General features: G+C 40.4%; 2 protein-coding genes and 2 pseudogenes across 2 annotated transcripts; 3 read left to right on the plus strand and 1 right to left on the minus strand.

Annotated features, from left to right (window-relative positions):
- Positions 1-6200: 6200 nt before the first annotated feature.
- On the minus strand, positions 6201-7650 carry LOC143671981 (polycomb complex protein BMI-1 pseudogene; annotated as a pseudogene).
- A 2353-nt stretch (positions 7651-10003) lies between these two features.
- Positions 10004-11066, plus strand: LOC143671555 (E3 ubiquitin-protein ligase SIAH1-like). Its single transcript, XM_077146772.1, has one exon. The coding sequence runs from the start codon at positions 10135-10137 to the stop codon at positions 10987-10989; it is 855 nt and encodes a 284-aa protein (XP_077002887.1). The 5' UTR covers positions 10004-10134; the 3' UTR covers positions 10990-11066.
- Positions 11067-16027: 4961 nt separating this feature from the next.
- On the plus strand, positions 16028-17951 carry LOC143671556 (heterogeneous nuclear ribonucleoprotein L-like). Its single transcript, XM_077146773.1, has 2 exons — positions 16028-16661; positions 16775-17951. Exons 1-2 carry the CDS (start codon positions 16209-16211, stop codon positions 17705-17707), a joined length of 1386 nt encoding a protein of 461 aa, XP_077002888.1. The 5' UTR covers positions 16028-16208; the 3' UTR covers positions 17708-17951.
- Positions 17952-26456: 8505 nt separating this feature from the next.
- LOC143671982 (protein NipSnap homolog 2 pseudogene) lies at positions 26457-30598 on the plus strand (annotated as a pseudogene).
- The last annotated feature ends 41491 nt before the right edge of the window (positions 30599-72089 follow it).

Below are 72089 nucleotides of genomic sequence, written 5' to 3' on the forward strand. Positions count from 1 at the left end.
AGGCCTTCTCTATCAAGCTCCTCAGAGTTCTTCCAAAATCTTCTCCCTATCCATGTAAAAAAAAATGTTCCAACATGTTTGGCATTTGCAAACTGCAGCAGCACCCCACTTTTCTAGCACCAAAATCTGTTTTAGTTTGCTAAAGCTACCAGAATGTAACACACCAGAGATGGATCAGCTTTTAAGAAGGGGATTTATTTAGTTAAAAATGTATAGTTCTGGTCTTCCGGAGAAGATGGCGGCTTAGTAAGACGCGCGGGTCTTAGTTCCTCCTCCAGAAAAGCAACTAAAGAAACAGAAACAATACTAAACAGCTCCCGGAGTCACGACAGAGACCAAAAAGACAGCGTACCCCATTCTGGAACAGCTGAACGGGCAGGGAAAATCTGCTGCGGTGAGATACCCGAGGGGCGTGCGTTTTCCCGGCCGGGGCGGCTGGCGACTGGGGTCCCCCTCCACGCACGTGGCTCCCCCGTCTGACTGGAAACGTTGGATAGCGGGGCCCTCCCGTCACGCTTGGCTTTTCGGGCCAGCTGGGCAATTAGGACCGGCACTCTCCCAAGCCGCGGCGGCCAGCGACCCCCGCCTCCACGCGCGGTTTCCCGGCCGACTGCCGTGCAGACAGACGAGCGCCACGAGCGCCACCTACTGGGCAGGAGAAGAAAAACAGAGCCCAGAGATTTCACAGAAAAACCTTTCAACCAGCTGGGTCCCACACCCAGGGAAATCTGATCAAATGCCCAGACACCAGCAGAAAATAATGGATGACGCTCAGAAAATTGAAGATATGGCCCAGTCAAAGGAACAAACCAATAGTTCAAATGAGATACAGGAGCTGAGACAACTAATGCTGAATATACGAACAGAAATGGAAAAACTCTTCAAAAACCAAATCAGTAAATTGAGGGAGGACATGAAGAAGACATGGGCTGAACAAAAAGAAGAAATAGAAACTCTGAAAAAACAAATCACAGAACTTATGGGAGTGAAGGACAAAGAAGAAAAAATGGAAAAAACAATGGATACCTACAATGGTAGATCTAAAGAGACAGAAGCTACAATTAGTGAACTGGAGGATGGGACATCTGAATTCCAAAAAGAAACAGAAACTATAGGGAAAAGAATGGAAAAACTTGAGCAGGGGATCAGGGAACTGAATGACAATATGAAGCGCACAAATATACGTGTTGTGGGTGTCCCAGAAGGAGAAGAGAAGGGAAAAGGAGGAGAAAAACTAATGGAAGAAATTATCACTGAAAATTTCCCAACTCTTATGAAAGACCTAAATTTGCAGATCCAAGAAGTGCAGCGCACCCCAAAGAGAACAGACCCAAATAGGCGTTCTCCAAGACACTTACTAGTTAGAATGTCAGAGGTCAAAGAGAAAGAGAGGATCTTGAAAGCAGCAAGAGAAAAACAATCTGTCACATACAAGGGAAACCCAATAAGACTATGTGTAGATTTCTCAGCAGAAACCATGGAAGCTAGAAGACAGTGGGATGATATATTTAAATTACTAAAAGAGAAAAACTGCCAACCAAGACTCCTATATCCAGCAAAATTGTCCTTCAAAAATGAAGGAGAAATTAAAACATTTATAGACAAAAAGTCACTGAGAGAATTTGTGACCAAGAGACCAGCTCTGCAAGAAATACTAAAGGGAGCACTAGAGTCAGATACGAAAAGACAGAAGAGAGAGGTATGGAGTAAAGTGTAGAAAGAAGGAAAATCAGATATGATATATATAATACAAAAGCCAAAATGGTAGAGGAAAATATTATCCAAACAGTAATAATACTAAAAGTTAATGGACTGAATTTCCCAATCAAAAGACATACAATGGCAGAATGGATTATGACCCAGCAATACCACTGCTAGGTATCTACTCAAAGGACTTAAGGGCAAAGACAAAAGGGCAAAAACACACAGGTGTTTATAGCAGCATTATCTATAATTGCAAAGAGATGGAAACAGCCAAAATGTTCATCAACAGACGAGTGGCTAAACAAACTGTGGCGTATACCTACGATGGAATATTATGCAGCTTTAAGACAGAGTAAACTTATGAAGCATGTAGTAACATGGATGGACCTAGAGAACATTATGCTGAGTGAGTCTAGCCCAAAACTAAAGGACAAATACTGTAAGGTCCCACTGATGTGAACTGACATTCGAGAATCAGCTTGGAATATATCATTGGTAACAGAGACCAGCAGGAGTTAGAAACAGGGTAAGATAATGGGTAATTGGAGCTGAAGGGATACAGACTGTGCAACAGGACTAGATACAAAAACTCAAAAATGGACAGCACAATAATACCTAAGTGTAATGTAACTAGGTTGGAACACTGAATGAAGCTGCACCTGAAATATGTTTTTTGTTTGTTTGTTTGTGTGTTTGTATCTTTTGTTTTTGTTTTTTTCTTTTTCCTTTATATATATATATATTATTAGTATTATTATTTTAATTCTCTTCTCTATATTAACATTCTATATCTTTTTCTGCTGTTTTGCTAGTTCTTTTCCTAAATCGATGCAAATGTACTAAGAAATGATGATCATACATCTATGTGATGATACTAAGAATTACTGAGTGCATTTGTAGAATGGAATGATTTCTAAATGTTGTGTTAATTTCTTTTCTTTTTTTTGATTAATAAAAAAATTAAAAAAAAATGTATAGTTCTTCAGAGGAAAGGCAACTAGCTTTCATCTGAGGTTCTGTTACATGGGAAGGCACATGGCAATGTCTGATGGCCTTCTCTCCTAGCTTCTGGCTTCCAATGGCCTTCCCCAGGGTGATTCCTTTTTGCATCTCCAAATGTCTGGGCTGAGCTGCAAGTGCTGAGATGAGGCATGCTGAGCTGTTGTCCTGTGCTGTGTTGAGTTCCCTTCTGACCTCTCTCTTTTAAGCCTCCAGCTAATTAAATTAAATGTCATTCATTGTGGAAGTCTCCCCTTAGCCAATTGCAAAGGTAATCAGCCATAGATGAATTTCACATACTGATGTGTTAAGTCCAGAGAAACAAAACAATGGCACACCATCACCTGGCCAAGTTGACACCTGAACCTAACTACCACAGGCATCTTCAGCCCTTTCTAGTTGCTGTGAGTAGGGTTTTAGGGCTGTCCCATAACCCCCTTCAGGAGACAGTGCAGTTCCTAGCCCAGTGCTGGGGCTGGTAGCACTTGGGGCAAAGTCCTTGAGAGTCCAGGGGTTGAAGGTCATCTTGAGGTTTCCGGCACTCTCTTTGCCCGTGGCCCTCTGACCTGCAGGTGAAGCAAGGCCCTTGAGGCTTGGAGCTACAATTTGGGTGGCCTTCAGGGAGCAGGGTACTTTAACAATGAGCGCAATAAACTGACCCTATTTTCTGTTTTTTGTTTTGTATTGGTGTGTTTTTTTGTTTTTTGTTTTGCAGAACTGGGTTTTCCTCTTTCCCCTGAATGATCTCCCTTAACTTATTTCAGTGAACTGGCTTGGTGGTACATTTTTTCATGCCTTTTAACAAGTTTTGAAAGGGATCATTAAAGAAGATTTTTCCTTTAATTAAAATTGAGACATGGGTATAACACAAGCAACAAGTCCTTCTCAGGTTCTTATCTTTAGATAAGAGCTGTAAACATCTGGGCATAGGGAACTTCTGACTACTTTCCTTGTCTTTTACAGACAGGAGGATGGTATTGTAATTGAGAGTCCCATTGGAGGACTATGCTTTCTCATCTTTTAGCTTATATTAACTGTTGGCATTTCCAATTTTCTCTGGAAAAATAAATAAGGAGCCTCACTAGCAGTAGTGTGACTGTGTGGTGTCCCCACCATGCATCAAAGCAGGGCATTCCCCTTTCTGCTGGCCCAATCTTCTTGGGAACATAGGGAGTACAGTCACCAGGCATACCTGGGACTTTCCTGATAGACGTCTGGACTTAGGCTTTTTGGGATTTCCTGGGCTTACTCTGGAAGAATTCCAGGACAATGCTCTGGAGTTGGGGACTCAAACACCATATAGCACCTTTCCTGAGAGATGTCTGGACCTATGCTTCCAGAGATTTCCAAGGCCTTGCTTGGAAGAATTCCAAGGCAATGCTCATGAGGAGTCCTTCCTCTCCATTGGCACAATCTCTTGGGAACATGAGGAATAAGTCACTAAGTGTCCCCATAACATTCCTCCCCCGGGAGATGTCTAGACTTATACCCCCAAGGTGAATGCTCCTGGAAATACCTTTGTCCTCTAAGTTTCCTGTTTCCTGAGGGCTAAAACACAAGCATGCTCTAGAGACAAGCTTTATATTTAGCTCAATGGGTCTCAATAGAGACAAAATGATCAAGGAATGGAGGAGAGACACTCCCATTGGAAAGTATCCAGTTCCTATAGGCATAGACCAGTGGTTAATCCTTAGAACGTCTAAGACAAAACATTGTTTGATACAAGAATCCTTAGCCTAGAATCCTGTGTTACAAAAGATGGAATGTTTCAGAACACATTGAAAGCCAGACAGAGGAGAATGGAGATTATCATGGAGGCAGGAGAGAAGACCTCTGTCGAAGAGGTGGAAAGAGAAATGGACACAGCAGGAGGAAGGGTCTTGGCCCTCAGAGGGGAAGAAAAGAGAGATTGTGGGGAAGTCTCAGAGAACCAAAGAGAGAGGGAGGGAGGGAGGGAGGGAAAGAGAGAGAGAGAGAGAGAGAGAGAGAGAGAGAGAGAGAGAGAGAGAGAGAGAGAAAGAGAGAGAGAGAGAGAGAGAGAGAAAGAGAGAGAAAATTGGGGACTTAGCTCCCACTGGACTCCTGCTCCACACAGAGCAAAGCCCCAAGTCAGGTTCCAAGGATGTTATCACCTGCCACCCTGAGCCACCTTGTATCTACATGGTGAGCAGACAGGCTCCAGCCACCTCTGAGGAAAAAGCCAGAGGCTCATAGTGGACCAAGTTTATGTCCTGGGGGAGCCAGATCAGAGCCCCTAGATTCCTAGACACAGAAGTCAAGTGAGTGGGGAAGTCTTGGACAGCCACGGAAAGAGAAAAAGAGAGACCAGGGGACTTGATTTCTCTAATTGGACTCCTGTCCAACACAGGGAGAAGCCCCCAGTCAGGTCCCAAGGGCAGTATCACCCACTGACCTGAGCCTCCTTGGATCTGCATGAATGGAGACAGGCTCTGGTCACCTCCAAGGAGAAAGCCAGAGGCTCAGAGTAGACTGAGTTTATGTCCTGGGGAAGCCAGATCAGAGTCTCTAAATTCCTAGAAACACAGAGTTGCATGAGGACCTACGAGAAGATAACAATGAGCCAAGCAAGAAGGAAAAAATGAAAGCACATGGCCAAGCCTCCTAGCCAATTGCCCTTGTTCAGGGCTCTTCCTCCTACCCTCCCTTCTCTCCAGGGCAGTGCCTGGGGGTAGATAGTGCATTTGGGTGAGTCGGTTGGCTCCACCCTTTTTCCCTGTAGATGACTCAGGTGGGAGTCCTTTTGGCTCCAGGTGCTGTTTATTGCTGTTTTTCTCAGACATCTTTCTCCTTAAAGTGTGACTGCTTCTGGGAATTTGCCCTTTGCTCAGCTAATTCTAATTTTAACCCTGTCTCAGTAGTACCCACTTTTAGGCATACAAATTGTAAAGTTGAAGTTCACTTTCCTTTGATTGGTTTTGCACAGCAACAAAGAATTTAAAAAAGGAAACAGGAATCAAAATGGCTAAATATGCAAGAAATTGTGATTCACAGTGACATGGCTATACAGAATGCATTTTCTTGGCATATTCTTTCCGTTTGTTGAAATTTCAAGATAAAGAGCTCAAGTTTTTTACAGGTTCACAAAACAGCGTAACAAGAACAATCAAGGAGAATGTAATATAGATGTTAGTTGGATTAACAAATTATGGTCCAATGTTCATGCCCATCTTTCCAATTCAAACAATGGATATAGAAAACATGTCACATCTTTCCTAACACATACACATACATTATGTGCCTGTCCCCAGAAACCAACTCTTTATAAGAACAATCTTTTTCATTTAACACCCAAATGAATATCACATCTAGTCCATATTTCATAGCCAAATTTATTGTCACTACAAAAGAAAGCAAATTGGACAATAGTCACATGTATTAGCATCTGTACAGCTATAATGGCATGAAGATATATATATATATATATATATATATATAAATTAGGAGTTTAAAATTCTGTTTTTTAACAGTCTCACATTTCAACCAGGTGAAGTTGCTGATGCTCGATTAACTGATGATTTCCAAGGTGTGCTGGCAAAAAGAAGGTTGATGGTTTCCACTGAGGCTGCTGCTAGTTCCATTTATAGTACTGGAAATGTGAGGGTGAGAAGACTGAACTGGAGTGCTAGGGCTGGGCAAGCAGGAGGAAATGGAGGGTAAGCCTCCCACTGGACTGTTGGTCTTGCACTCCCAGAGGCACTTTCCAGTTCTCCAGCAGTCATCAGCCCATCATTCTGATGACCGATCTTCATTCTTTTACAAATGGGCCAAATTCTGTATTTCAGAGGAAGCAGTCCATTCCTTCTCCAGGTATAAATGTAGGTAATATCCATTACTGTATAGAAATCCTTTAAAAGTTCCGCTTTGTACATGATATTATTCTTGAAAGTATTAGTTATGAGCATTTTACTTCTAAGAAATCTTCTTAGGTGCATCACATTCATTACTGCTGGGCATTGTAGGTATCTTTTACCATTCACCTCTTCCTTAGATTTCTTTGTTTACTTTCTGATTCAATCTGTTCTGGTCAAAGAATTCAATGGATAAATTTATTATCTCATCCTCGGTAATAATTATTTTATCTTCATCTGCAACTTCTCCATCTTGCTCAGAGCCATAGGGAGCATCAGTTGAAGGATGAGCTGCATAAAAATCCCTTCTTCTCCTCATTTCATTTTTGAAAAGCCCTGGAATTAGTTTGTATACAATTATATTGAAGAGTTTTATCTAATCCTATATTAAGAGTAGTTTGGTCCCTGAGTATGTCCTTACTATCAGACTCTGCATGTATATTGATTCCATCCCATCTGACTGGCACCCCTTCTCTGATCCTTTATTCATGCAACAGATATGGATGGCAATGTGCTATGTGCCGGGTACTGTGTCAGGTGCTGGGAGTAGAGTGAGCAAAAAGATACAGTCTCTAGCCTGGGAGCTGATGTCCTTTTGACCCTCCCCTCCCACTCCAGACCCTCCTTTTCTTCACCTCTCCATCCTCTTCTGGGAAACTCTTTGGGCCTATAGCCACCATAATCTCCCCTCTTTCTTATAGCACTTGGTGTCCAGAATTGATAAGTTGCTGATTAATAAATTCTTATCTCACTGACAACCAAAAAAAAAAAAAAAAAAAAAAAAGAGTAGTTTGGTTTTGTGAACTTGGATATCACAGATTGGACAGTACTTGCTGGTCTCCAAGTAACACATGACACACGTTTTACAAAAAGAATTGTAGATATTCAATATGGTAGTGGCATCAATAAAATACTCTCCACAAAGCACACATATCAGGTGGGCATTCAGCTCCGTATTTTTTTTTGGTGCATGTTTGCTGGATGCCCAGCCCACTCCAGCAAGAGATGCCACGGGAGGATGCGCCCAGCCTGCAGTCCCATCGCCTATAGCGCGTGGCCTTCTCCCCACGATTATCATCTTTGTTTTGTTTTGTTTTGTTTTTATTAGCGCCAGAACTCACGGAAATCCTATCATATCACTAGTTGATACAAACTTAAGAAACAGACAGCTCAGGGACTTAAATCCCAGAGTTAATACATTAAAATATTAAAATGTACAGTATGCAACAAAAGATCATATGATGAAGAAACAGGAAATGGTGGCCCATCCAAAGGAAGAGGATAAAAATTTAGAAAACATCAATGAAGAAAACCATAGTGGACAATGACTTTTTAAAAAATGATCTTTAATTTACTCAAGGAGATGAAGGAACATACAGAGAAGGAACTGAATGATATCAGGGAAAAAATGAGTGAACAATATAAGAATCTCAATAAAGAGATAGGAATTTTAAAAAAGGAACCAAACAGAGCTATCGGAATTGACTGAAAAGAAATAACTGAAAGAAAAATCCCAAGGAGGGTTTCAACAGCAGATTGTAATCTGAAGAAGAAAGAATCAGAGAATTTGAAGACAACATAATTGAAATGAGTCAGGATGAGGTGCAGAAAGAAAAAGGTGTTAGAAAAAATGAAAATAGTCTAACAGACTAGTGGAACTCCACCAAGCATACTAATATATGAATTCTGGGAGTCCCAAGGAAGAAGGAGAGAAAGGAGCAGAATGAATATTCAAAGAAATAATGACAGATAAGTTCCCAACCATGACAAAATACATGAATATGCACATCCAACAAGCACAAACAGGACAAACTTGAAGGGAAATATGCTCAGACACATGGTGGTCAAACTGTGCATGCAAAGGACAAAGAGACAGTTCTGAAATCTGCAAGAGAAAAGCAACATGTTATGTATAAGGGAATCTCAATTAGGTTAAGTGCACATTTCTTATAAAACACCATGGAGGCAAGAAGGCAATGATTAAAGTATTTAAAGTGCTGAAAGAAAATAATTACCAACCAAGAATTTTATATCCAGTGAGACTGTTTCATAAATGAGGGAGGGATTAAGACATTCCTAAATAAACAGAAACTGAGGGAGTTCATCACCACTACACCTGCCTTGCAAGCAATGTTAAAGTGAGTTATTCTTCAGACTGAAAGGACACTAGAGAGTGGATCACATTGGGATAGAGAAATAAAAAGTGCTGGTAAAGGCAACTATATGGACAATTATATATGCTAATAATATTATATTGTATTTTTGGTTTGTGTCCACACTTTTTGCGTATTACAGGTAATAAAATGCAAATGCATAAAATGGAATGATAAATATATGGTTTTGATATGGTTTTGAACATAGGAAGTATAAAGATGTAATTTGTAACTGGTACAACAAAAAATGGGGGACGGGCAGAGGAGTTTAGGAACAATTTATGTGTATGGTATTGAAGTTAAGTTGGTATCAAATAAAGTATGATTATAGATTTAGGATGTTAAATTTAATACCTGTGGTAACCACAGAGAAAGTACATGTAAACCATATACAGAAAAAAAATTGGAAGAAACTCAAAATGATACAGTACAAAAATGAAATTAATATGAAAGTCGGCATTTATGGGAGAATTAAAGGACAAAAAAAGGTAAGAGAATTTCAAAAACCAAATAAAATGGCAGAAGAAGGTAGTGCATTATCAGTAGTTATTAAATGTAAATGGATTAAACTCTCCAGTCAAAAGGCAGAAATTGGCAGAAGGGGTAAAAAGGCATCACCCAATGATAAACTTTTTTAAAACGGACATTAAATTAAAAGGCACACGTAGATTGAAAGTGAAAGGATAGAAATAAATACACTGTGCAAATCGTAAGCAAAAGAGAGCTGGGGAAACTATAATATCATCAGATAAAATAGACTTTAAATAAAAAACAAGTACGAGGGCCAAGGAATGTCACTATATATTGACAAAGGGGTCAATTAAACAAGAGGACTTAACAATTATAAACATACAGGCAGTTGACAGCAGAGCCCCTAAATACAGGAAACAAATATTGACAGATTTGAAGGGAGAATAGACGGTTCGAACATTAAAAGTATGAGACTTCGAGACAGCAATTTCAATAACGGCGAAAACATCTAGACAGTGGATCAATAAAGAAATAGAAGACTTGGGTGATACTATACACCAACTAGACCTAATAGACATATATGGAACATTTCACAAAAAAGCAGCAGACTTGGGCTCCGGGCGCGCGGAACCCCACCTCCTCAAGGCGGTGGCCGCAGTCCGTGGTACTTAGCGGGAGCGCGCGGCGGGCTCGAGAACGCGCCGAACGGCGGTCGCAACGGCAGCAACAGAAGAACCTTGGCAGCGGTTGCCTGGCGCGATCTGTACGGGCGGCGGCAGAGGCGGCGGCGGCGGCGGTGGCGGCGGTGGCTCAGGGTGTCACGTCGGTCTCGGCTGTGGGAAGAGCGGCTGTGCTGCCCGCTTTGGCGGGGTTTGGCGGCGGCAACGGAGCACGTCTGAGCGAGGGCCGGGGTCGAGGCGCGCTCTCCGCCCACAGAAATGAGCCGTCGTCGTCGTACTACTAAAGCATTACCTGCTGATACTTCACAGTGTACACCATCCCAGACCGTGCCGGCCCTGACTGGCACAACCGCATCCACCAATGACTTGACGAGTCTTTTCGAGTGTCCGGTCTGCTTTGACTATGTGTTACCACCCATTCTTCAATGTCGGAGTGGCCATCTTGTTTGTAACAGCTGTCGCCCAAAGCTCACGCGTTGTCCAACTTGCCGTGGCCCGTTGGGATCCATTCGCAACTTGGCTATGGATAAGGTAGCCGATTCATTACGTTTCCCTTGTAAATATGAGTCTTCTGGATGTGAGATGACCCTGCCACATACCGAAAAAGCAAACCACGAAGAGCTCTGTGAGTTTAGGCCTTATTCCTGCCCGTGCCCTGGTGAGTCCTGTAAATGGCAAGGTCCTCTGAATGCTGTAAGGACCCATTTGACGCATCAACACAAGTCCATTACAACCCTAGTAGGAGAGGATATGATTTTTCTTGCTACAGACATTAATCTTTCTGGTACTGTTGACTGGGTGGTAATGCAGTCCTGTTTTGGCTTTCACTTCATGTTAGTCTTGGAGAAACAGGAAAAATATGACGGTTACCAGCAGTTCTTCGCAGTTGTACAGCTGATAGGAACACGCAAGGAAGCTGAAAATTTTGCTTATCGACTTGAGCTGAATGGTCATCGGCGGCGATTGGTTTGGGAAGCGACTCCTGGATCTATTCGTGAGGGAATTGCAACAGCCATTATGAATAGTGACTGCCTAGTCTTTGACACCAGTATCGCACAGCTTTTTGCAGAAAATGGCAATTTAGCCATCACGGTAACTATTTCCATGTGTTGAAATGGCAATCAAACATTTTCTGGCCAGTGTTTAAAACTATTGCATTCAATTTCACAGAAAATAAAGCATCTATCTGTCTGCCAACCTGAAACTGTCTTGTTTGGTGAAAGTAACACACATAAAGGTAAATAAAAGGAAAAGCTATTAAAAAGAGTTGCATGGGGCGGGCCACGGTGGCTCAGCAGGTAAGAGTGCTTGCCTGCCATGCCCAAGGACCTGGGTTTGTTTCCCGGTGCCTGCCCATGTAAAAAAAAAAAAAGAAAAAAAAGTTGCATGTAGTAAGACCAATACATTTTAAAATAAGTCAACAGTAAACCACTGAACAAAAATCTATATACACAAGATAGTCACCTCTTTTATTAATAAACTTAATGCTACAAAAAGCATTGTAAAATAATTCTGAATTTATTTTTGTTGCAGATCTATCCTACTGTTGAGAATATTGGGTTTTCTAAATTTGTTTTGTTTTGGTGTGTGTGTGTGTGTTTGATTTTTCCCCTTTTAAACTGACAAGCCATGTTGCATGGTCTCTAACCACTGCTTTTCCCTTTTGTGAGTCATTACATATTGCTGCTGTGTGTGTATTTTTGTGTATTTGCTGATTTTTATTAATTCTAGTTCTTTCATTAAATAAATTTGATTTTCTTTTCTGTGATTCAGGTTTTTCCTCACTTCTTTGTACCTTTTAAAGTTAGTCTTTTTCATATGTATAATTGTTTATGTTAAGTTTATGCATATATGTTTGCTAAATTTTTTCTTTTCTCTCATTAATCAGTTCACTACAAATATTTTAAATTCAGCTATTTTGTATGAATTAAAAGATGAGAAAAGATACCATCCGCAAAATTATCAAAAGTTTTTAAAGGCAGCTGTAAAGTGGTCTCTTATGATTTTTTTTTTTTCGTTTAAGTCATACCTTCAAAATTATTCTTTGAAAGGGTTAGGGAATACATTTTGATTTTTTTAAATATTGAAGAAATCAGGCCTTTTTGTTTTTTATTTTTCCTTTTTCAAATATCTTGGGCAGAACAGGACAAATGTGTATTTATAGGGTTTGCAAAAGAAGCATCTCTTACACAGTACTTGTAATTAAAAGTAAATAATTTATTTTATTTTATTTTGGCATGGGCAGGCACTGGGAATCGAACCCAAGTCTCTAGCATCACAGGTGAGAACTCTGCCACTGAGCCACCGTGGCCCACCCAACAGTAAATCCTTTCTGAAAAAAACAGGCACATTGCAGAAAAAGATTGTTTTTGGTCTTTTATAATTCTCATTAAAAGGATATCTGGCAAATAAAAAAGAAACAGTGGAATGCACATTCCTCACTAGTACACATGGACCATTCCCCATGATAGACCATATTTTAGGTCACAAAAAAATCTCAATAAATTCAAAAATACTGAAATCACACAATGCATTTTCTCTGAACACAATGGAATGATGCTACAGAGCAATAACAGAGAGAGTACTAGAAAATTCACAAATGTGTGGAAATTACACAATACACTCAAACAACCAATGAGTCAGTGAAAAAAATCACAGGGGAATTAGGAAATATTTTGAGACAAATGAAAATGAAAACAGAACATACCAAAAGTTATAGGATGTAGCAAATGTAGTACCCAGAGGGAATTTATAGCTCTAAATGCTTACATTAACAAAAAAATAGATCTTGAAATAGAGACCTAATCTCACAACTGGTGGATTTAGAAAAATAAGATCAAACTAAATCCAAAGTGAGCAGAAGGAAGGAAAAAACAAATATTAGATTGGAGGTAAATGCAATACAGAAAAAAAAGAATAAAGAGACTCAATGAAATGAAATACTGGTTCTTTGAAAAGATCAATAAAATTAACTAACCTTCAGCTAAACTGACACAGAGAGAGAAACAGAGACAGAGACAGACAGAGAGACAGAGAGAGAGAGAGAGAGGAGACACAAATAACTGAAATCAGAAATGAAAGGGGGAGATTAGCTTTGGACCCAGAGAAATAAAAAGCATGGGGAGGGAGGACATCCAAGAAGATGGTGGAATAAGATAGATCGAATTCACCTCTGCTCCAAGGAACAGCTAGAGAGGGGATGGGAAGACAGCTGGGACAGCGATTCCAGGGTATAAATGACCTGAGAGGGTCTTCTACACCACATAGGGAGGCCCTGGTTGCAAAAGCTTTAGAACTGAGATACAGAGAACTGCAGACCATCCAACTGATGCAAAGAGCCTAACGCACCCCTTTCCAAACAGAAGACTGAGCCTTCAGGAATGTATGTACAGGGAGACGGGGACTAGGAAGCAAGCCGAGCTGGGTTCCTTGAATGTGCAACCCTCAGGCATGCAGCCCCTGCCCTGCGATCTGTGACTCCCACCACACCCCACACATCTGAACCCTGACCCTCACCCCCACACCCCGCACTTCCCTGCCCCACACCTCCACCCAAAAAGAGTGCACGCCTGCCTCAGCCCAACCCACCTCTCCATGCAAGTGCACAGTCTCGCCCTGCTCATCCTGAGACCCACCCACTTGCGCCCAGCCTGACGACCCCCACTTCCCCCTGCAGACATTTGCCAGTGCATCAAAGCTGCAGCACTTATATTCATACCCAGGCTACACCCACCCTCAGCCCACACAGTAGTGCAACCCCGCCCTGCCCCCCAGCTCTGCATATATCTAGATGAGTTTACTGCCCTCTCAAATTATTGCACATCCAATTTGTGCACCCCATCATGCCCCCTAGCTCTGGGCAAGTGCTGACCTGCATATTGGGGCCACAGGGGCACCCAGCCCATGCAGGCACAACCCAGTCCACGGTCCCTGAGCTCTGTGCACGTGCACACCAGGGCTCCACCCCCTAGGTAAGTATGCACCAGGGCCCCGCCCACCAGACCCACACGCACACGCACAGCCACATCCTCCCCGCCACAGGGCACCCACGCATTTGTGCACCAACCTCTTGACACCTGCACCACAACCTCCTGCCCCACACACATACACCCTTGCCACACCCCAAGGCACAAGCACCCTTCCCCCACACCTGGCAAGTGCTCAGGTGCGCATCTGTGTGACAGAGCCCCCACCCTGCACACCCGTGTACTCCTGCTCCAACACCCCTGCACCTGTGCACATGCGCCACGGCCCCGCCCACACAACATGACCCATGTCCCGCAATACTGTGACCAGTGTCCTGCCCCTACACACTCCCACATCCACATCCTGGGTCCCCTAGACCTCTCCCCATGAGCAAGGACACACCCATGCTTTACCCTCTCTGTGCCTTGACTTCTGTGCCACCTACCCTACACCCTGATACCCACGACCCTCATGCTCCACTTGCCCACCTACGTCCTGCCTGTGCACTAGCCCTGGGAACCTGCACAGCACCCCCATCTGCCTCCTGTCTCACCCTACCTCAGTGCCACTCACGCCATACCCTGCTTCTGTGCTCCAAGGCCTGTTTGAGATGCACTCTGCCCTCATGGCCCCTGCAATGCACCTCCACAACCCCACGTCCTGCATCCAATGCTCACAGGCACCAGCATCATTACAGGCCTAACCTGTGCCTATAACTATGCTGCAACCCATCACCATACTGTTGTGCCCCACACCATGCCCTACATCCTGCTCCACATCCATCCTGAAAATGCAAAGCCTTAGACTACTGAAGGAAATCAATTTCCAAAGTAACCCTGTCAAAATATTTACATGCCATGAAAGCAACATCACTAAACATATCAAGATAGAGACAGATAGAGCTCGGCCTAATAACCAAATTAAAACACCAGAGGAGACATGGATTTGGAATAACTAATCAAAGATGTTCATATAACTCTACTAAATAAAATCAACGTGATGCCTAATGACACAAAGGAGATCAAGAAGACACTAGAAGAGCATAAAGAGGAATTTGAAAGAATAAAAAAAATAAAAAATATCACAGAGATAAAAGATGATGTAGACCAAATAAAAAATACAGTAGAAACACACAACAGCAGATATGAAGAGGCAGAAGAAAGAATAAGTGAACTAGAATCAGGACAACTGATTTTGAACATGCAGAAGAACAAATGGTAAAAAAAAGAAAAATTTTGCATTTGATCTCAGGGAAATAATGGACAAAACAAAATGCACAAATATAAAATCCATCAGTGTCCCAGAAGTAGAAGAGAAGAGTAAGAGCTAGGAAGATTAGTTGCAGATATAATGGGGGGAAATGTCCTAACCTTTATAAAGGCAAAAAATTCCAAATAGAATAAATCCAAATAGGCTTTCCCCAAGACACATACTATTTAGTCTGCCAAATGTTGAAGAGAAGCAGAAAATCCACAGAGTGGCAAGAGAAAAGCAATATACTATATACAAGGGAAACCACGTAAGACTGAGTTTGGACTATTCAACTGGCACCATGGAGACAAGAAGGCAGTGGTATGATGTATTTAAGATCCTGAAAGAGAAGGAATTCCAGCCAAGAATTCTGTACCCAGCCAACTTGTCCTGCAAAACTGAGGGAGAAATTAAAATTTTCACAAACAAATACTGAAAGAATTTGTCAACAAGAAACCAGCCCTACAAGAAATACTAAAAGGAGTTTTGCCGGTTGAAAAAAAAAAAAGACAGGTGAGGGAGGTCTGGAGGAGGACACAGAACTGAAGAGTACCAGTAAGGTTAACTTAAATGATAAAATAGAAAGAGGGGAAAGAATATATAGATCTGACAAAATCCAAAGGATATGATGGTGGATTCAAGAAATGCCTTTGCAGTAATAACTTTGAAAGTTAACAGATTAAACCTACCAATTAAAAGATGCAGATTTGCAGAATGGATTTAAGAAATATAATCCAGCAGAGGCAGCAGCCGGAGGAGCAGCGGCGGCAGGCGGGAGCGATGGTGAAGATGGCGGCGGCGGGCGGCAGAGGCGGCGGCGGTCGGCAGAGGCGGCGGCGGGCGGCAGAGGCGGCGGTGGACACTACTACGGCGGCGGCAGTGAGGGTGGTCGGGCCCCTAAGCGGCTGAAGACTGACAACGCCCGCGACCAGCATGGAGGCGGTGGCGGTGGAGGAGCTGGGGCAGCGGGCGGCGGCGGCGGGGAGAACTACGATGACCCACACAAAACCCCTGCTTCCCCAGTTGTCCACATCAGGGGCCTGATTGACGGTGTGGTGGAAGCTGACCTTGTGGAGGCCTTGCAGGAGTTTGGACCCATCAGCTATGTGGTGGTAATGCCTAAAAAGAGACAGGCACTGGTGGAGTTTGAAGATGTGTTGGGGACATGCAACGCAGTGAACTACGCAGCTGATAACCAAATCTACATTGCCGGTCACCCAGCTTTTGTCAATTACTCTACCAGCCAGAAGATCTCCCGCCCCGGGGACTCAGATGACTCTCGGGGCGTCAACAGTGTGCTTCTCTTTACCATCCTGAACCCCATTTATTCCATTACCACGAATGTTCTTTACACTATCTGTAACCCTTGTGGCCCTGTCCAGAGAATTGTCATATTCCGGAAGAATGGAGTCCAGGCCATGGTGGAATTTGATTCTGTGCAGCGTGCCCAGCGGGCCAAGGCCTCGCTCAATGGGGCTGACATTTACTCTGGCTGTTGTACTCTGAAGATTGAATATGTGAAGCCTACACGCCTGAATGTGTTAAAAAATGATCAGGGGTGGGCCACGGTGGCTCAGCAGGCAAAGACGCTTGCCTGCCATGCCAGAGGACCCAGGTTCGGTTCCTGGTGCTTGCCCATGTAAAAATAAAAAAAATAAATAAAATTTAAAAAAATGATCAGGATACTTGGGACTATACAAACCCCAACCTCAGTGGACAAGGTGACCCTGGCAGCAACCCCAACAAACGCCACAGGCAGTCCCCTCTCCTGGGAGATCACCCTGCAGAATATGGAGGGCCCCACAGTGGGTACCACAGCCATTACCATGATGAGGGCTACGCACCCCCCCCCCCACCTCACTATGAAGGGAGATGGATGGGCTCACCAGTGGAGGGTCACCGTTGGGGCCCAAGCCGCTATGGCCCTCAATATGGTCATCCCCCACCCCCTCCCCCACCACCTGAGTATGGCCCCCACGCCGACAGCCCTGTGCTCATGGTCTATGGCTTGGATCAATCTAAGATGAACTCTGACCGAGTCTTCAATGTCTTCTGCTTATATGGCAATGTGGAGAAGGTGAAATTCATGAAAAGCAAGCCAGGGGCTGCCATGGTGGAGATGGCTGATGGCTATGCTGTAGACCGGGCCATCACCCACCTTAACAACAACTTCATGTTCGGGCAGAAACTGAACGTTTGTGTCTCCAAGCAACCAGCCATTATGCCTGGTCAGTCCTATGGGCTGGAAGACGGGTCTTGCAGTTATAAAGACTTCAACGGTTCAAGGAACAATCGGTTCTCCACCCCAGAGCAGGCAGCCAAGAACTGCATCCAACACCCCAGCAATGTGTTACACTTTTTCAATGCCCCCCTGGAGGTGACTGAGGAGAACTTCTTTGAGATCTGTGATGAACTGGGAGTGAAGTGGCCATCTTCTGTGAAAGTATTCTCAGGCAAAAGTGAACGCAGCTCCTCTGGGCTGCTGGAGTGGGAGTCAAAGAGTGATGCCCTGGAGACATTGGGCTTCCTGAACCATTACCAGATGAAAAACTCAAATAGTTCATACCCTTACACCCTGAAGTTGTGTTTCTCTACCGCTCAGCACGCCTCCTAATTTAAGGTGCCTAGGAAGAATTCCATCTGAGCAGGAAAACAATTTTCTTTCCTTTATGCCATTCTTGTTTTTGTTTATTTTGCAAAAGTTCTGTATTCTTTTTTTTAAAGCTAGGTTAGTAGAGGCTTAACCATAATGGAAATGCTGGAAGTCGGGAGGGGGAGGGGAACTGATATCTCCCAAGATTAACATTCACTTTTTAAACATTATTGTACAAGTGATTTTTTTTCCTGTTCATATATTTGTGCTGCCTGTGTACTCTTGGCACATTTCAATAAAATTGTTTGAAAAAGAAAAAAAAAAAGAAATATAATCCAGCTATATGCTGCTTACAAGGGACTAATCTTAGACACAAGGATACAAATAGATTGAAAGTGAAAGGATGGAAAAAAATGTTCCACACAAGCTGTAACCAAAAGAGAGAAGGAGTAGCTATACTAATATTGGACAAAATAGACTTCAAATGTAAAGACATCATAAGAGACAAAGAAGGACACTATTTATTAATAAAAAGGACTAGTCACCAGAAAGAATCATAAATGTTTATACTCCCAATCAAGGAGCTCCAAAGTATATGAGACAAACATTGGCAAAACTGAAAGAAGCGATAGGTGTTTCAACAATAATAGTAGGAGACTTCAATACACTACTCTCCTCTATAGATAGAACAACCAGACAGAGGATCAGCAAAGCAATAGAGAAGTAAAACAATTTGATAAATGAATTAGACCTAACAGACATATGTAGGTCATTACACATAATAGCACCAGGATATACATTCTTTTCTAGTGCTCATGGAACATTTTTTTCCAGGACAGATCAGGGAGGCTGGGGCACGAAACTGGTCTTTATAAAATAAAAAAAGCATTGAAATTATTCAAAGCACTTTCTCTGATCACAATGGAATGAAGTTGGAAATCAATAACCACCAAAGAACCAGAACTTTCACCAATATATGGAGATTAAATACCACACTCTTAAACAACCAGTGGGTCAAAGAGCAAATTGATAGAGGAATCAGTGACTATCTGGAGATGAATGAAAATGAGAATACAACATATCAGAACTCATGGGGTGTGGCAGAGGCTGTGCTGAGAGGAAAATTTATTGCCCTAAATGCCTGTATTAAAAAAGAAGGAAGAGCAAAAATCAATGACTTAACTGCTCACCTGGAGGAGCTTGAGAAAGAACAGCAAACTAATCCCAAAGCAAATAGAAGAAGAGAAATAACAAAGATTAAATCAGAGTTAAATGAGTGGGAGAACAAAAGAATAATATTGAAAGAATCAATAAAACCAAAAGTTGGTTCTTTGAGAAAACCAATAAAATTGATGGGCCACTAGCAAGACTGACAAAGAAAAAAAGAGAGAGCCTGCAAATAAAATAAGAAATGAGGGGGGTGGGTGCTGTTACCAAAGACCCTGAAGAAATTTTTAAAAAAATCATAAGAGGGTACTATGAACAACTATATGCCAATGAACTAGACAACTTAAGTGAAATGGACAAATTCCTGGAAACCCACAAATAAGCTACACTGACTCAGGAAGAAATGGAATATCTCAACAAACCAATCACAAGTAAAGAGATTCAATTGGTTATCAAAATCTTCCTCCGAAGAAAAGTCCAGGGCCAGATGGCTTCACAAGGGAGTTTTATGAAACATTTCAAAAAAACTAACACCAATCATGCTCAAACATTTCCAAAAAACTGAGGAAAAAGGAACACTGTCTAACCCATTTTATGAAACTTAAATCACTTCAATACCAAAACCAATTAAAGATGCTATAAGTAAGGAAAACTACAGCCAAATCTCCCTAAATGCAAAAATTCTCAACAAAATACTAGCAAATTGAATCTAACAATGCATTAAATATAATTATACACCATGACCAAGTGGGGTATATGCCAGGAATGCTAGGATGGTTCAACACAAAAAAAATCAATTATTGTAATATAGCACATTAACAAATCAAAAGGGAAAATCACATGATCATCTTGATTGATACTGAAAAAACATTCCACAATATTCAACATCCTTTTCTAATAAAACATTTCAAAATGTAGGAATCAAAGGTAGCTTCCTTAATATGATAAAGCGCATACATGACAAACTGACAGCAAGCATCATACTCAATAGAGGGAGTTTGAAAACACTCCCCCTAAGATCAGGAATGAGACAAGGATGCCCTCTATCACCACTATTATTCAACATTGTACTAAAAGTTCTAACTAGAGTAATCAGGCAGGAAAAATAAATAAAAGGCATCCAAACTGGAAAGGAGGAAGTAAAACATTCATCACTCACAGATAACATGATATTATACTTGGAAAATCCTGAGAAATCTACAACAGAGTTATTTGAGCTAATAAACAAGTTTAGCAAGGCGGCACAATATAAAATTAATGTGCAAAAATCAGTAATGTTTCTATACACAAGCAATAACCTAACTTTTTCAATTGAGGAAAAAAGTCCATTCAAAATAGCAACTAAAAAATTCAAGTACCTAAGAATAAACTTAACTAGGGATGTAAAGGACTTTCACACAGAAAACTACATAACATAGCTAAAAAAGATCAAAGAAGACCTAAATAAATAGAAAGCCATTCCCTGCTTGTGGATAGAAAGGGTAAATACAGTTAAGATGTCAGTTCTACCCAATTTGATCTTCAGATTCAATGCAGTATCAATTAAAATTCAAACAACCTAACTTGAAGTCTTGGAAAAGCTAGTTACCAAATTCATCTGGAAGGGAAAGAGACCCTGAATAGCTAAAAGCTTCCTAAAAAAAAAAAAAAGAACAAAGCGGAAGGATTAACCTTAATCTTAACAACTTATTATAAAGCCACAGTGGTCAAAACAGCATGGAACTGGCACATATAGACATATTAACCAGTGGAATCAAGTTGAGAGTGCAGAAATAGACCACCAAATCTATGGTCAACTAATTTTCGACAAGGTCCCCAAATCCACTGAACTGGGACAAAATAGTCTTTTCAATAAATGGCCATGGGAGAATTGGATATCAATAGTGAAAAGAATTGAAGAGGTCCCTTACCTTACACCTATACAAAAATTAACTCAAAGTGTATGTAACATCTAAATATAATAAGTAGTACCATAAAGCTCCTATAGTAAAATGTAGAGAAACATCTTCAAGACCTAGTAATAGGAGGTAGCTTCCAAAACTTTACACCCAAAGCACAAGCAACAAAAGAAAAAAATAGATAAAGGGAACTGCCTCAAAAGACTTGTCAAAAAGGTGAAGAGGCAGCCAATTCAGTGGGAGAAAATATTTGGAAATCACGCATCGGATAAAGGTTTGATATCCTGTATACATAAAGAAATCATACAACTCAACAACAAAAGAACAAACAATCCAATTATAAAATGGGATAAAGTTATGAATAGACATTTTTCTGAAGAACAAATACAGATGGCTAAAAAGCACATGAAGAAATGCTCATCCTCATCAGCTATAAAGGAAATGCAGATCAAGACTACAATGAGATATCACCTCACAATTATAAGAATGGCTGCTATTTAATAAACAGGAAACTATAAACTTTGGAGAGGATGTAGAGAAATTGGGACACTTATGCACTGCAGGTGGGATTTTATAAATGGTACAGCCACTATGGAAGATAGTCTGACTTTTCCTCAGAAAACTGAATATTGAGTTGCCCTATGACCTGGCAATATCATTACTCAGTATATACCCAGAAGAGCTGAAAGTAGTGACACAAATAGACATTTTCACGCTGATGTTCATAGCAGCATTATTCACAATTGCTAAAAGATGGAAACAATCCAAATGCCCATCAACAGATGAGTGGATTAACAAAATGTGATATACATAATGGAATATTATGCAGCAGTAAGATGAAATGATGTCCTGGAGCACATGACAAGATGGATGAGCCCTGAGGACATAATGCTGAGTGAAATAAGCCAGACACAAAAAGATAGATACTTTATGATTCCACTCTCATACCCATGGTAAGGGTAAAATTAGAGGCTTGTAATACAGAGTAAAGGGGACCTAGAGACACATGGAACCTGGAAATAGGTGAATGATTAGATAATGAGGTTGAACTCAAATGTAAGGAAATAAATAGAAGTGAAGGTCATTCACTAGTGTATCTACAAGTAATATTACCATATTGAAGGTGAACACGATTGAAAGGGGTTGTACAGACCTATGTGTCCTACTGGTTAACACTACAAATATAAATAAGTTCTTGCATGAACTACTTCAAAGTTATGAATCTTGTAAAAAGAGTGTGTAAATTTGGGGCATGGGAGAAAATTGCTTTTATATGCTATAGGCTATGTTTAACAGGAAAACAGCAACACCAGTGGTAAATAATGGGGGGAGGGACAAGAGTTAATGGGGACATAAATATTTTCTATTTGGTGAGGGTGTGTTTATTGGTTATCTTTCTCTTGGAAACAATAAAATAATCTAAAACTGAGATTGTTGATGGACTATTGGTTTGGGGCGTTATACATGATGCCCAGTGAATGGAGATAGCTGAAGGATGAACTGACTGAGAAGTAGATTGACAAACAGTGGTGTATATACAGTTGAATATTGTGCTGATACAAAAAGGAATGAAGTTGTGAGGCATGCAATGTTGTGAATGAACCTGTGGGATATTTGGGAAGATGAAATAATCCAGAAACAAAAGAGTGATTATTATATGGTCTCATTTTGAAAATACTTGTAAGAAAAGAGGGGTCTAGATTGTAAGCTTTTATAGCAGTCACATTTAGCCCAGAGTGGTAATTACTATTTCTGGATTTGGGGGAGGCTGTTTTATATATGTATAACCTGGTATTTGGAGATGGGAATGAAGCTGATCACACCAGGATTGGAGCGGTGCAGATCCAGGGGTAAGGAAGACATTGTCTATATTTTGGATCCTCATTTGCCCTTTGAAGCCAGGGGAGGGGAGGTTTGTTTTTTATGGAACTTGGATTTTCTGTGGAACATGGTCTGGCTCAAACTGTCTGGATGAATCATTTGAACAATCCAGGCACAGGGAGTCCAGAATAAGAATGAGGGCCTTTAATCCTGTATGCCTGGATGCATCCCAGGGTATGTTGAACAGGTAATCAAAAAGCATTGCCATCCCTTGAGGGATGAGTGAGAAAGTGTGGAACTGTTAGACTTTGCCACCAGGGAAACCTCTGATGCTGTATCGGGCATTGGGGAAACACCCCTTGGTCTTGGGGACTGTGCTTGTAGAGCTTCTCTATGTGGTGGAGAGGCTTGGCCTACCTGTGGGTGTGCCTGGAAGTTGTTTCCAGAGGACCTCCTTTGTTGCTCAGATGTGGCCTCGCTGTCTCTGAGCCCAACTCTGCGGTAGGGCCATTGCCCTCCCCACTGCATGGGGCACCGTGTCCAGGGGTTGGAGTCTCTCTGGTGGTGTGGTAGATGACTCCTGGGTTAGATCTGGCTCTGGTGCCATTGGATTGATGGTGCTGTCCTGGCCAAAAGGGGGAAGGGAGGTATGATATGTGGGGTGTCAGTGACTGAAAGATTTTGGGTGGAGTCAGGAGGTTGCTCTGGAGGTCTCTCTTGTGCAGGCTTCAGTTAGACACTGCTACCTACCATAACTTGCCAGACTCCAGCCAAAGCCATCCCAGCCAATCCTGAAAAATACTTAGGGCAATATATAAGATTCAGCAGAGGTTCCATGCACTGGGGTAACTTTCTGAGGACCTGCAACCTCCAGATGGGTCCCTGGATTGGATGGTTGCTGGAGTGCAGGGGGGGCTGCCTCTCCAAAGCATCGACTGATTCCATCCCCCTGTCCTGTATTGTCAGAAAACCCTTCCAGCATGGGAGATGGGAGTGGGCATGGCCTGAGTGCCCCTGAAGAGTGGGAGAGGGATTGGTGTGGTGGTGCAATTTTACAGGGATTGTAGGTTTTGGTGGATGGGTGTGATTGCTGAGTCGTTGTATTGATGTTTCTTTTTGTTTCATTGCTCACTCAATTGGGAAAGAATAGTGTCTTCAAAAAATGATTCTGGGAAAACTGGATCTCCATATGCAAAGGAATGAAGGTCAGATGGACCCCCACCTCACACCATATACAAAAATCAACTCAAAATGGATCTACACTGAAAATAAAACTTCAAATCATAAAACTCAAAGAATGAAACATCGGGAAGCATCTTCAGAACCTTGTTTATTACACATCACACCCAATGTAAGGGAAAAAAAAGTTAAATGGGCTTTCCTTAAAACTTAATAAAAGCTTTGGTGCATCGAAGGACTTCATCATGAAAATGAAAAGACAACCTACTCTATAGGAGAAAATATTTGGAATCCACATATCTGGTAAAGGTTTAAGGTCCAGAATATATTAAAACAATTGTACAACTCAGTGACAAAAAGATAACCCAATTTAAAAATGAGCGAAAAGTTTTGAATAGAAATTTCTCCAATGAAGATATGCAAATGGCCAAAAAGCACATGAAAAGATACTCAACATCATCAGCCATTAGGGAAATGCAAATCCAAACCAAAAAGTGATACCATTTCACACTCAGTGGAATGCCTACTTTAAACAAAATTGAAAGTAAAAAGTGTTGGTGAAGATGTGGAGAAATATGAACACTTGCTCGTTGTTGGGAATATAAAATAGTGCAGCTACTGTGAAATAGTTTGGTAGTTTTTCAGAAAGTTAATTATAGAATAACCATGTAACATGGAAATTCTACATCTAGGTACATACCCAAAGGAATTGAAAGCAGGGACTTGAACAGATATTTGCAAATTAACGTTCATAGCAACATTATTCATAATTCCCAAGAGATGTAATCAACCAAAGTGTTCATAAGCAGGTAAATAAACAAAAATGTGCTATATACATACATTGGAATATTATTCAGCCACAAAAAGGAGTGAAGTTCTGATACACGTTACAACAGGAGAAAACTTGAAGACATCATGTTTAGTGAAATCAGCCAGACACAAAAGGTCAAGTATTGTATGATCTCACTGATATGAAATAATTAGGTTAAGCAAACTCATCAGAATTAAAAGTAAAATAAAATTGCGCTGGAGTTAGGAGAGGGAATAGAGTATCAATGCTCAGCTGGTGCAGAATTTCTGTTTAGCGTGATGGAAAATGTTGGAACAGAATGGTGGTGTTGGTAGCACAATACTGTAAATATAATTAACACTACTGAATTGTATATTTGATCTGGTCAAAAGAGGGAGTTTTAGTTTGTACATATGTTGCTAGAATACAAATTTTTTAAAAACCGTAGGACTGTACAACACAAACATGAATCTTAATGTAAACTATGGGCTATAGATTAGTACAATTAAACTAATATTCTTTCATCAATTGTAATAAAGTTACCACGCTAATGCAAGTTGTTAATAATAATAGAGGTATATGGCAACTGTATTTTCTGCATGATTTTTATGTAAACCTTCCACTTTCCTAATAAAATTTGTATTAAAAATTAAATGATATTAGGAATATTCAAAGAGAAGAATAGAATTTGAAGGACTATTGAACCAGCAGTCAGGTTATTGTTTGTTTGTTTTTTTTTACCCTCTAATATTCCCCAGCCAGAACTCAACATAGCTCAAAACCTGTGGGTGGACATTAATGCAGACAGACAAATCTCCAAGAGAAGCCCTCTAGATCTGTCTCAAGCAGCTAAAAAAGGATCTATTAATTCTCAGAAAGTTAAAAAAAAAATCCCTTAATTTTTCTTATCTGATTTTTTTCTTCCATTCTCTTGTGCCCCCAGGCCCCAAACAATAATGTAAAGTGTTGGGAATTGTAGCCCATAAGAGACAAAATTCTGAGAAAGAACTCTTTCACTGCAGTAGCCCCAAAGGTGTGGAGTGAACCCTTTTTGCATTTTTTCCTGCTTCTGATCTCCTGGCAGTGGCCCCAAAGGTGTGGAGTGAACCCTTTTTGCATTTTTTCCTGCTTCTGATCTCCTGCCACTTAACCCCAAATGTGGACATGTGTCATGGTGAGGTATATGAGTCAACTTGGCCAGGTGGTGGTGCCCATTTGTTTGGCTGGGCAAGTGCTGGCCTGTCTGTTGCTATGAGGACATTTCATAGAATTAAATCATAATCATGTCAGCTGCATCCACAGCTGATTGCATTTGTAATCAGTCAATGGGAATGTCTTCTGCTATGAAGGATGTTTAATTTAATCACTGGGAGGCTTTTAAGGAGGTTTCAGAAGAGACAGTCTCTCCTTGCTTCAGCCAGTGAGCCTCTCCTATGGAGTTTATCCAGACCATTAATCAGAGTTATCAGTTTCACAGCCTGCCCTACAGATTTTGAACTCTATGTTCCCATGGTTACATAAGACACTTTTATAAATTTTATATCTATGGATATTTCCTGCTGATTCTGTTTTGCTAGAGAACCCTAGCTAATACAACATGTTTGCATAAATTGTGCGACAGAACAGACTATCTAAAGTCCAGGCTTTCTGGCTGCTGGACCAAAAGGTGGAGCTCTAGAAAAGTGGAAATTACCAGGGAAATCACAGAGAAGACGGAGTTCAAAACAGCTATCCTTTAAATTTGTTTATGAACTGTTGGGTTCAACCTTCAAACTGCATGCATCTATTGACACAAAATAGCATACATAGACTTTGAGAACTGAAGGGATAGAACATAACCCAAGTCCCAGATTAGCTACTAGATGGAGCAAAGCTTGGGAAAATCCAAACAAGATAGCAAGATTTTGAAAGCTTAATGGTCAATGGAACTACAACTCACACAAATCTGGTCAAATCCCAACTGGTCAGTTTACTGCTAAAACAAAAGCTATCAACTTTCTCCTTAGTATTTAAGCAAGATTCAGGGTCTCAAAACATAATATTCTAGATATCCAGGAAAACAATCCAAAACTAATTGCTATATGAAGAATGAGGTAGATCTCAACTTGCAAGGGAAAAGAATCAACAGACATCAGTGCTGAGAAGACATAAATATTGGAAGTAACTTGCAGAAAATTTAAAGTAGCTACTATAAGACTGCTTTATAATAGGTAAAGACTAAAATTCTTGAAATTAATTGAAAGAAAATTTCAGTAAAGAAATAGAAGATGGAAAGAAAAGCAAAAGGAAAATTTAGAACTGAAAAAATAAAATAATTTTTTAAACCCTCATTGGAAGGGCTTAATCACAAAATAGAAATGACAGAGTAGAGAGTTAATAAAATCAAAGATAGCATAAATCAATGTAAATTATCCAACAGGATCAGGATTAGGGTGATGCAAATGAGGCACTCACTTCAGTCATAAAGTTTAAGGAGGTACCAAAACACCCAGTAATCAAGATAAATAACATTTTAAGGAAATATTGTTTTAAAATTAAAATTGAAGCAAAAACCCAAGATGAAAAAAATAGAGGATTAGCAATAGTGCTATGCTGAACCATATAGGTGTCTGAAGGAAAACAAATACTAGTGACCTAATCTAAACAACTAAGGCAGAAAAATTGGATTAAGAAAAAAAATAGTTGTGAGACCTTTGGAACAACACCAAAAGGTCTAACTTTCCTGTTATTGGACTCCCAGAATGAAAGGGGAAAAAATAGAATGCAGGAAAAAAAGATTTGAAAAAATAAACACTGAAAACTTGCTAAATTTGGTAAAGGACATAAACCTACAAATTCAAGAAGTTCCTTGCTGAACATCGACAACAACGAAAAAATGATGAAAGCAGCCAGAGAAAAATGGTATGTTAGTTACAGGGGAATAATGGTTTGTGTGACTGAACTTCTTATCAGAAACCAAGGAGGAGAGGAAGGTATGAAACAACATTGTTAAAGTGCTGAAAGATGAGAAATGTCAACCCAGAATTCTACATGCAGGAACTATTTTTAATGAGTAAAAATGAAAATAAAAGATTCTCAGATTAAAAAAAAACTAAGATAATTCACTGCCAAGAAATATACGTTAAAAGAATTCTTAAAGAGGGTGGGCCATGGTGGCTTAACATGGTGGCTCCGCCTGCCATGCTGGAGACTTGGGTTCAATTCCCAGAGCCTGCCCATGCAAAAACAAAATTGGATTCTTAAAGAAAATTCTTGATGCAAATGTGACATTATACGACAAAGAAATTTGTAGTATCAGGAATTAAGAAAGAGCAATAGAAATTGTAAATATCTGGGTAAATATAACAAAAAGACCATTCTACTGAGTTCTTTTTAATTGAAAGTAAAATTATAAAATTGTCTTATGCTGTTTTCAGTATATGTAGATGTGATGAATAAGACAACTAGAACATAAAGAGTGGTGGGTAAAAATGGCCTATGAGATGATATATTTCTAAATCCTACTTAAAGTGGAAAAATATTATTGAAAATTAGACTGAGTATGCTAGGTAAGTTAAATATCTATATCCTAATTACTAGATCAACCACTAAAAAATATGCAAAGAAATACAGTAAAAAAAGCATGATATAGTCAAAAAATTAAAATAGAATACTAAAAAATGTTCAAATAAGTCAAAAGAAGTCAGGAAAGGGAAAACAGAGGAATGAAAAACATAGAGGAGAAAATTATTAAAGAGTAGACCTAAATCTAAACATGTCCAATGATTACATAAAATATAAATAGAATAAATACTATAATAAAAGCCGACCCATTTCTGGTATATTGCATTCTGGAAGCTTTAGCTAACCAAAACAGTATCCAATAAAAAAATTAATTCAAAATATATCAAAGACACAAATATAAGAACCAGGACAATAAAACTCTTAGAAAATTTAGGGAAGTATCTTCAAGATCTTGTGGTAGGTGGTGGTTTCTTAGACTTTACACTGAAAGCATAAGCACTGAAAGAAAAAATAGAGAAATGAAACCTCCTCAAAATTAAATACTTCTGGCCTTCAAAGAAGTTTTTCAAGAAAGTGAAAAGGGGTCGGCCGCCCGGCCGGGGGAGGGATCGCAGTGGCGGCGGCTTCGGCGGCGTCACGGCGGCGCCCGGGCGGTGGGAGCCGAGGCGCCGGAGCAAGACGGCGGCGCGAGTGCTACGGGCCGCCGGAGTGGCCTTGGCCGGCGGCTTCCTGCAGCGGGCCGCTCCCCGCAGCCTTCTGCCCGAGCTCCGAAAACTGACATCTTCCAGTATCAGACCTCGAGAAGACAGCTGGTTAAAATCCTTATTTGTTCGGAAAGTTAATCCAAGAAAAGATGCTCATTCCAATCTCCTAGCCAAAAGGGAAACGAGCAGTCTGTACAAAATACAGTTCCACAGTGTTAAACCGGATTGCCTAGAAGTATACAACAACATTTGTCAAGAGGTATTGCCGAAGATTCATGAAGATAAACATTATCCTTGTACTTTGGTGGGGACTTGGAACACATGGTATGGTGAACAGGATCAAGCTGTTCACCTCTGGAGGTATGAAGGAGGCTACCCAGCCCTCACGGAGGTTATGAATAAACTCAGAGAAAATCAGGAATTTACACATTTCCGTAAGGCAAGAGGCGACATGCTTCTCTCTAGGAAGAATCAGCTGCTGTTGGAGTTCAGCTTCTGGAACGAGCCTGTCCCCCGGTCAGGACCTAACATATATGAACTCAGGTCTTACCAGCTTAGACCAGGAACCATGATTGAATGGGGCAATTACTGGGCTCGTGCAATTCGCTTCAGGCAGGATGGTGACGAAGCAGTTGGAGGATTCTTCTCTCAGATTGGGCAGCTATATATGGTGCATCATCTTTGGGCTTACAAGGATCTTCAGACAAGGGAAGACATACGGAATGCAGTGTGGCATAAACATGGCTGGGAAGAGCTCGTCTACTATACAGTCCCCCTCATTCAGGAAATGGAGTCCAGGATCATGATCCCGATGAAGACCTCGCCCCTGCAGTGACGCCAGAGCGTTGACTGGGACGTGCCTACGCAGATTGACGGTAAGGGTTTCTCTTTGGTTTAGTTTATGGTATACATTGTACATCAGGTGTAAAGGAAACACTGAAGTGTAACCTGCTGTATATAGCTTGTGAGAGACCGCTTTTCTTTACAAGTCATAATCACAAGAAAGGAAACAACTACAACTTGACTGATTGTGACAGTACTCTAGTCCTCTCTGAAACAAAGCTGTGTTGGTGGAGTATACTTTATAAATCCCTAGGCACCCCCACCCTCTAAGAAAAGAAGGCCCCCATTAAAATTTGAGTCATCTCCAAATAAGAACCTAACTATGAAAATTTAGCCATTTCTTTATAAAAAAGCAAATCTGTTTTATAATTCCAGATTTTTAGGCAAAATTTCTTATATCGGGAAGAAATGCAAATTTTGTCTACTTTCTCTGGCATTTTTTTCTGAGTCTCAAACTAGGAACAAATTATAAGTATCCCCAATATCTGCAAATATTTTAATTCACTCTCACTGGTAATCAGTCAGCATATTAAAAATGTGTCATTACCCAGCTGATAGTGGTTGGCAGATACATTTAATAAGTAGTTCAGTTTGCATAGAGTGTATTGTGATGTCTTCATGTGAGGGGAAAAATCGGCTTGAACTTGTGTCATCCGTGATTTTGAAATGAACACCTTGAATAGCACTAATTTTTATTTGTAATATTTTTCTATAATGAAATAAGTAGCACTAGAAAAAGAGGTTTTTATTTTGTAAGCAATCATTTGTGACCTCAAACATCCTCTGGTTAAAATTTTAATACACTTACAGCAGGTGCTTCCAAGATCATGTATGAAGGGTGGTGCATGTTGAGATTTTAATTGGCATAAAGCTGCATACCTTGTCTAGCTGTTTGATTTAGTTTTTTAATATAGCGTGCCAATTTTTTGTCTGTAATCATGTGAAAGTCCTGTTGAAATGAAAAATTCTGTCAGCCCCCAAATTAAAGAATTTATGTGTAAAATATAGTGTGAATAAATGTCCAACTTTTACATGTGAATGGTTTTCTGCAAGAACATTTAAAAATTAATAAAATCCTCTTAATTTTCAAAAAAAAAGAAAGTGAAAAGGTAGCCAACTCAATAAGAGAAACTATTTGGAAACCACATATCTGATAAGAGTTTAGTATCCAGAATATATAAAGAAATCCTATATCTAAACAATGAAAAGACAAACAATCCAATTAAAATATGGGCAAAAGACATGGACAGACATTTTTCCAAAGAGGAAATACAGATGGCTAAGAAGCACAGGAAAAGATGCTCATCTTCACTAGCTATTAGGGAACTGCAAAGAAAAACCACAATGAGATATCATTTCACACCTATTAGAATGGCCACTATTAAATGTACAGGAAACTACAAGTTTTGGAAAGTATGTGGGAAATTAGGAACACTTAATCACTGCTGGTGGTAATGTAAAATGGTATAGCCACTGCGGAAGACAGTTTGGTGGTTCCTCAAAAAGCTAAGTATAGAGATGCCCTATGATCTGGCAATCCTGCTACTTGGTATATACCAAAAAAAAAAAAAAAAAAAAAGCAAAACTGAAAGCAGGGATGTAAATAGACCTTTGCACACCAATGTTCATAGTGGCATTATTCAGAGTAGCCAAAAGATGGAAACAACCCAGTATCCATCAACTGATGGATGGATGAACAAGATGAGTTATATACATATACATATGATGGACTGTTATTTAGCTATGAAAAGGAATAAATTTTTGATACATTCAACAACATTGATGAACCTTGAGGACATTAAGTTGTGTGAAATGAGTCAGACAGAAAAGAATAAATATTGTTTGATCTTACTAATATGAACTAATTTTAATATGCCAGCTCATAGACATATAATCTAGAATATAGGTTACCAGGAGATAGAATGAAACTAGAGAATGGGGAGCAGTTGCTTAAGATATACAGAATTTTTAACTAAGTTGAATTTAAATGAGTGAAAACAGATACATGTGATATTGTGAGTATAATTAACAGTGCTGTATTGTGTATTAATGTGCTTGATAGGGGAAGTTTAGAGCATATATATCACTGGAATGAAAACCAGAGATTAAAACTTGAGACTGTATAATTCAGTAAATCTTGCCATGGATGATAACTGTGATTAATAGTACAAATATAAATGATTTCTTCCATGAACTAGAAAAAATGAATGAAACTATTACAAGGAGTTAATAATAAAGTGCTATAAGGTGCAAATAGACCTACTGCAAACTATGAACTATAGTTAACAGTAATATCTTAATATTCTTCCACCAGTAACAAATATGCCACATCAATGTTAGGAATCAATGCTAGATGGGGATAAGTGGTATGGGATGCTTTGGATGTTTTCTCTCTCTTCGTTTTGGAGTAATGAAAATGTTATAAAATTGTGGTGATAAATTCACAACTATGTTCTGATACTCTGAGCCATTGATTGTACACTTTGGATGGATTGCACAGTGTGTGAATATATCTTAATAAAATTGCATTAAAGAAGGAAAAAAATGGGCAAAAGACGTGAATAATCACTTTTCCAAAGAGGAAATACAAATGGCCAAAATGCACTTGAAAAGATGCTCGACGTCACTAGCTATTAGGGAAATGAATATAAAAACCGTTATGAGATATCATTTCACACCTACTAGAATGGCAACTATTTTAAAAAAACAGAAAACTATAAGTGTTGGAGAGTATGTGGAGAAATAGGGACACTCATTCATTGCTGGTGGAAATGTATAATAGTGCAGCTTCTGTGGAAGAGAGTTTGGTGGTTCTACAGGAAGCTAAGTGTAGAATTGCCATATGATCGAGCAATCTTGCTACTGTGTATATACTCAGAAGAACTGAAAGCAGGGAAACAAACAGGCATTTACATACCAATGTTCATAGTGGCATTATTCACAATAATCAAAAGAGGGAAACAATCCAAGTGTCCATCAACTGATGAATGGATAAATAAAATGTGATGTGTACATATGATGGAATATTATTCAGCTGTAAGAAGTAATGAATTCTTGATGCATGCAACAACACTAATGAACCTTGAGGACATTATGTTCAGTGAAATGAGCCAGACACAAAAGGACAAGTATTATAGTTCATATTAGTTCTCATTAATATGAATTAATTATGATGAGCAAATTTATGGAGTCAAAATCTAGAATTTAGGTTACCAGGAGGTAGAATGAGGATAAAGAATGGGAAGCTGCTGCTTAATTTGTGCAGAATTTTTAAAAAGGTTGATAAATTTTTGGAAATGGATAGAGGTGATGGTGGCACATTTTTATGAGTAAAATAAGCAGTGGTGAATTATGGATGTAATTGTAATTTTTAAAAAATATTTTTTAAAGAATATTTAAATAAATTTCAACTCAACAAAAGAATAGACAAATATCCAATTAAAAATTGGAAAAGGACTTGAATAAATATTTCTCCAAAAATATACAAATGGCCACAGTTTAATCCCGAGCACATAACAATATGTTCAATGTCATTTGCCATTAGGGATATTCAAACCAAAATCCAAATTAAATTCCTTTTCTAGGTGTATACTCAAAAGAACCAAAAGCAGGTACCCAAATATTTTATAGTGATGTTCATAGTGCATCATTCACAGTAGCCAAAAGGTAGGAGCAATTCAGGTAACCATCAACTGATGAATAGATAGATAAAATGTGGTATATATATGCAATAGAATATTATTCAGCCATAAGAAGGAATTAAGTCCTGATACATGCTACAACATGGATGAACCTTGAAGACATCATGTTGAATGAAATAAGCCAAATACAAAAGAACAAATATTGTGTGATCTCACTGATTTGAAATAATTAGAATAAGCAAACTCATAAAGTCAATATCTAGAATAGGTTACTAGGGAATGGGATGATGATAGGGAATGGGAAGTTAAGGTTTAAAATGTACAGATTTAGTATTTGGAATGACGGAAATGTTTTGGTAGTGGGTGGTGATGATGGTAGCACAACATTGAGTACATAACTAACAGCACTGAAACATATATCTGAATCTGATTAAAAGGGGAAATATTTTAAAAATCCATGAAACAGCATTATGCGAACAGTAAAATCTAAGTTGAACTATTGGTTATAGTTAGTAGAATAATTATGTATTATTCTGTTAATTATAGTTAATAGAATAATAATCAAGTGTTAATAATATGGTAACATATGGAGCCTGTGTTTTATGTATAATTATTCTGTAAACCCACAAATTCTCTAATAAAGAAAACACCCACAACCCTCCCTCTCATCCCTCCCAAAGAAAACAAAATCAGATACCACTTCACACCTACTGGGATGGCTATTGTTAACAAATTAGATACTATTAAGCATTGGTGGGAATGTGGAGAAAAAGGAACCCTCCTGCTGCTGGTTGGAATGTAAAATGGCATATATGATGTTTAGGTTCTGACATGAACTTGGCCAAGTGATTATGCTCGGTTGTCTGGACAGGCAAGCACTGGCCTAACCATTGCTGCAAGGATATTTTGTGGCTGTTGATAAACTGGAAGGCTTGTGTTTTAAATCATCAGTCAGTTGATTGCATCTGTGACTGATTACATCTGTGGTCAACTAAGTTGTGTCTCCTACAATGAGATAATCCAATTAGTTGAAGGCCTTTAAAGAGGAAGAGAGACTTCACTGCTTGTTCAGCCAGTGAGCCTCTTCTGTGGAGTTCATGCAGACCCTTCATCAGAGCCACCAACTTCACTGCCTCCCCTATGGATTTTGGACTCTTCCATTCCCATGGAATTTATAAATCTCATATTTACAGATATCCCCTGTTGGTTCTGTTTCTCTCTGGCTAATACAGCTTGGCACTGGGAGTGGTTCTTGAGAAACAGAATCTTAAAAATAAGTTTTTACAATTGGTTTTCTACTCTGACTAGACGCAGAAGGCACTAATAACTCTGTTTCCAATAATCAAGATGGCACTGACAGTCTATGGGGTGAGTTGGAAAAAGAGATACTCAAAATATTACAATTTAGATTCTGTATGCTTATATGAGGCAAGGCTCAGGGTGAGTGTTTTTGGCACGTTCATAGAGTTTTGTGCATATAAGAGGTATAATGATGTTGGCTAGTTGTTAGATATGCTGGATACAGTGATGAGGGAAAGGGATGAGCTGAAGTCTTCAAATTAGCAACTTAAATGTCATTATGAATTTTGTAAAAGTTTCCATGTTTCCCCTGAAAGAAAATCTTATTTCCTGTTGTCACAGACTTGAAATCTCTGAAAACCAGACTCAGAGCCTCATTGTGCAAGTAGCAGATTTACAATGTAAACTAAAATTTCAACCTTGCAGGGTGTCTGCTGTTAAAGTAAGGGCTTTGCTTGGGAAGCAATGGGATCCTGAAACATGGGATGGAGATATAAGGCTTGATAATTGTGGTGATGGGGAGATGGGATCCCTGGAATCTGCTGAGCCTTTGCTAGATAGACCTGTAATGGACTTCCCTGAGGAAACAGCTTGCCATCCTCCAGTCTGCCCAGAGAAGTCTGCCATCCAACCTCTACCTAATGAGAGTAACCCTTCAGTGCTTGCTAACCCTGTAACCACCTCCCCTGGGGATGCAACCCTCACTTATGTCTGGAGTGATTAATCCTGTTTCACCAGATGAAACTGCCCTAATGTAATTGGCCTGAAAGATATTTCTATTTATCTTCATGACCCACCCCCACCACTCCTCTTTTCTTCAAGACCTATAATAAGACTAAAGTCTCCACAGGCCCCAAAAATGAGGTACGAAACGTGACCCATGAGGAGGTATGCTGTACTCTAAAACAACTGCATGAGTTTTCCAATCTATATAGACAGACATCAGGGGAATATGAATGGGAATGGACATTAATGGTGTGGATAATGGTAGAAGGAATATACGGTTGGATCAAACTGAATTTACTGATATGAGCCCACTAAGCAGAGATTCTGCATTGCATGTTGTAGCTTAAGGGGTTAGAAAGGGCATTAAAGATTGTTTGGATGGTTGACTAAAATATGGATCTAAAGGTGGTCAACATTACCTGAGGTCAAAATGCCAGAACTGCTTTGGGATAATGTACTTGTGAGGATCCAGAGGCTTAGAGAGATTGGAATATTAGAGTGGATTCATCATGGAAGACCTGCTCACACAACACAGGAATGTTCTGAGGACACCTCTTTCACCAGAGCCTTGAGAAATAAAAATTCATGAGACTAGCTCCATCATCCTTGAAGAGCTCTGTAGTTACCTATCTCTGTAGGTCAGATAGTACTCTAAGAACTGCTGTCACTGAGCTAGAATCCATAAACACAATCGTTATGATTGGATCCTGAATTGGCAGAAGCCGTTTCACTTTGGTGACAGTTAATCACCATAGGCAAGATGGGTGTGGCCATCATAATGAACAGCAGACTCAAAGCAGCAGTCAAAATAATCTGACCCACAGAGGCTTTTTGCATTGGCTACTAGATCATGGGGTATCTCGAAATTAGATGGGCAGTATACTAAATTCTTGTTTGAGCTGTATAAGCAGAAGAATTCTAAGTCAAAAACACAGAGGTCTAAGCTTGAATGACTAAAACAGAACGTCATGGACCCTTAATCAATTCCCAGACTTGAAACAGTTTACAGACCCAGAGCCCCTTGAATGAGGGAAAGGTTGGGTACCCTTGCAGAAGGACCCTTTTACACTGCCAGAAATTTATACTGTTAACCTTTCTCCCAGCCTTCCACAAGGAGACATATGGCCTTTTACCAGGGTGACTATGCATTGGGGAAAAGAAAGTGACCAAATATTTCAAGGATTATTGGACAGTGGCTCAGAAGTTGACACTAAGTCCAGGAGACTGGTGTCACTCTGGTCCACCAGATAGAGTAGGGAATTATGGAGATCAGATGACCGATGGAGTTGTAACTCAGGTATGCCTCACAGTGGGTCCAGTGGGATGCTGGACCTTATGGCCTTTTACTAGGATGATTGTGCACTGAGGAAAAGGAAATAATCTGATATTTCAGAGGATATTAGATACTGACTCAGAAGTGACACTCATTCCAGGAGACCCAAAATGTCACTCTGGTCCACCAGTCAGAGTAGGGGCTTATGGAGATCAGGTGATCAATGGAGTTTTAGTTCAGGTCCATCTCACAATGGGTTCAGTGTGTCACTGGACCCATTCTGTGGTCATTACCTCAGTTCCAGAAAGCATAATTGGAATAGACATACTCAGCAACTGGCAGAATTCCCACATTGGCTCTTTGACTCTTGGAGCAAGGGCTATTGTGGTAAGAAATGCCAAGTGGAAGCCACTAGAACTGCCTCTACCTAGTAAAATAGTTCATAAGAAGCAATAGTGTAATCCTGGAGGGATTACAGAGATTAGTGCCACTCTTAAGAAATTGAAGGAGGCAGGGATGGTGATTCCCACCACACTTCCATTCACCTCTCCTATTTGGTCTGTGCAGAAAACAGATGGGTCTTGGAGGATGACACTAGATTATCATAAACTTAAACAGGTGGTAATACCAATTGCAGCTGCTGTCCCAGATGTGGTTTCATTGCTTGAGCAAATCAACACATTGTCTGATACCTGGTATGCAGTTATTGATATGGAAAATGCTTTTTTCTCAATAGCTATTGCAAGGACCAGCAGAACAAGTTTGCATGCAGCAGGCAAGGCCAGAAGTATATCTTAACTGTCCTGCTTCAGGGGTATATCAACTCTCCTGCCCTATATCAGTCGTGTCCACAGGGACCTTGCTCATTTCTCCCTCCCACAAGGAATCATGCTGGTCCATTACATTGATGATATCATGCTGATTGGATATAGTGAGTAAGAAGTAGCAGCTATTCTAGACTTATTGGTAAGGTATTTGCATGTCAGGGGAGGGGAGATAAATCCAACAAAAAGACAGAGCCTTCCACCTCTGAAATTTCTATGTATCCAGTGGTGTGGGACATGTCAAGATATCCCAAGGTGAAGGATAAGCTGTTGCATCTGTCCCTCCTATGACCAAAAAATGGCACAATGCCTAGTTGGTCTTTTTAGATTTTGGGTGTAACATATTCCTCATTTGGATATGCTACTCCAGCCCATTAACTGAGTGACCAGAAAAGCTGCTAGTTTAGAGTGGGGACTGTAATAAGAGGAGGTTCTGCGATGTCCAGGCTGCTATACAAGCTGGTCTGCCCCATATGATCCAGCCAATCCAACAGTGCTAGAAGTGTCAGTGGCAAATAGGGATACTATCTGGAGCTTTTGGCAGGCCCCAATAGGAGAATCACACTGCAGATCATTAAGATTTTGGAACAAAGCCTTATCATCTGTGGCAGATAACTCTGCTCCTTTTGAGAAACAGCCCCTCACTGGGCCCTAGTAGAGACTAAGTACTTAACCGTGGGCCACCAAATTACCATAAGACCTGAGTTGTTTATCATGAGCTGTGTGTTGTCTGACCCACCAAGCCATAAAGTTGGGCATGCACAGCAGCTCTCCATCATAAAAGGGAAGTGGTATATTAGAGGTAGGGCTCAAGCAGGTCTTGAAGGCACAGGTAAGTTATGCGAGTAAGTGGCACAAACGCCCATGGCCCCCACACCTGCCATATTACCTTCTCTTTCCCAGCCCAGAGCTATAGTCTCCTGGAGAGTTTCTCATAGTCAGTTGACAGAGGAAAACTCGGTCCCGGTATACAGATGGTTTTGCATGATATGCAGAGACCACCCAGAAGTGGACAGCTTAGCACTACAACCCCATTCTGGGATGTCCTCAAAGCACAGTGGTGAGAAGAAATCATTCCAGTGGGGGGGAAAGTTGAGCAGTACACCTAGTTGATCATTTTGCTTTGAAGGAGACCTGGCCAGAGGTTCATTTGTATATACTGACTCATGGGCTATTGCTAATGGTCTGGCTGAATAGTCAGGGACAGAGTAGGAGTATGATTGGAAAATCGGTGACAAAGATCTGGGGAAGGGGTATGTGTATAGACCTTCCTGAGCGGGCAGAGAACATGAAGATATTTGTGTCCCATGTGAATGCTCACCAGAGGGTGACTTCATCAGAGGAAGGTTTTAATAATCAAGTGGATAAGATGACCTGTCCTCAGCCACCCCTGCCATTGCCCAATGGACTCATGAACAAAGTGGTCATAGTGGTATTGATGGAGGTTATGCATAGGCTCAGAAACATGGACTTCCACTCACCAAGGCCGTCCTGGCTATGGCCATTGCTGAGTGCCCAATCTGCCAGCAGCTGAGACCCACATTCAATCCCTGATATGGTACCATTCCTCAAGTTGATCAGCCTGCCAACTGGTGGTAGGTTGATTACATTGGAACACTTCCATCACAAAAGGGGCAGCGATATGTTCTAAGTGGAATAGACATGCTGTGGATATGGGTTTGCTTTTCCTGTACACAATGTTTCTATCATTTGTCCAAAACTACCATTTGTGGACTTAGAGAATGCCTTATCCACCATCATGGTATCCCACACAGCATTGCTTATGATCAAGGAACTCACTTCACAGCAAATGAAATGCAGGAATGGGCACATGCTCATGAAATTCTCAGGTCTTACCATGTTTCCCATCATCCAGAGGCAGCTGGGTTGACAAAATGGTGGAATGGCCTTTTGAAGACCCAATTACAGTGCCAACTAGGTGACAATACCTTGCAGGTCTGGGGCAGTGTTCTCCAGGAGGCTGTGTTTGCTCTGAGTCAGCATCCACTCTATTGTGCTCTTTCTCCCATAGCCAGGATTCATGGGTCCAGGAATCAAGAGATGAGTGAGTGGCAGCACTCACTATCACCCCTAGTTATCCCCTCAGAAAATGTTTGCTTCCTGTCCCTGAAATCTTAAGCTCTGCTGGTCTACAGGTCTTAGTAGACCTGTAGGTCTACAAAAAGAAGAGTACTCCTACCAGGAGAAATGACAATGATTCCTTTGAACTAGAAGTTAAGACTACCACCTGGCCACTTTGGGCTTCTAATGCCACTGAATCATTAGGTATCAAAGGGGATTACTGTTCTGGCTGGGGTGATTGATCCTGACTATCAAGGGTAAATAGGATTGCAACTACACAATGGAGGTAAAGAAGGGTTTTCCTGGAATATAGGAGATCCCCTAGGGTGTCTTTTAGTGCTACCATGCCCTGTGATTAAGGTCAGTGGAAAACTGCAATAACCCAATCCAGGCAGGACTACCAATGGCCAAGAAACTTCAGGAATGAAGGTTTGGATCACCTCACTTGACAAAGAACCACAGTCAACTGAAGTGCTTGCTAAAGGTAAAGGGAACATGGGAAGAGTAGTATAAAAAGGTAATGATAAATATGAACTATGACCGCATGACCAGTAACAGAACAAAGGACTGTGATTGTATGAATATTCTCTCCATGTTTTTTATGAGTATGTTTGCATTTGTACATAAGCAAATATCTTATTTTCCTCTTATCATATGAGATAAATTGTATTGTTCATGTTCTAGCATTTAAGTCAAAGGATATGAAATTTAAGAATGAGTGTTACCCAAGGATTTGCACCATATTCTGGAGCCATGTAGGGCTTTTCCAATTGTACATAGGACAGTTGACTATTGTTAGGTGAAATATTTGTCTGCTATTGTGCTCTATGTGAAAATTAAGCATGTTTCAAGGTGATGTGTATAGCTGCCAAGTTGACAAGTGTTGGACTGTGATGGTTAAGTTCTGGTTTCAACTTGACCAAGTGATTATGCCCAGTTGTCTGGGCAGGCAAGCACTGGCCTAACCATTGCTGCAAAGATATTTAGTAGCTGGTTGATAAACTGGAAGGTTGGTGTATTAAATCATCAGCCAGTTGATTGCATCTGTGGCTGATTACATCTGTGATCAACTAAAGTGTGTCGCCCACAATGAGATAATCCAATCAGCTGAAGGCTTTTAAGGAAAGAGACTCTTTCACTGCTTTTTCAGCCATTGAGCCTCTCCTGTGGAGTTTGTCCAGACCCTTCATCGGAGCTGCCAGTTTCACTGTCTACCTTATGGATTTTGGACCCTTCCATTCCCAAGGTTGCATGAGACACCTATATAAATCTCATTATTTACAGATATCTCCTATTGGTTCTGTTCCTCTAGAGAACCCTGGCTAATACAATACAGCTGCAGTGGAAAATAATTTGGTGTTTCCTCAGAGGTTGATTATGGATTTACAATATGATCAAGTAATCCATTTCTAGATTTATACCCCCAAAGGATTGAAAACATGGACTCAAACAGGTACTTGTAAGGCAAAACTGGGAGAGCAAAATTAATTACAAAAAAAATGAATGTTTTGCCCCCAAATCCACTGAACTAGGACAAAATAGTCTTTTCAATAAATGGACATAGGAGAACTGGATTATCAATAGCCAGACAAATGAAAGAGGACTCTTGTCTTACACCCTATACAAAAATTAACTCAAATTGGATCAAACACCTAAATATAAGAACCAATACCATAAAGCTCCTGGAATAAAATGTAGGGAAATATCTTGAAGACCTGGTAATAGGAGGTAGCTTCTTAAACTTTACAGCCAAAGCACAAGCAACAAAAGAAAAAATAGATAAATGGGAACTCCTCAAAATCAAATGCTTTTATGCCTCAAAAGACTTGTCAAAAAGGTGAAGAGGCAGCCAACTCAATGGGAAAAAATGTTTGGAAATCACACATCAGACAAAGGTTTGATCTCCTGTAGACATAAAGAAATCACACAACTCAACAACAAAAGTACAAGCAACCCAATTATAAAATGAGCTAAAGATATGAATAGACATTTTTCTGAAGAACAAATGCAGATGGCTAAAAAGTACATGAAGACATGCTCATTCTCATTAGTTATAAGGGAAATGCAGCTCAAGACTACAATGAAATACCACCTCACACATATAAGAATGGCTGCTATTAAAGGAACAGGAAACTACAAATGTTGGAGAGGATGTGGAGAAATTGGGACACTTATGCACTGCTAGTGGGATTGTATAATGGTACAGTCACTATGGAAGGTAGTCTGCCTTTTCCTCAGAAAACTGTTGCCCTATGACCTGGCAATATCACTACTCAGCATATACCCAGAAGAGCTGAAAGCAGTGACACAATCAGAGATTTTCACACCAATGTTCATAGCAGCACTATTCACAACCACAAAAGATGGAAACAATCCAAGTGCCCACCAACATACAAGTGGCTTAACAAAATTTGGCATATACATGTGATGGAATATCATGCAGCAATAAGACAAAATGATGTCCTGAACCACATGACAAAATGGATGAGCCTTGAAGACATGCCACGTGAAATAAGCCAGACATGAAAGGATAGATACTGTGTGATTCCACTTTAATGACCATGGTAAAGGTAAAATCAGAGGCTTATAATACAGAATATAGGGGACCTAGAGATACACAGAAGCTTGAGATGGGCGAATAGTTTGCTAATGAGTTTGAACTTAATGGTAAGGGAATAAATAGAAGTGAAGATGATTCACTAATGGGTCTATAAGTAATACTACCATATTGGAGGTGAACGTGATTGAAAGAGTTATATAGACTCATGTATCCCACAAATTAACACTGCAAATATAAGTTATTGTATTAACTACCGCAAAGGTATGAATCTTGCACAAAGCGTGTATAATTTGGAGGTATGGGGAAAAATGATATCCCTTGCTCTGGGCTATGTTTAATGAGAAAATGTCAACAGTACCACAGCAATACCAAGGGTACATAATTGGGGGAGGGACAACAGTTAGGGGGAGGTTTGGATTTTCTATTTGGTGAGGGTGTGTTTATTGGCTATCTTTCTCTTGAGAACAATGAAATTATCTAAAATTGAGAGTGTTGATGGACTCTGAACATTATATATGAGGCCCAGTAGATAGAGGTGGCTGAAAGATGTACTGGCTGAGAAGTAGATTAGCAAATGATGGTGCAAACATATGATCAAACATGGTGCTACTACAAAAAGGAGTGAAGTTGTGAGGCATGCAATGATATGAATGAACCTGTGGGACATTTGGTGAGGCAAAATAAGCCAGAAACAAATTAGAAAACACTGCATAACCTCATTTAGAAAACACTTATAAGAAAACTGGGCCTAGATTTAAGCTCTTATAGCAGTCACATTTAGTCCAAACTGGTAATTGCTATTTCTGGATTTTGAGGGACAGATTTATATATGTATAACCTGGTATTTAGAGGTAAGAATGAAGCTGACTGGGTCAGGATTAAGGTAATTCAGAATACAGGGGTAAGGAAGACATTGCCTGTATTTTAGAACTTCATGTACTCTTTGAGACCTAAGGAAAAAAGTTCACTATGTCCAGAATCTAGATTTTCTGTAACACATAATCTAACTCAACCTGTCTGAATAGATCATTTAAATAATCCAAACACAGGGAGCCCAGAATAAGAATGAGAACCTTTAATCCTGTACAGCTTAATGTAATGCCTGGATACATCCTAGAATACATTAAGCAGATAATCAAAAAGTATTGGCAAAGTCTCTTAAGGGGTGGGAGAAAAATTATGGAACTATTAAACTATTAAACTTTACCACCAGGGAAACCCCAGATACTGTGCCAAACATTAAGGACACCCAGATCAATAGACCAAGCCCTTGATCTGTGGCTTGCTCTTGTGAAGCTTATGTATGTAGTGGAGAAGCTTAGCTTACCTATAGGTAAGCCTAAGAGTCACCTCTGGAGGACCACTTTTATTGCACAGATGTGGCTTCTCTCTCTTTAAGCCCAACTCTGCAAGTGAAACCATTGCCCGCCCGCCTACATGAGACAGGACATTCAGGGATGAATGTCTCCCTGATGGCATGGGAGATGACTTCCAGGTATGAACCTGGCCCTGGCACTATGGGATCAATGATGCTATCCTGACCAAAATGGGGAGAGAAGTGTAACAAATAAGGTATCAGTGGCTGAGAGAGTTCAGAGATAAGAAGCTACACTGGAGGTCAGTCTTATGCATGCTTCAGTTAGACATTGCTACCTATCAAAACTTGCCAACCCCCAACCAAAATCATCCCCGTCAATCATAAAGAGTACCTAGGGCATTATATAGGGTTCTACAAAGGTTCCATGTGCTAGGGTAACTTTCCAAAACCTACAACCTCCAGATGGGTCTCTGGACCAGATAAGTCCTGAAATGCAGAGGGGCCACCCTTTCCAGAACATCTACTAGCTCCATCTCCATACCCCATATTATTGACAGCCCCTTCCAACATGAAAAAGTTAGAATGGACATAACCCAAAGACCTACTAAAGAGTGGGAGAAACATCAAAGGTGATGTTGGAGTTATACCGAGAAGGTCGGATTTAACAAATGAGTATGAGTGATGAATCATTAGACTTATATTTCTTTAACTCACAGTACATTAAAGCATCTAGAAATAAAATCCTAAAATTATGGAATTGTAACCTATACCAAACTTTGAAATCTGTTCTACAATTAATTGTGCAACATACTTTGAAATTTATTGTTTTTATGTTTATTTGTTATTTAAAGAGAAGTATGAGTATAACAGAGAAGATAGGATTTAACAAATCAGTATGAGTGCTGAATCATTATACTGATACTTCTGTTGGCCTCCAGTGTCTTGGAGCAGCTAGAAAAAAAATTGTGGAATTGTAACCCATACCAAACTATAGAATCTGTTCTGTAACTGCTTCTTAAAATGTACTTGCAAATTTATTGTTTTCTTGCATATATGTCATAGTTCACAATAAAAATAAATAAGTAAACAAAAAAGAAACAAATAAAGAAATGGGTGTTTTGTGTAATGCATATTTTGTATACTGTAAATGTTATTTAACAGTAATTCTGTATATTTTACAATTCTAAGTTTGTATAATGTATAAAATACTTTGTATAAGGAGAAAGGTCAAAAAATTACAAATTAAAAAAATTGACAAGCATTACAAAATTGAGAAAATTAACATTTTTATAATTTAAAAAAAGTATATTTGCAATGCTTTCACTTACATTTTGCTCACTGTATGCTCTTTGATGACCTCATCAGAATTTTGTTGAATTATTTTATAGAAAGATAATTAAGATATTTTTCTAGCCTATTAGATCAAACGTACATCTAATTGTTAGTATTGTCATTGGTATTTGTGAAGCACAGGCATCACACTCAGGCAGCCCTCATCATTTGTAGCATTACTACACACTTTTGTCCAAAAACACAGGAATTCTAATAAAACAATATCCATCCAAAAAGAAAAAAGTGAGATGGCCAAGACGGTGGCTTAGCAAGGTGTGGGATTTAGTTTGTCCTCCAGAAGAGCTACTACATAACCAGAAATAGTACAGAACAACTCCTGGGGCCACGTCAGTGACTGGACACACAGTGTACCCCAGTCTGGAAGAGCTGGACTGGCTGCGAGCCTCCCCAGAACCATAAGTTCCCCAAGCTGCGGTGGCCAGCACCCTGCCCACACAGGATGCTTCCCAGAGGGGAAAGGAAAGGGACTTTACCAGCAGCAGTGGCTGAGCACAACTAAGCTTCAAGTGTGGAATTAATTCACAAATTTTGACTAGTAAAAATAGGCCCCCAGCTCAGGTGAACTTGGTCAAAGCTCACTGCAGAGGGGCAGTGCAAAGGTCACTGATTTTTGCCCTGGTGCCAAGGGGGCAGGACTGACAGAAAAAGAAAAAAAAAGAGACAGGTTTTTGTGGCTGTGTTTCTACAAAGGCTTGAATGCCTTTGGATACAGTGGCAGGACTTCTGAGGCTGTAACTGCCCCAGGCATAGCCAGAAACAAGCTTGTTGAGACATTCCCCAGGGGAGGGGTGAGGCCCAACACAGGTGGAATTGCTCCCTCAAGGAATTCAGATCACAAGCCTTGGTAATTTGAAGCCATTAAAACAAGCCTACAACATCTCCTCATCTCCACCACGCCCCCAGTGGGAGAGTATGCCAAAGTTAAAAGTACCACATCATCTTACATTGGGGGGACCTGCAGGCAAACAAGAGCCACATACTGGGCAGGATAAGAAAAACAGAGCCCAGAGACTTCACAGGAAAACCTTTTAAGCTGCTGGGTCTTACCCTCAGGGAAAACTGATGCAGGTGACTCTTAACACTAGACAGGAGGTCAGTATGGTCTGGGAAAATTCAGCTGGGGTGTATAATACAAAAGTAGCCCCTCCCAAGGGTGGGGGGAAAAAGGCACCAAAAAAGGAGGGCAAGAAATAAGAAAACAGGAACTGAAAAATTCTCCTCTGTTAAACAAAACCTAAGCTAGAGGTTCAGATAAAGCTGAACTGAATGTCAAAGAACAGACAGACAACAAATTCATCCAGCAAGAAAACCCTAGGAAAAAGAAGTGAGAACTATCTCCAGAATACACTAATTAAGGTAATTAAATGCCTAAACACCAGCAAAAAATAACAAATCACATGAGGAAAATTGAAGCTATGGCCCAGTCAAAGGAAAAAACCAAAAACTCAAATGAGATACAGGAGTTGAAACAATTAATTAAGAATGTTTAAACACACATGGAAAACTCATCAAAAATCAAATCAATGAAGTGAGGGGGGATATAAAGAAGGCAAGAAATTAGCAAAAAGAAGAAATTGAAAGTCTGAAAAGACAAATCACAGAACTTATGGGAATGAAAGGTACAGTAGAAGAATGAAAAAAACAATGGAAACCTACGATGTTAGATTTCGAGAGGAAGAAAGGATTAGTGAACTGGAGGATGGAACATCTGAAATCCAACAAGCAAAAGAAAATATAGGGAAAAAATGGAAAAATATGAGCAGTAACTCAGGGAATTGAATGACAATATGAAGCCCATGAATATACATGTGGTGGGTGTCCCAGGAGGAGAATAGAAGGGAAAAGGAGGAGAAAAACTAATGGAGGAAATTATCACTGAAAATTTTCCAACTCTTATGAAAGACTTAAAATTACAGATCCAAGAAGTGCAGCATACCCCAAAGAGAATAGATCCAAAGAGACGTACTTCAAGACACTTACTCATCAGAATGTCAGATGTCAAAGAGAAAGAGAGACTGTTGAAAGCAGCAAGAGAAAAGCAATCCACCACATACAAGGGAAGGCCAATAAAACTATGTGTAGATTCTCAGCAGAAACCATGGAGGCGAGAAGACAGTGGGATGAAATATTCAAATTCCTAAAAGAGAAAAATTACCAAACAAGAATTCTATATCCAGCAAAATTGTCCTTCAAATATGAGGGAGAAATTAAAACATTTTCAGACAAAAATCACTGAGAGAATTTCTGACCAAAGGACTGGTTCTGCAAGAAATACTAAAGGAAGCATTAGAGACAGATATGGAAAGACAGAAGAGAGAGGTGTGGAGAAGAGTGTAGAAAGGAAGACTATCAGTAAAGGTAAAAAGAAGAAAAATAAGATACGACATATAAAATCCAAAAGGCAAAATGATAGAAGAAAGTACTACTCATACAGTAATAACACTAAATGTTAATGGGTTAAACTCCTCAATCAAAAGACATAGACTGGCAGAATGGATTAAAAAACAAGACCCATCTATATGTTGTCTACAGGAAACACATCTTAGACCCAAAGATAAACATAGGTTGAAAGTGAAAGATTGGGAAAAGATATTTCATGCAAATAACAACCAGAAAAGAGTAGGAACAGTCATACTAATATCCAACAAATTAGACTTCATATGTAAAACAGTCAAAAGAGACAAAGAAGGACACTATGTATTAATAAAAGGAACAATTCAACAAGAAGACATAACAATCATAAATATTTATGCACAAAGCCAGAATGTTCCAAAATACATGAGGCAAACACTGAAAAGAGAAATAGACGCATCTACCATAGTAGTTGGAGATTTCAATTCCACACTCTCATCAATGGATAGAACATATAGAAGAGGATCAATAAAGAAACAGAGAATTTGTATAACACAATAAATGAGCTAGACTGAACAGATATTTATAGAACATTTCACCCCACAACAGCAGGATACAGCTTTTTCTCAAGTGGTCATAGATCATTCTCAAGGATAGACCATATGCTGGGCCACAAAGCAAGTCTCAATAAATTTAAAAAGATTGAAATCTGTCATGGTTAGGGACAGGTGTCAACTTGGCCAAGTTATGGTACCTGTTCATCTGATTGGGCAAGCGCTGGCCTGTCTGTTGCAATGAGGACATTTCATAGGATTAGGTCATGATCACGTCAGCTACATCCACAGCTGATTCCATTTGTAATCAGCCAAAGGGGAGTGTCTTCTGCAATTAGTGATGCTAAATCCAATCATGGGAAGCCTTTTAAGGAGGACTCAGAGGAGACAGGTTGTATTCCTGCTTTGGCTGGTGAGCCTCTCCTGTGGACTTCATCCAGACCATCCATTGGAGTCATTGGCTTCGGAGCCTGCCCTGTGGATTTTGGACACTGCGTTTCTACGGTCACGTGAGACACTTTCATAAATTTTATATTTGCAAGTGTTCCCTGTTGATTCTGTTTCTCTAGAGAACCCTAACTAATACATCTTGGTACCAGGAGTGGTTCTTAAGGAACAGAATCTTAAAAATGGGTTTTTATGAATGGTTTTCTACTCTGACTGGGCTCAGAGACACTAAGGACTCTGATTCCCATAATCAGAATGACACTCCCAATCCATGGACTGAGTTGGCAAAGGAGATAGTCAAAATATCATCATTAGATTCTCCTAATGCTTCGCTTGTATGAAGCCAGACTCTGGGGGATAATGTTTTTGACACCTTTACAGAGTTTTGTAGAAATAAGAGTTATAGAGATGTTGGTTGGTTGTTGTTAGATACACTGTCTACGTTAAAGGGTGAAAGGGATGGACTTAAGGCTTCAAACAAGAAGCTTAAGTGCCGTCTGAAAGATGTAGAGGTTTCTATGAGTATCCTGAAGGAAAATTTTATTTCCTGTAGCCATAGACTTGAGATCTCTGAAAATCAGACTCAGAATCTTATTGTTAGAGTAGCAACTTTACAACGTAAACTGAAATCTCAGTCTTGCATGGTGTCTGCCGTTAAAGTGAGGGCATTGATTGGAAAGGAGTGGGACCCTGAAAAATGGGATGGTGACATATGGATTGATAATGATGTTGGGGGTGAGGTTGAAACCCTAGACCATACTGAGCCTTCTTTAGATAACCCTGTAATAGTCAGCCCTGAGGACATACCTGCCCCACCTCCAGCCTGCCTTGAGGAATTGGCCACCCAACCTCCTCCTGAAGGGATTAGCCCTAGAGTTATTAATCCTGTTTCACCAGATGAAACTGCAAATGAAAGCCCTGAAGCAAATGGCTTGGAAGATATTTCTAATTCTTTTCATGACCCACCCCCACCACCCCTCATTTCTTCTAGACCTATAACTAGACTAAAGTCCCAACAGGCCCCTAAAGGTGAGGTACAAAGTATCACACATGAGGAGGTACGTTATACTCCAAAAGAACTGTGTCAGTTTTCCAATTTATATAGACAGAAATCAGGGGAATATGTGTGGCAACGGATTTTAAGAGTGTGGGATAATGGTGGGAGGAATATAAGGCTGGATCAGGCTGAATTTATTGATATCAGCCCACTAAGCAGAGATTCTGCATTCAATGTTATAGCTAGAGCAGTTAGAAAAGGTGTTAACAGTTTGTTTGGGTGGTTGGTTGAAACATGGATCAAAAGGTGGCCAACATTACCTGAGGTTGAAATGCCAGAACTGCCCTGGTATAATGTAGATGAGGGGATCCAGAGGCTTAGAGAGATTGGGATGTTAGAGTGGATTTATCATGCAAAGCCTGCTCTTACACCCCAGGAATGTCCAGAAGATACACCTTTTACCAGAACAGTGAGAAATAAGTTTGTGAGACTAGCACCATCATCCCTCAAGAGCTCTGTGGTTGCACGTCTCTGTAGGTCAGATATTACTGTAGGAACTGCTGTCACTGAGCTGGAATCCTTAAACACAATGGGGATGACAGGGTCCCGAGTTGGCAGAAGCCAGGTGGCAGCACTTAATCACCAAAGACAGGGTAGATGCGGCTATTATAATAGACAACAAACTCAAAGGAGGCATCAAAATTATATGACACGCAGAGATTTGTGGCATTGGCTAGTAAATCATGGGGTGCCTAGAAATACAATAGAAGGGCAGTCTACTAAATTCTTGTTGGAGCTGTATAAACAAAAGAGTTCTAGGTCAAGGGAACAGAAGTCTAACCTGAATTACAAAAACACAGAGTCACGGCCCCTTAATCAATTTCCAGACTTGAAACAGTTTACAGACCCTGAGCCCCTTGAATGAAGGGGAGGCCAGGTCCCTATGGGGAAGAAACCTGTTACACTGCAACAAATTTATACCGTTGACCTTCCTCTAAGTCTTCCCCAAGGAGACCGACGGCCTTTTACCAGGGTAACTGTGCATTGGGGAAAAGGAAATGATCAGATATTTCGGGGATTATTAGACACTGGTTCAGAAGTGACATTAATTCCAGGGAACCCAAAACGTCACTCTGGACCACCAGTCAGAGTGGGGGCTTATGGAGGCCAGGTGATCAATGGAGTTTTAGCTCAGGTCCGTCTCACAGTGGGTCCAGTGGGCCCCTGGACCCATCCTGTAGTTATTTCCCCAGTTCCAGAATGTATAATTGGCATAGACATACTGAGCAACTGGCAGAATCCCCACGTTGGTTCTCTAACTCGTGCAGTGAGGGCTAATATGGTGGGAAAGGCCAAGTGGAAGCCACTAGAACTGCCCCTACCAAGCAAAATAGTAAATCAAAAGCAATACCGTATTCCTGGAGGGATTGTAGAGTTTACTGCCACTCTTAAGGACTTGAAAGATGCAGGGGTGGTGATTCCCACCACATCCCCATTCAACTCTCCTATTTGGCCTGTGCAGAAAACAGATGGGTCTTGGAGAATGACAGTGGATTATCGTAAACTCAACCAGGTGGTAACTCCAATTGCAGCTGCTGTTCCAGATGTAGTATCATTGCTTGAGAAAATCAATACATCCCCTGGTACCTGGTATGCAGCTATTGATCTGGAAAATGCTTTTTTCTCAATAGCTATTATTAAGAACCACCAGAAACAGTTTGCTTTCAGCTGGCAAGGTCAGCAATATACTTTCACTGTCCTACCTCAGGGGTATATCAACTCTCCAGCCCTATGTCATAATCTTGTTCGCAGAGACCTTGATCGTTTCTGCCTCCCACAAGACATCATACTGGTCCATTATATTGATGATATCATGTTGATTGGACCTAGTGAGCAAGAAGTAGCAACTACTCTAGATTTACTGGTAAGGCATTTGCGTGTCAGAGGATGGGAGATAAATCCAACAAAAATACAGGGGCCTTCCACCTCAGTAAAATTTCTAAGTGTCCAGTGGTGTGGGGCATGTCGACATATCCCTTCTAAGGTGAAGGATAAATTGCTGCATCTGGCCCCTCCCACAACCAAAAAAGAGGCACAACGCCTAGTTGGTCTTTTTGGATTTTGGCGACAACATATTCCTCATTTGGGTGTGCTACTCCGGCCCATTTATCGAGTGACCAGAAAAGCTGCTAATTTTGAGTGGGGACCTGAACAAGAGGAGGCTCTGCGACAGGTCCAGGCTGCTGTGCAAGCTGCTCTGCCGCTTGGGACATATGATCCAGCAGATCCAATGGTGCTGGAAGTGTCAGTGGCAAATAGAGATGCTGTCTGGAGCCTTTGGCAGGCCCCAATAGGAGAATCACAACGCAGACCCTTAGGATTTTGGAGCAAAGCCTTACCATCTGCTGCAGATAACTACTCTCCTTTTGAGAAACAGCTTTTGGCCTGCTACCGGGCCTTAGTAGAGACTGAACGCTTAACCATGGCCCACCAAGTTACCATGAGACCTGAGTTGCCTATCATGAGTTGGGTGTTGTTTGACCCACCAAGCCATAAAGTTGGGCGTGCACAGCAGCACTCTATTGTAAAGTGGAAATGGTATATACGAGATAGAGCCAGAGCAGGTCCTGAAGGCACAAGTAAGTTACATGAAGAAGTGGCACAGATGCCCATGGTTTCCACTCCTGCTGCCACATTACCTTCTCTTTCCCAGACCAGAGCTATGGCCTCTTGGGGAGTTCCTTACAGTGAATTGACTGAGGAAGAGAAAACTCGGGCCTGGTTTACAGATGGTTCAGCATGATATGCAGGTACCACCCGAAAGTGGACAGCTGCAGCATTACAACCCCTTTCTGGGGTGTCCTTGAAGGACAGTGGTGAGGGGAAATCCTCCCAGTGGGCAGAACTTCGAGCAGTGCACCTGGTTGTTCATTTTGCTTGGAAGGAAAACTGGCCAGAGGTGCGTTTGTATACTGACTCATGGGCTGTTGCTAATGGTTTGGCTGGATGGTCAGGGACTTGGAAAGACCATAATTAGAAAATTGGTGACAAAGAGGTCTGGGGAAGAAGTATGTGGATAGACCTTTCTGAGTGGGCTAAAAACATGAAGATATTTGCGTCCCATGTAAATGCACACCAGAGGGTGACTTCAGCAGAGGAAGATTTTAATAATCAAGTGGATAAGATGACCCGTTCTATGGATACCAGTCAGCCTCTTTCCCCAGCAACTCCTGTTATTGCCCAATGGGCTCATGAACAAAGTGGTCATGGTGGTAGGGATGGAGGTTATGCATGGGCTCAGCAACATGGACTTCCACTCACCAAGGCTGACCTGGCTACAGCCACTGCTGAGTGCCCAATCTGCCAGCAGCAGAGACCCACACTCAGCCCCCGATATGGCACCATTCCCCGAGGTGACCAGCCAGCTACATGGTGGCAGGTTGATTACATTGGACCACTCCCTTCATGGAAGGGGCAGCGATTTGTTCTAACTGGAATAGACACATACTCTGGATATGGGTTTGCTTTCCCTGCATGCAATGCTTCTGCCAAAACTACTATCCGTGGGCTTACAGAATGCCTTATCCGTCGTCATGGTATTCCACATAGCATTGCATCGGATCAAGGAACACACTTCACAGCAAATGAAGTGCGGGAATGGGCACATGCTCATGGAATTCTCTGGTCTTACCATGTTCCCCATCATCCAGAAGCAGCTGGATTGATAGAACGGTGGAATGGCCTTTTGAAAACTCAATTACGGTGCCAACTAGGTGGCAAAAACTTGAAAGGCTGGGGTAATGTTCTCCAGGAAGCTGTGTATGCTCTGAATCAGCGTCCGCTGTATGGTGCTGTTTCTCCCATAGCCAGGGTCCATGAGTCCAGGAACCAAGGGGTGGAAATGGGTGTGGTGCCACTCACTATTACTCCTAGTGATCCACTAGGAAAATTTTTGCTTCCTGTCCCTGCTACCCTGAGTTCTGCTGGTCTACAGGTTTTAGTTCCACAACGGGGTGTGCTTTCTCCAGGAGAAACAACAGTGATACCACTGAACTGGAAGTTAAGATTGCCACCTGGCCACTTTGGGCTACTTATACCTCTGGATCAACACACCAAGAAGGGGATTACATTATTGTCTGGGGTAATTGACCCTGACTATCAGAAGGAAGTAGGGCTGCAACTACATAATGGAGGTAAAGAAGAGTTTTCTTGGAATATAGGAGATCCCCTGGGGCGTCTATTAGTACTACCATGCCCTGTGATCAAAATCAATGGAAAACTGCAACAACACAATCCACGCAGGACCACTAATGGCTCTGAGACTTCAGGAATGAAGGTTTGGGTCACCCCACCAGGCAAAGAACCACGGCCAGCTGAAGTGCTTGCTGAGGGGAAAGGGAACATGGAATGGGTAGTGGAAGAAGGTAGTGATAAATATGAACTTCGACCACGTGATCAGTTACAGAAACGAGGACTGTAATGCTGTTTTGTTTGTGTTATACTATTTAAGTTGTAAGATATCAAGTTTAAGAATGAATGTTGCCCAAGGATTTGCACGCTATTCTGGAGAGATTTAATGTGTTTCCAGTTATATGCAGGACAGTTGAGTATTGTCAGGTAAAAGCAAAAATGTGTGCTTATTTGTTTTCATTTGGAAATTAAGTATGGTCTAAGGTGATATATATATATATATATGTGCCAAGTTCACAAGGGGTGGACTGTCATGGTTAGGGACAGGTGTCAACTTGGCCAAGTTATGGTACCTGTTCATCTGATTGGGCAAGCGCTGGCCTGTCTGTTGCAATGAGGACATTTCATAGGATTCGGTCATGATCACGTCAGCTACATCCACAGCTGATTCCATTTGTAATCAGCCAAAGGGGAGTGTCTTCTGCAATTAGTGATGCTAAATCCAATCATGGGAAGCCTTTTAAGGAGGACTCAGAGGAGACAGGTTGCATTCCTGCTTTGGCTGGTGAGCCTCTCCTGTGGAGTTCATCCAGACCATCCATTGGAGTCATCGGCTTCGGAGCCTGCCCTGTGGATTTTGGACTCTGCGTTTCTACGGTCATGTGAGACACTTTCATAAATTTTATATTTGCAAGTGTTCCCTGTTGATTCTGTTTCTCTAGAGAACCCTAACTAATACAAAATCATACAAAACACTTTCTCAGATCATAAAGGAATGAAGTTGGAAATCAATAATCGGCAGAGTGCCAGAAAATTCACAACTATGTGGAGGCTCAACAACACACTTTTAAACAACCAGTGGGTCAAGGAAGAAATTACAAGAGAAATCAGTAAATATCTCGAGGCAAATGAAAATGAAAACACAACATATCAAAACTTATGGGATGCAGCAAAGGCAGTGCTAAGATGGAAATTTATTGCCCTAAATGCCTATATCAAAAAAGAAGAAAGGACAAAAATTGAAGAATTAACTGTCCACTTGGAAGAAGTAGAGAAAGAACAACAAACTAACCCCAAAGAAAGCAAAAGGAAGAAAATAATGAAGATTAGAGTAGAAATAAATGAAATTGAGAACATGGAAACAGTTGAGAAAATCAACAATACCAGAAGTTGGTTCTATGAGAAAATCAATAAGATTGATGGACCCTTAGCAAGATTGACAAAAAGAAGAAGAGAGAGAATGCAAATAAATAAGATCAGAAGTGGAAGAGGAGACATAGCCACTGACCCCACAGAAATAAAGGAAGTAATAACAGGATACTATGAACAACTTTATGCTAATGAATATGAAAATGTAGATGAAATGGACAATTTTCTAGAAAGGCATGAACAGCCAACTTTGACTCCAGAAGAAATGGCGACCTCAATAAACCAATCACAAGTAAAGAAATTGAATCAGTCATTAAGAAGCTCCCCAAAGGACTTCCGGAGAAGATGGCGGCTTAGTAAGACGCGCGGGTCTTAGTTCCTCCTCCAGAAAAGCAACTAAAGAAACAGAAACAATATGAAACAGCTCCCGGAGTCACGACAGAGACCAAAAAGACAGCATACCCCACTCTGGAACAGCTGAACAGGCAGGGAGAATCCGCTGCGGTGAGATACTCGAGGGGCGCGCGTTTTCCTGGCCGGGGTGGCTGGCGACAGGGGTCCCCTCCACGCACGTGGCTCCCCGGTCTGACTGGGAATGTTGGATAGCGGGGCCCTCCCGTCACGCTTGGCGTTTCGGGCCAGCTGGGCAATTAGGACCGGCACTCTCCCAAGCCGCGGCGGCCAGCGACCCCCGCCTTCACACGCGGTTTCCCAGGCCGACTGCCATGCAGACAGACGAGCGCCACGAGCGCCACCTACTGGGCAGGAAAAGAAAAACAGAGCCCAGAGATTTCACAGAAAAAGCTTTCAACCAGCTGGGTCCCACACCCAGGGAAATCTGATCAAATGCCCAGACACCAGCAGAAAATAATGGATGACGCTCGGAAAATTGAAGATATGGCCCAGTCAAAGGAACAAACCAATAGTTCAAATGAGATACAGGAGCTGAGACAACTAATGCTGAATATACGAACAGAAATGGAAGAAGTCTTCAAAAACCAAATCAATAAATTGAGGGAGGACATGAAGAAGACATGGGCTGAACAAAAAGAAGGAATAGAAAATCTGAAAAAAAAAATCACAGAACTTATGGGAGTGAAGGACAAAGAAGAAAAAATGGAAAAAACAATGGATACCTACAATGGTAGATCTAAAGAGACAGAAGCTACAATTAGTGAACTGGAGGATGGAACATCTGAATTCCAAAAAGAAACAGAAACTATAGGGAAAAGAATGGAAAAACTTGAGCAGGGGATCAGGGAACTGAATGACAATATGAAGCGCACAAATATACGTGTTGTGGGTGTCCCAGAAGGAGAAGAGAAGGGAAAAGGAGGAGAAAAACTAATGGAAGAAATTATCACTGAAAATTTCCCAACTCTTATGAAAGACCTAAATTTGCAGATCCAAGAAGTGCAGCGCACCCCAAAGAGAACAGACCCAAATAGGCGTTCTCCAAGACACTTACTAGTTAGAATGTCAGAGGTCAAAGAGAAAGAGAGGATCTTGAAAGCAGCAAGAGAAAAACAATCTGTCACATACAAGGGAAACCCAATAAGACTATGTGTAGATTTCTCAGCAGAAACCATGGAAGCTAGAAGACAGTGGGATGATATATTTAAATCACTAAAAGAGAAAAACTGCCAACCAAGACTCCTATATCCAGCAAAATTGTCCTTCAAAAATGAAGGAGAAATTAAAACATTTATAGACAAAAAGTCACTGAGAGAATTTGTGACCAAGAGACCAGCTCTGCAAGAAATACTAAAGGGAGCACTAAAGTCAGATACGAAAAGACAGAAAAGAGAGGTGTGGAGTAAAGTGTAGAAAGAAGGAAAATCAGATATGATATATATAATACAAAAGCCAAAATGGTAGAGGAAAATATTATCCAAACAGTAATAATACTAAAAGTTAATGGACTGAATTTCCCAATCAAAAGACGTAGAATGGCAGAATGGATTACGACCCAGCAATACCACTGCTAGGTATCTACTCAAAGGACTTAAGGGCAAAGACACAGACGGACATTTGCACACCAGTGTTTATAGCAGCATTATCTACAATTGCAAAGAGATGGAAACAGCCAAAATGTTCATCAACAGACGAGTGGCTAAACAAACTGTGGCGTATACCTACGATGGAATATTATACAGCTTTAAGACAGACTAAACTTATGAAGCATGTAGTAACATGGATGGACCTAGAGAACATTATGCTGAGTGAGTCTAGCCCAAAACTAAAGGACAAATACTGTAAGGTCCCACTGATGTGAACCGACATTCGAGAATCAGCTTGGAATATATCATTGGTAACAGAGACCAGCAGGAGTTAGAAACAGGGTAGGATGATGGGTGATTGGAGCTGAAGGGATACAGACTGTGCAACAGGACTGGATACAGAAACTCAAAAATGGACAGCACAATAATACCTAGGTGTAATGTAACTAGGTTGGAACACTGAATGAAGCTGCACCTGAAATATGGTTTTTTGTTTGTTTGTGTGTTGGTATCTTTTGTTTTTGTTTTTTCTTTTTCCTTTTTATATATATATATGTATTTTATTAGTATTATTATTTTAATTCTCTTCTCTATATTAACATTCTATATCTTTTTCTGCTGTTTTGCTAGTTCTTTTCCTGAAGCGATGCAGATGTACTAAGAAATGATGATCATACATCTATGTGATGATACTAAGAATTACTGAGTGCATTTGTAGAATGGAATGATTTCTAAATGTTGCGTTAATTTCTTTTCTTTTTTTTGATTAATAAAAAAATTAAAAAAAAAAAAAAAAAAAAGAAGCTCCCCAAAAAGAAAAGTCCAGGACTAGATGGCTTCACATGTGATTTCTACCAAACATTCTGGAAAGAATTAGTATGTATCCTGCTCAAACTCTTCAAAAAATTGAAGAGGAGGGAAAGTTACCTAACTCATTCTACAAACCCAAAACCACCCTCATACCAAAGCCAGACAAAGATGTTACAAAAAATGAAAATTACGGACCACTCTCTCTGATGAATATAGATGTAAAAAATCCTCAACAAAATTCTAGCAAATCGAATCCAGCAACACATTAAAAGAATTATACGTTACGACCAAGTAGAATCTTCCCAGGTATGCAAGGATGGTTCAACATAAGAAAATCAATTAATGTAATACACCATATCAACAAATCAAAGCAGAAAAACCACAGGATCATCTCAATTGATGCAGAAAAGGCATTTGACAAAACTCAACATCCTTTCCTGTTGAAATCACCTCAAAGGATAGGAATAGAAGGGAACTTCCTCAAAATGATAAAGGAAATATATGAAAAACCCACAGTTAACATCATCCTCTATGGGGAAAAACTGAATAATTCCCCCTAAGATCAGGAAAAAGACAAGGATGTCCACTATCACCACTGCTATTCAACATTGTGTTGGAAGTTCTAGCCAGAGTAATTAGACAAGAAAAAGAAATACAAGGCATCCAACTTGGAAAGGAAGAAGTAAAACTCTCACTGTTTGCAGATGATATGATACTATATGTCAAAAACCCCAAAAAGTTCACAACAAAACTACTAGAGCTAATAAACGAGTACAGCAAAGTGGCAGGTTACAAGATTAATGCTCAAAAATCTGTAGTGTTTCTATGCACTAGTACTGAACGATCTGAGGGCGAAATCAAGGAAAAAATTCCACTTACAATTGCAACCAAAAGAATAAGATATTTAGAAATAAATTTGACTAAAGAAACAAAAGACCTATAGAAAGAAGACTACAAGAAATTGTTAAAAGAAATCACAGAAGAGTTTAAAAGATGGAAGAGCATACCGTGTTCATAGATTGGAAGGCTAAATATAGTTAAGATGTCAATTCTACCTAAATTGATCTACAGATTCAATGCAACACCAATTAAAATCCCCAAAACTTACTTTTCATTAATAGAGAAACCAATAACCAAATTTACCTGGAAGGTCAGGGTGCCCCAAATAGCTAAAAGTATTCTGAGAAAAAAAAGTGAAGTTGGAGGTTCCATGCTACCTGACTTGAAGGCGTATTATGAAGCTACAGTGGTCAAAACTACACTGGCATAAAGATAGGTACACTGAGCAATGGAATAGAATAGAGTGTTCAGATATAGACCCTCTCATCTATGGACAATTGATCTTTGATAAGGCAGTCAAGTGAACTCACCTGGGACAGAACAGCCACTTCAATAAATGGTGCCTAGAGAACTGGATATTCATATGCAAAAGAATAAAAGAGGATCCATATCTCACACCGTATACAAAAATTAACTCAAAATGGATCAAAGACCTAAACATTAGATCTAAGACCATAAAACTTTTAGAAGAAAATGTAGGGAAATATCTTATAAATCTTGTACTAGAAGGTGGATTCCTAGACCTTACACCCAAAGCACAAGCATTGAAGAAAGAAAGAAAGAAATGGGAACGCCTCAAAATTAAACACTTTTGCTCATCAAAGAACTTTGTCAAGAAAGTAAAAAGACAGTCTACACAATGGAAGACAATATTTGGAAATGATATATCTGATAAAGGTCTAGGATCCAGAATATATAAAGAGATTGTTCAACTCAACAACAAAAAGGCAGCTAATCCAATTACAAAGTGTGCAAAAGACATGAACAGACACTTCTCAGAAGAGGAAATACAAATGGCCAAAAGGCATATGAAGAGATGCTCAACTTCCCTGGCTATTAGAGAAATGCAAATCAAAACCATAGTGAGACATCATCTCACACCCACCAGAATGGCCCATTATTAATAAAACAGAAAATGACAAATGCTGGAGGGGATGTGGAGAAAGAGGCACACTTATCCACTGTTGGTGGGAATGTCAAACGGTGCAACCACTGTGAAAGGCAGTTTGGCGGTTCCTCAAAAAGCTAAATATAGAATTGCCATATGACCCACCAATACCATTGCTGGATATCTACTCAGAGGACATGAGGGCAAGGACATAAATGGGCATTTGCATATCAATGTTTATAGCAGCATTATTTGTGATTGTGAAGAGATGGAAATAGCCAAAATGTCCATCAACAGATGTGTGGCTAAACAAACTGTGGTATGCACATATGATGGAATATTACACAGGTGTAAGACAGAATAAAGTTATGAAGTATGAAACAACATGGATGGACCTTAAGGACATTATGCTGAGTGAGATTAGCCAGAACCAAAAGACAAATACTGTATGGTCTCACTGATATGAACTGACATTAGTGAATAAACTTGGAGAATTTCATTGGTAACAGAGACCTTCAGGAGATAGAAATAGGGTAAGATATTGGGTAATTGGAGCTGAAGGAATACAGATTGTGCAACAGGACTGAATGTAAAAACTCAGAAATGGGCAGCACAATACTACCTAACTGTAATACAATTATGTTAAAACACTGAATGAAGCTGAATGTGAGAATCATGGAGGAAGGAGGGCTGGGGACACAAATGAAATCAGAAAGAAAAATAGACTATAAAGACTGGCATGGTATAATCTAGGAATGCCTAGAGTGTACAATGGTAGTGACTAAATGTACAAATTTTAAAAATGTTTTTGCATGAGGAAGAACAAGGGAATGTCATTACTGCAGGGTGCTGAAAATAGATGGTAATTAATATTTTAAACTTTTACCTTATGTGTGAGATTGAAGCAAAAAATATTAATTGGTACAAAATTTATATTTTGACTAGTGAATTTTCTAATGTAACTAATGTAGACAGCTTAATTGAACACCATAAGTACATGGAACCTTGATTATGACATGAGATTTTCTTCGTTTATCTAGCGTCATGCCCTGATTAATCCGAGTGATTTGAACAGTGAATAAAAAAGTATTTGCAAAGTCCCCTTTGGGGAATGATGAGAAAGGGAGAAAATTCAACTTCCCCAAGTTGAATTCTTGATATTCTCACAAGCAGTGCAGACAATCAAAGCTATAGGCTGTGCCCCCAATCTTGGGGTTTGTTCATACGAAACTTAACCCCACAAAGGACAGGTCAAGCCTACTTAAAATTAGGCATAAGAGTCAAGAGAAACTCTTTTATTGCTCAGATGTGACCTCTCTTTCCAGCCAACACAACAAGCAAACTCACCACCTTCCCCCGTCTATGTGGGACATGACTCCCAGAGGTGTGGACCTTCCTGGAAATGTGGGACAGAAATCCTGGAATGAGCTGAGACTCAGCATGAAGGGATTGAGAAAACCCCTAGAATGAGCTGGGACTCAGCATCAGGGGATTGAGAAAACCTTCTCGACCAAAAGGGGGAAGGAAGAGTGAATTTAGACAAATAAAGTGTCAGTGGCTGAGAGATTCCAAACAGAGTTGAGAGGTTATCCTGGAGGTTATTCTTATGCCTTATATAGATATCACCTTGTTAATCAAGATGTAGTGGAGAGGCTGGAGGTAACTGCATGAAAATGTGGAACTGTGTTCCAGTAGCCATGTTTCTTGAGGATGATTGTATAATGATATAGCTTTCACAATGTGACTGTGTGATTGTGAAAACCTTGTGTCTGATGCTCCTTTTATGTACCTTATTAACAGACAAGTAAAACATACGGAATAAAGATGAATAATAGGGGGAACAAATGTTAAAATAAATATAGAGTGAAATGCTGGTGATCAGTGAAGGGAGGGGTGGGGGTATGGTATGTATGAATTTTTTTCTGTTTTCTTTTTATTTCTTTTGCTGAATAGATGTAAATGTTCCAAGAAATGATCATGATGATGAATATGCAACTATGTGATGATATTGTGAATTATTGATTATATATGTAGAATGGAATGATAAAAAAATTATGAATGTTTGCATTTGTTTGGTTTTTTTGGTATTTAAAAAAAATTTTTAATTAATTTTAAAAAGTATATGGTGTATTAAATTTTATATGCTGCATTATCGAATATATTTTTAACAGAGACAGCTTTTCTTCCACATGTGTAGTCAGAAGAACTGCAGGCTCTGCTAGCATGCTTCTCTACCTGCTGGAGGACTGCAGGCACTTGGTGCAGGCTCCCTCCCAGCTCAATGCATGCAAATCATGTTTCCCCTCCACTCCCTGCTGACTTTTAGCACCCAGCATCATATGGTTGTGTGAGTTGTCAAGCACGTGACTGGACCACATGAAAATACCCCATAGACCAACTCAATTTCCTCTTTGTTGGATCAAAAAAATGTCTGTGGTCACCCAGGTGGCCCTGGATCCCAGAGGAAGACGGACAAGGGGTGGGGGGTGTACACCGAGGTGGTCTTAACCACTGCAGTTCAATGCTCTGCAGACACATGAACCTGTGGCTCAAATGTGAGGCTCCCTACCAGTACTATAGTGGGCATCCCTGCAAGTGAAGCCACATCAGCTCTGGTAAATCTTCCTTAGTTGTCTCTGGGAGATGGGCATTGAAACGTGGATGTCCTCTGCCTGTGCAGGTGTCCACCATGACAGTCACTATCCCACCTTGCTCTGGGCTGAGGACTTGCTGTGGAGCCTCCCCCAACACCTGGCTGTGCCCCCTTTGTGTTGATTTTGGGCCCAGAGAAGGAACCATACTTCAGTCTTGGGGATGAAGCTGCAGCAGGACACTCCATGTTGCTGACAGCCATGAGAACTTGGGCACAGATTCTTTTCCAATCAAGCTTCCAGATATGGATGCAGCCTGCTGGTCCCTCAACTGCTACCTGAGACACAATGCCTGAAAGAGCCCTCCTTCTCCCAACCCCAGGCAATTACTGATCTGACATCTGTCAGCATAGATTGGTTTGGTCTGCTCTGAGACTTTGCATAAATGGAATCATACAGTGTGCCTTATCTTGTGTATGTCCACTTTCACTCTATATCATGTCTGTGAGATTAATCCATGTTGTTGTGCTCTTCAGCAGTTTGATTTATGTTATTGTTGAGGAATGTTCCATTGTATGAAAATAGAAAAATCTGTTTATCCTTCCCTATTGATAGGCATTTAGGTTGTTTCCCTATTTTGCTATTATGAGTAAAACTGTCACAAACATTTATGTGCAAGAAAAAAAAACAAAAAATACACAAGGGACAAACTGTGTTGTATACATATGATGGAATATTGTGCAGCTGCAGAAATGAGTGAAGTCATGAGGCATGCAATGAATGAAACTTGATGACATTATATTGAGCAAAATAAGCCAGAAATGAAAGGACAATTATTATATGGTCTCACTAATATGAACTAACTATGATGAGTAAATTCTGAGAGTTAAAGTAGAAAGCACAGGTTATCAGGATATAGAAAGAGGACAGAGAATGGGCAATTGATGTTTATGGAGTACAGAATGTTCAAAAAGCTTGATTTTAAAGATTCAGAAATCTATAGCATTATAGTGTGTGATGGTTGTACAATATTTTAAATGCATTTAACAGAGCTGAGTGTGAGTTCAAAGAGGAATGCTAGAATCATGTATGCCACCAGAATGAAAGCTAGAGGATAAAAACTTGGACTGAATAACTTAGCAAAACCTAAAGTGGACAATCATGGTGGTTAAACTGTATAAACATAAAAAAGTTTTTACATGAACTAGAACAAACATATGTCACTGTTACAAGGTGTTAGTAATAGGGTGGTGTATGTGAAAAATACAATTAATGTAAACTAAGGTTTACAGTTAACAGTAAAATTGGAATATTCTTATATTTATTCAACTAAGGCACTATACCAAAGCTAAATGTCAATAATAGGGAGATTATAAGGGGCATGGATTTTTTTCTTCAGAAGAAATGAGAATGTTCCCATATTAACTACAGTGGTGAATGCATAACTATGTTATTATACCAAGAACCATTGATTGTACACTTAGGATGAATTGTATGGTATATGAATAAAACTGTTAAAAAAATAATAGGGGTGACAAAGGTATGGAGTGTTTTGGGGTTTCTTTTTCTTTTTCTTTTTTTGGGTAATGAAAAGGTTCTAAAGTTGACTGTGGTGATGAATGCACAAATATGTGATGATACTGTGAGCCACTGATTGTATCCTTTGGATGCATTATATGGTGTGTGAATATATCTCAATAAAATTGCATTTAAATACACTAGTCATACAACAGCAAATTTGAACAGGCAGAAGAAAGAAACAGTGAACTAGAAGATAGAACTGAAACCATACAATCAGAACAACAGCTAGAAAAAAGTGTAAAAATAGAGCACTGTCTCAGGGGTTTGAGTGACAGCAAAAAGCACACAAGCATACATGTCATGGGTGTCCCAGAAAGAGAAGACAAGGGAAAAGGGGCAGAAAGAATACTTGAGTAAATAAGGGCTGAACACTTTCCAGTACATGTCCAAGAAGCACAACTTACCCAAAATAGAGTAAATCCTAATAGAACTACTCTGAGAGACATACTTGTCAGAAAGTTAAATGCCAAAGAAAAAGAGACAATTCTGTAAGCAGCAAGAGAAAAGCAATTTACTGATATAAGGGATCATCAATAAGACTAAGTGATGATTTCTCATCAGAAATCATGGAGGCAAGGCAGCAGCAGTAGTACGTTATACTTAAGATACTAAAAGAGAAAAACTGCCAGCCAAGAATACTTTATATAGCAAAAATGTCCTTCAAAAATGAGGGGGGGGGAGGAGAAGAAATTGGAAGGTGACTGAAAAGCCAAAGAACACAGGGGTTGCCTGCCAGCCAGAACACTGCTGATTCCAGGAGGAAGCCCTTCTGACTTTCATTGTTTCTGATGAGGAATACAGTAGGAGACTTCTGAGAAGATGGTGGATAAGGACTGGCAGAGCTCATTCCTCCACCAAAGGCACCTAGAAAACAAGCAGGAATTATCCACACCAGAAGTTCTGGGGCTTGAGAGGCCAGGGAAGGACCATCGCAACAAATGAGGAACCGAATGGAAAAATAAAGAAGTACGACTGAGTAATTGTGGTGGGTGAACTCAACCATGGAACCTGGTGCTCCTCCCACCCTACCCCACCCCAGCCCAGTGACTGTGGGATGGCTTGGTTCTCACCAACTGGGCCTTCTTGGTCCCACAGCCTAGAGTCTTTTCATGCAGGAACTCAGAAGCTCACAACTCATTGATCCCATGAGTTGAGAGACTGTAGCAAGAGACTGGTCTCCATTGTGACTCCCAGCCCCCAGCCCCCACCACTGAGGTCAGCAGACAGAGAAGTCCTGGGTAAATTTTTGGGCAAAAAAGTTAACCCTCTTAGACCTGCAGCCTAGATCCTTTCCACAAGAATCACAGCTCCATTAATTTCACAAACTGAGACTGAAGCCAGAGGTTAATCTCCACTGCATTTCCTGCCACACATCCCACACCCATGAGATAGCAGATATGGTATAGTCTTGGGCAAGCTGTTGGCTGGTGAAGTTGACCCTCTCAGTTCCACAGCTTAGAGCTTTCCCACATGGCAGTTCAGGAATCTGAGGCTCCATTGGTTCCACAATCTCAGAGAATGGTGAGATTGACCTGCAACAGGGACCCAGCACCCATCCCCCATCACCAAGACTGGCAGTTCTGGGCTTATCTGGCTCTTATCTAGCTGAGAGAGCTGCAGAGAGCTGGGAGATAGGGAGGCCCTCCCTTTGGGAAAACTGAGGGACACAGCACAGTCCTGTTCCAGCTGCTGACCAGAGAGGGTGACAGTCTGGCTCTTGCAGATTTGTACCCATCTGTAAAGGAGCCAAGGGCACTTGCATCAGCACTATTTGCACAGAGAAGCTGTGGTAGGTGACTGAGTTCCATTGTATCCCCAGGTGCCCTTCCCACACCCCTGAGGCCATCAGCCCAGAGCATGCCTAGGTCTTCCCTGGTGGTCTTCAGCAATCTGGGAGACAAGGAGGCTACCACTCTTGACATTTGGCCAATGAAATAGGACAGTAATTGGTCACAGACTTGGTCATTTCTGGACAGGAGACACAGCCTCATGGGGCCTTTATCTCCACTCACTGTAAAAACAGTGGGATCAGCGGGATAAAAAAATAGCATTGCTGTAGGATATGGGGAATAGGTTGTTGAAGACCACCATCCACTGGGAAGACTTGTAAAGTGCAGTCTGAGAATATAATATCAGATCCTTTTTCTAGGGCCCTTTGTTACGGGTCTGCACCCCAGGCATGGGACAGTGGCCACGGTTTGGCTGTGAAATACTGATGAACCTAGTGCCAAAGGCAACCTTCAACATGAACACAATCAAAGCAAAATCTGAGATGAGGGAGAAACTAACTTTCAAAATAATCTTATCAAGATAAACAGATGCCCAGAAACCAGCAACGAATTACAAGGCACATTAAGAAACCAAAAACATATAGCCAAACAAAATGATCAAATTAAAAATTCTGAGAAAATACAAAATTGGGAACAACTAATCAATGATTGTCAAACAAATATCCTAAATAGTTTCAACAAGATGGTTAAAGAGATAAAGGACATAAAGACCCTAGGAGAGACTAAAGAAGAATTTGAAAGATTACATAGGAGAAATAGCAAATCTCATGGAAGTGAGGAAATTAAAAATATATTAGAGATGCACAACAGCAGATTTGAAGAGGTGGAAAAAAGGATATACAAACTAGACGACAGAGCAACTGAACTCACACCTGCAAAAGAACAAAGAGGGAAAAAAGGAAAAATTCGAGCTGGGTCTCAGGAAAAAGATTGACAACATGAAACATGCAAATATATGCATTATAGAGGTCCCAGAAGGAGAAGATAAGGGAAAAGGTCCAGGAAGAATATTTGAGAACATAATGGCTGAAAATTTCCCAATCCTTCTAAAAGACATAAATATACAAATCCAAGAAGCACAATGTACTCCAAATAGGATAAATCCAAATAGACCTACTCCAAGACATATACTTATCAGACCATCAAATGCTGAAGAGAAGGAGAGAACCCTAAAAGCAGCAAGAGAAAAGTGAATCACCACATTCAAGGGAGGCCATATAAGGCTCAACACTGGCTTCTCTTCAGACACCAGGGAGACAAGAAGGCAGTAGTATGATATATTTAAGACTGAAAGAGAAAAATGCCAACCAAGAATTCTTTATCCAGCAAAGCTGCCCTTCAAAAGATAGGAAGAGCTTAAAATACTCACAGATAAACAAAAGCTGAGAGCGTTTGTTAACAAAGAAACCTGCCCTGCAAGAAATACTAACAGGAGATCTGTGGGCTGAAAAAAAAAGAAAAGAAAAGAAAAACAAGAGAGAGTAGGAGAAGTAAAGAAAGAAATTGAATTATTACGTAGAAAGAGGGATGGAAGTAATGGTATCATAAATAAGCTTGTGTATGAATGAATGATAAATGGAGATACAAAAGAAGAAATATAACTCAGATAAGACTCTCAAAGTAATAATAAACAGTACTGTGTGTGCAACACATTCTCAATAAAAATTTTTCAAGTTGGGTAAAAATGCAGCTCCCAGATTGCATTGAATATGTAAGGATTTTTAGAAATACAGTTGCTCCAAGTCTCAGCTCCCTAAGAAATGAGCAGTTAGTAATTTTTGTAGGAAATAAATCCCCTGCACATAACTAAAACCACTTTTCTCAGTCTCCCCCTGCTGTTATGTGCCAGTTTGAAAGTATAAGGTACTCCAGAAAAGCCATGTTTTCATCCTGATCCAATCTTGTGGGGGCAGCTGTTTCTTTTAATCTTGATTCAATACTGTAGGTTAGAAAATTTTTATTAGATTATCCCCATGGAGATGTGATGCACCCAATTGTGGGTGTGAACTTTGATTAGATGGAGATGTGATTCTGCCCATTTCAGGTAGATCTTGATTCATTTACTGGATCCTTTAAAAGAGGAAACATTTTGGAGACAGTCAGAAATGACTGAGCCAACAGAATCTTCAGAGCAGAGCTGACAGAGATGCTGACACTTGGAGATCAGAGATATGGATGTTTGGAGATGCTTGGAGCTGAGCAGATGTTGCCATGAGATGTTGAGCAAGCCAGAACCTGGAGAGAGCCAAGGGAAGCCAAGAGATGAAAGCTAGCCCCAGAGAAGTAAAGTGAGATATCCCTACAGGAATAGAGGGTGAAAGCAATGGAGCCCAGGAGCAAGGAACCAGAGTGACTTCCCAGCTAACAGAGGTGTTCCAGATGCATTGGCTTTTCTTGAATTAAGGTATCTTTCTGGGGATGCCTTAGTTCAGACATTTTCATAGGATTAGAACTGTGAACTTGTAATTTATTAAATTCTCCTTTTAAAAAGTCACTCCATTCCTGGTGTATTGCATTCTTGCAGCTTCCAAACTAACACATGCTAGATATGGCCATGTGACCAACTTCCAGCACCAATGAAACGTAAACAGAAATAGTGTGTTTAACTTCTAAGAAGGTTGCTTTTAAATGTGCTGAATCAGCTGGGAAAAGCTGCCCTTTTGTCTTCCCCCACTTCCAACTGCTCCCTAGTGTGCAGATACAATAGCTTGCACTCAAGCAGCTATCTTGGATAATGAAATGAACTTCAGAAAGTAGATCAGTACTGAGGTTGGTGGTAACAACAAATTAGATCTTGAGTCCCAGATGATGCCAAGGAACCATTCTAACCCTGGACCTCCCACCTTTAGACACTTTTTATATGAGAGAGAAATCAACCTCTATCTTAATTAAATCTTACTTTTGGATTTTTTTTTATATATAGTCCTAACTGAACGTATTCTCTAGAATAATACCTGGGTTCAAGTCCCAGCTCTGCCACTTACTAGCTGAGTGGCCCTGGGTAAGTAATTTCAGCTCTTTGAGTGTCTACTTCCTCATTTATAAAATGGTGCTAATAATGTAGTTCACAGGGCTAATATAAGGAAGGATTCAGTGAGAAAGCAAATCCTAAATGTTGAAGATATAGTCAGTTTCATCCTTGTCAGAGAGGAGCAGGTTTTCCCTTCACAAAGAAGATTGCAAATATACACAGTGAAAGGCCTCATGGGTCATAATATCCATCTCAACACATTAGATATAAATGCCCCTTCCTTGGGCTCCCACAGTCTTTGTTCATTACTCTTGTTCTAGTTTACTAGCTGCTGGAATGCAATATACCAGAAACACAAAGGCTTTTAAAATGAGGAATTTAGGCAAACCACCAGGAACTCAGTAGACTAACCTGAAGGCAGTTGAAGCAACCCAAATATCCACCAACCAGAAACAATTCATGTTATCTTCTTTCTCCTTAAAAACCCTTGCCTGGAAGTGCCAAGATGGCAGCTAAGCAATGTGCACGTTTTAGTTTGTCCTCCAGAACAACTACTAAATAACCAGAAACAGTACAGAACAGCTCCCGGAGCCATGATAGTGACCAGACACACAGCATACCCCAGTCTGGACCAGCTGGACTGGCTGTGAGTCTCCAGAACAGTGAGTTCCCCAAGCTGTGGCAGTTCCCCAAGCCACAGCGCCTGGCGCCCCTCCCCCACAGGCGGCTTCCTGGAGGGAAAGGAAAGAGACTCTAACAGTAGCAGGGACTGAGTCCAACCAAACACCAATTATGGCATTAATAAACAAATTCTGACTACTAAAAATAGGCCCCCAGCTCAGGTGAAACTGGTCAAGGCAGAGGTCACCTATTGGGCTAACCAAAAAAGAGGAAAGGGGATGAAACAGAGTCTTTTGCGGCTGTTTCTACGGAGGCTTGGCTGCCTCTGGATTCAGCGGCGGGATTACACAGGTTGCAACTGCCCCAGGCATATGCAGAAACGGGCTGCTTTCAGGGCTATCTCCCACATGAGCCTTCCCCAGGGGAGGGGTGAAACGCAACTCAGGTGGAATCCCTCTCTCAAGGAATTCAGAACCCAGGGCTTGGCAATTTGAAGTCATTAAAACCAGCTTACAACCTCTCCTCTGTCTCCACCACACCCCCAGCAGGGAGAGCCTTCCAAAGTTAAAGGAGCCAGAACATCTTTTGCTGGTGGGACCCACAGACAGACAAGCACCACATACTGGGCAGGATAAGAAAAACAGAGCCCAGAGACTTCACAGGAAAGTCTTTCAACCTGCTGGGTCTCACCCTCAGGGAAAACTGATGCAGGTGACTCCTTCCCCCCGAAAGGAGGTCAATTTAGTCCGGGAAAACCCGGCTGGAGTCTGTAATACCTACGTAGACCCTCCTAAGGGTGGGGAGGGAAAAGGCAACTTACAAGCAGGACAAGAAACAAGAAAACAAGAACTGAAAAATTACCCTCTGTTAAACAAAACTTAAGCTAGAGGCCCAGAAAAAGCTGAACTGAAGGTCAAAGAACAGATAGACAACAAACTCATCTAGCAATGAGTTTGGTGAGATAAGTGAAAGCAATCTCCAGAATAAACTAATTAAGGTAATTAAATGTCTAGATGCCAGCAAAAAATAACAAATCACACCAGGAAAATTGAAGATATGGCCCAGTCAAAGGAACAAACCAATAATTCAAATGAGATAGAAGAGCTGAAACAACTAATTCAGAATATACAAACAGAAATGGAAAACCTCATCAAAGATTAAATCAATGAATTGAGGGAGGATATGAAGAAGGCAAGGAATGAACAAAAAGAAGAAATGGAAAGTCTGAAAAAACAAATCACAGAACTTATGGGGATGAAAGTTACAGTAGAAGAGATGAAAAAAACAATGGAAACCTACAATGGTAGATTTCAAGAGACAGAGGTTAGAATTAGTGAACTGGAGGATGGAACATCTGAAATCCAGAAAGAAACAGAAACTATAGGGAAAAGAATGGAAAAATATGAGCAGGGACTCAGGGAATTGAATGATAATATGAAGTGCACAAATATATGTGTTGTGGGTGTCCCGGAAGGAGAAGAAAAGGGAAAAGGAGGAGAAAAACTAATGGAAGAAATTATCACTGAAAATTTCCCAACTCTTATGAAAGACCTAAAATTATAGATCCAAGAAGTGCAACGCACACCAAAGAGAATAGATTCAAATAGACGTTCTCCAAGACACTTACTAGTCAGAATGTCAGAGGTCAAAGAGAAAGAGAGGATCTTGAAAGCAGCAAGAGAAAAGCAATCCATCACATACAAGGGAAACCCAATAAGACTATGTGTAGATTTCTCAGCAGAAACCATGGAGGCAAGAAGACAGTGAGATGATATAATTAAATTACTAAAAGAAAAAAACTGCCAACCAAGAATTCTATATCCAGCAAAATTGTCCTTCAAAAATGAGGGAGAAATTAAAACATTTTCAGACAAAAAGTCACTGAGAGAATTTGTGACCAAGAGATCAGATCTGCAAGAAATACTAAAGGGAGCACTAGAGACAAATACAAAAAGACAGAAGAGAGAGGTGTGGAGAAGAGTGTAGAAAGAAGGAAAATTAGATATGATATATATAATACAAAAGGCAAAATGGTAGAGTAAAGTACTACCCAAACAGTAATAACACTAAATGTTAATGGACTGAACTCCCCAATCAAAAGACATAGACTGCCAGAATGGATTAAAAGACAGGACCCTTCTATATGCTGTCTACAGGAAACACATCTTAGACCCAAAGATAAACATAGGTTGAAAGTGAAAAGTTGGGAAGAGATATTTCATGCAAATAACAACCAGAAAAGAGCAGGAGTAGCTATACTAATATCCAACAAATTAGACTTCAAATGTAAAACAGTTAAAAGAGACAAAGAAGGATACTACCTACTAATAAAAGGAACAATTCAACATGAAGACATAACAATCATAAATATTTATGCACTGAACCAGAATGCCCCAAAATACGTGAGGCATACACTGCAAATAATGAAAAGGGAAATAGACACATCTACCATAATAGTTGGAGACTTCAATTCCGCACTATCATCAATGGACAGAACATCTAGACAGAGGATCAATAAAGAAACAGAGAATTTGAATATTACAATAAATGAGCTAGACTTAACAGACATTTATAGGACATTACACCCCACAACAGCAGGATACACCTTTTTCTCAAGTGCTCATGGATCATTCTCAAAGATAGGCCATATACTGGGTCACAAAGGATGTCTCAACAAATTTAAAAAGATTGAAATCATACACAACACTTTCTCAGATCATAAAGGAATGAAGTTGGAAATCAATAATAGGCAGACTGCCAGAAAATTCACAAATACGTGGAGGCTCAACAACACACTCTTAAACAACCAGTGGGTCAAGGAAGAAATTGCAAGAGAAATCAGTAAATATCTCGAGGTGAATGAAAATGAAAACACAACATATCAAAACTTATGGGATGCAGCAAAGGCAGTGCTAAGAGGGAAATTTATTGCCCTAAATGCCTATATAAAAAGAGGAATTTATTAAGTTGAAAGTTTACAGTTCTAAGGTCATGAAAATGTCCCAATTAAAGCAAGTCTATAAAAATGTCCTAATTTTTAAGTCACCAACAAGAAGTTACCTTCACTCAAGAAAGGCCAATGAAGTTCAGGGTTTCTCTCTCAACCAGAAAGGCACATGGTGAACATGGTCACATCTGCTAGCTTTCTCTTCAGCTTCTAATTTCATGAAGCTTCCTCAGGGACATTCTCCTTCTTCAAT

This window comes from Tamandua tetradactyla, chromosome X, assembly GCF_023851605.1.
Source record: "Tamandua tetradactyla isolate mTamTet1 chromosome X, mTamTet1.pri, whole genome shotgun sequence".
NCBI classification, from domain to species: Eukaryota; Metazoa; Chordata; class Mammalia; order Pilosa; family Myrmecophagidae; genus Tamandua; species Tamandua tetradactyla.

What these genes read in the sequence shown, in the direction of transcription:
- LOC143671555 (XM_077146772.1), top strand. Translation starts at nt 10,135, where the DNA reads ATGAGCCGTCGTCGTCGTACTACTAAAGCATTACCTGCTGATACTTCA.
- LOC143671556 (XM_077146773.1), top strand. Translation starts at nt 16,209, where the DNA reads ATGCCTAAAAAGAGACAGGCACTGGTGGAGTTTGAAGATGTGTTGGGG. An exon ending in ATGATCAGGGGTGGGCCACG is followed by an intron (nt 16,662 to 16,774) that starts GTGGCTCAGCAG and finishes AAAAATGATCAG; the next exon opens with GATACTTGGGACTATACAAA.